This window comes from Haemaphysalis longicornis, unplaced genomic scaffold (genome assembly GCF_048455015.1).
Source record: "Haemaphysalis longicornis isolate Haplotype H1 unplaced genomic scaffold, Haemaphysalis longicornis Haplotype H1 scaffold_12, whole genome shotgun sequence".
Classification (NCBI taxonomy): Eukaryota; Metazoa; Arthropoda; class Arachnida; order Ixodida; family Ixodidae; genus Haemaphysalis; species Haemaphysalis longicornis.
Genome location: NW_027526225.1, coordinates 96909320 through 96981408, shown reverse-complemented (window position 1 = coordinate 96981408; position 72089 = coordinate 96909320). Strand labels below are relative to the sequence as shown.

The following is a 72089-nucleotide window of genomic DNA, read 5'->3' as shown; positions in this document are numbered from 1 at the left end:
CGCAACATTCGCGCGATACCCCCACCACTCTGCGACGCATTTACTCGAGTTCCCCCCGTGGGAAGATGCGGGCGGGTTTTTTTAACTCCCAAACATGCCTTGCCTGCGGGGCCCTCGACACGAACTATCATTCTTTGTGCGAGTGCCCAGCAGACCCCTTTCCCCCCTTCCTTCCCCCTCCCTCTGGTGGGAGCAGGCGCTGCGCGAACCGGAGGCATCGAGTCAAGACTTGGTGACCACTTGGATCCTGGCCGTCGCGGTGGCCCTCTGGACCGCCCCCACCCCCCTCACCTGATCCCTGAGTATCAATAAAGTTATTTCTCTCTTTCTTTCGGCGCGTGGAAACTTGGCTTAGTTCAACGGTGTCCAAAAACCGCCTGTGTGGAATCAGCTTGCGTTCGTTGCATCGCGAAAAAAGTTGAAAAGGAGAGACAAAAAGCGTTCACAGAGATAACGACTTTGTGATGCGCGCCGGAATACGCATATGCTGCTCATATGACTCACTGTAAGAATCGGTTTGCCCGAAGAATAGCAACTTTCGCACCCTTTTGCCACAACATCATTTCATTTTACCTGGTTATCTAATTCTATGCAAGACAATTGTTTTAAAACGCCGGACCCACGGCCGTTCTGTTTAATAAAATGTTCCCTCTATGTAACGCAGTGGTTTCTTGCTGTGATGTATGAGCGTTAATAAATATTTTTGAAACTTTATTGTTACCCTTAAGCAGAGAAATAGGTGTTTGTCGTTTTATCCTTTGGATGCTGTAGAACTTTGCTAAAAACAATTTTTACGCCCCCCCCCCCCCCCCCCCCCCCCCAACCCCTTCCTAAGGCGATGCGACTGGTTTGCCCCGCTCAAGGCAAAATCCTGCCGACGCCCATGGCTCGATGCTGTTCAAAAGGAGTGGTTCTCGGCACAGAGCACGAACCGCTAGGGTGGGATAGATTTTTTTCCCCCTCTAGTTCGCGGGTGAGGTACTCACAGCGGAAATTTGCTTTAAAGAGGACAGAACGGAGCGCCGTCCTCTTTTTGTCTCTCCTTCGTCCGCTGTTTACGCAATTCGCAAGTCATGTACCAGCCAGCCTACATTTTTCCGACGTTGACATATGTCAAGTAAGATGCGGGGCTCTACGAGGCAACCAACAACCTCTAGACCCGCTCTGGACGCTCTCGTGCAACATATCAATAAGGCCGGGGATTCAAACACTCCTGCCGAACCTCTTAATTCCAATCACATCGTGGAGACCTGTAGCAGGAACAGGTTTCATCATCATCATCACCAGCCTATCTACGCCCACTGCAGGGCAAAGGCCTCTCCCAAAGATCTCCAATTATCCCGGTCCTGTGCGAACTGCGACCAATGGCTCCCCGCAAACTTCTTAATCTCATCTGCCCATCTAAATTTCTGTTGCCCCCTGCCACGCTTGCCTTCTCTAGGGATACACTCCGATACCCTTAATGACCAACGGTTATCTTGCCTTCACTAACATTCCCTGCCCACGTCCATTTCTTCTTCTTAATTTCTACTAATATGTCGACTAATATGTTCCCTGACCCACTCCGCTCTCTTCTTGCCCCTTAATGTCACACATCATCTTCTGTTCCACTGCTCGATGAGTCGTCCTTATTTTAAGTTGAACCATCCAAGTTTCTGCCCCGTAGGTGAGTACCGGTAAGATGCAGCTTTCATACACTTTCTTCTTCGGGGACAATGGCAGACTGCCATTAAACGTTAGACGCAGGTTTAATCTTGCCATATACGGGTGTTCCCCCCTCTCCTCCCATTCCTCTGCCTCCAGTGATCGATGACCCGGGACCGTCCTTTCGTGCACCCTTCCCCACATAGTCGCCCTTCTAACGGTCTCTCACCGTGAAAATAAACAAAGTGAACGACCCTTTCATTCGCCACACGGACATATGTCCCGGGGCAACGGGTTCGCCCGCGATGCCGCAACGCGAAGCGGAAAGCGAATACGCGGCCGTAATCTCGCGGTTCCGTCCTCAGCGCGATACGGGCCTGTCCTCCATGGAGCGGGCCAGAGAGCGGCCGCGTCAGCCGTTTCCCGAAAGAAGCTGCCGATACGGGTGCCACGAACCCCCAAGCCGAGCGACGGCCGAGGAAGGCCTCTCGAAAAACTCCTTGGTCGCGCCCCGCAAACAACACGATCGCCGACGTCGGCGGCTGAACCGTGCAGGTGAAGAGAGCAGCGCAAGCTCCGAGAAGGGGCTTGCTTGCCTCCTCTTGCTGCCGGTGGCCGCCAAGGGCCAAAACAACCCCGCAGCCTGACTCAAGCGCAGAGGGACTCGCAAAAAAAGAAGAGCACTTCGCGTTCAGAGTCTTCGGGATTATTCCGTTCACGGAGACCGTCGCACTGAAAAATTTTATATTTGAAGTTTTGCCCGATGCAGTTCGTTCAGGTCATGCGTCGTAGTGAAGGTTTCTGGGTTCATTTAGGCATTGTAAGGCTTTTTAGTGCGTTTCGCGAGCTTGCGTACTTGGCGTTTTCTTAAATTCCTAATTAATATACACATAAACCTTACCCCTGAAGACTCGGGCGTTCATCTAGGCATCGTAAGGTTTTTCAATGCGTTTTACAAGCTTGCCTATTTCTCGTTTTCTTAAGAGCCTCATTAATATACACATAAACCTTATCCCTTAAGACTCGGGTGTTTATCTAGGCATTGTAATGTTTTTCAGTGCGTTTCACGAGCTTGCCTATTTCTTGTTTTCTTATGAGTCTCATTAATATACACATAAACCTTATCCCTTAAGAGTCGGGTGTTAAATTTTTATCTTTGCTGTTTTATCTTATCAAGCATGTCATCAAGTTTAATGGGGACAAAATTTGTGGCCACAACTAAGCTTACGTGTTTTCTGTGTCAATTTTTCGTAAACATCTTCTCTATACTCGGGTGCAAGTTAAGAACGGCAACAGAAGTTGCCGCTGTGCCTCATCACAGCAGCCGAACGTTACTCAGCGCGGCGCAAGTAGCGCGTTACTGGGAATATTCTGGACATGGCATGAGCCATTTCACTGATTTTGTGGACTTAATTGGCTTATAAACTACTGCAGCGACAACAAACAAACTACGCGAGAAAAGGCAGACGATATCACGCATTCATAGAAATCTCCTTTCAAAACGCGCGCGCCCGTTGACATTGGGGTCCGTCGCTGAGGCAGAGTGATACCGTACATAAGCTATTGCCGTTCTTAACTTGTTCCCGAGTATAACTGCAGATGTGACGGGACAACCGAGGTGACGTCATCATTGATATCAGAACCGAGAGTGCTATAAATTCCGTCTGCGGTGACACAAACATTGCAGCTGGCATCAACACCCGTATAGCAGGGCGGCAGGAAAGAGGGGGGAGGGGGGGGGGGGGGGGTTGTAGTGGGTTCTGCGGCCGTAGGAAGGCAAACAGGCATAGAAAGTTCGTAAATAGAGTCAATGGCCAGTTCCCTGGAGATCACTTCTTTGTGAGAGAATGTATACATCATATTATTTTACGCGCTCCTTTAAAAACGGACGCCGAGTGGTTGCGTCGACGTGTACGCCTCCGACTGTAATGATCGCTCTTTTTTGCGGAAGGCCTTCTTGAACTGTATACGCGATGCGGCCGCTGTCGGAAGTATAGGACGGGTGCACGTGCAGGACACCTGGCAGGCCTGCAAACTATCGCCGAACAGGCCATTTTCTTCAGCCGAGATACGGTCTTGGCGTGGGAAGAAAAAGTAGAAAAGTCGGCTCCGGGCTGCGAAATTCAAGCTGTTCTCAGCCGCTCCGTTGTCCTCTGAGGGGCCTTCCGAGGACGTCTGCTTCTTCACTCTGTAGCACGCCTTGTTCGCCACCTATAAAGTGGTAGCCGTGTAACATAAAACCCATCAAGAACTAAACATGCATATTTACTTATTTATATGATACCTCAAAGGCTCCAGTCGGGGCATTACACGTCTAATTGATGTTGGGTATCATAATTGATATCATCATTCATGCACGTCATCATCGAATACAGCTGCCGCGAATGCCTTTGAATTACTGCGCTTGCGTGCGACAAATGCTGCGATTTAGGAATTTGCGGCCGTCCTCGCAGAAATTGATTGATTGATTGATTGATTGATTGATTGATTGATTGATTGATTGATTGATTGATTGATTGATTGATTGATTGATTGATTGATTGATTGATTGATTGATTGATTGATTGATTGTAGGGTTTAACGCGTCGACACAACGCAGATGATGAGGAGCGCCGTAGTGGAGGGCTCCGGATTAATTTTGACCACCTGGAGATCTTTAACGTGCGCCGAAATCTCGTACACACGGGCGTTCTTGCTTTTCGCCTCCATCAGAAAAGCGGCCGCCGCGGCGGGAATACAACCCGCGACCTCGTGCTCAGCAGCACAACGCCAAAACAGACCGCTAATAAGAATATGAAAATGCCCGATGGTTACACTTCCGCCGATGTGGGACAGGATTTCCTACCTTTATATCTCCGTAAGTGCGGGAATTCGGAGAAACTGCACACGGGAGCAACACCACCCCAACCTCCTCTTGATATATATGGATGAACTGCCAGATACGACTGCGCATACATTACCAGTAGTACCCTCAGTTGCAACCCCAGCTGCAGCTCTAACCTCGCCTACAGCTCAACTAACCCCTGCTCCTACTCCCAAAGAGACTCGTGATGCCAGACTTTCAAAATCGCCGCATCATACATTGTTGAAAGTCATTCAGAAACCTCCAATCAACAAAGTTTCGGAAACTGAGCTCCTAGATTCTTTTTATTGTGGATGCCATGCGTACATTCCTGGCCTCGTTTTCTTCGCCAGCGATTGAAGCCGTTATAATACTCACCGACTCTGTGGTTCGCCTCCTCACTGTGTGGCCGTAGAGGATGTATGAATCCAGCCAGTATTTCTAAAATGCAACAAATTCGCAATGCAGCCACAATTTTTCAGTGGAACGCGGTAGGGCTGCAGTCATGTCTACCAGATTTCCGGAGACTTGTAGACAGCACCGTTTCCCTGTGATCGCAATCTTGCAATCACGATATATCAAGATGTACGCCTTTCCGGATACACAGTATTGCGTTCGAAAGCTGGAGTGCCTTTAACAAGAATACTTTTAGCTCTGAGAAGTGACCTTACAGTTATACAGCATAATGTGACACCAAGTGCAGTGAACTAATACCACGACCAACTATACTTGGTCGTGACTAATACGTAACAGCCACTGTGAAAAGCAAAGGTTTGTCTTTCAGCGTCATTGCCGCCTATAAACCACCATAAAAGGGGTTATATAGTGATCGTTTGGAGAGTATCTGATTCCGATGTGATTGCGGGGTTTAGCGTGCCGACGCTACACAGGCGATGAGGAGCGCCGTAGCGGAGGGCTCCGGATTAATTTTGACCACCTGGGGATCTTTAACGTGCGCCGAAATTTAGAACACATGGAGGTTTTCCCGCGTCCTTGTGCTCAGCAGCACAACGCCACCAACACTGAGCAACCACGGCGGAGCGTTTGGAGAGTATCCTTCGTGCTATACCACCTCTGCATATACTCGCTGATGATTTGAATGCACATCACCTGTTATGGAGTAGCCATAAAACAACAATTAAAGCAGAGCGCGTATTAGATATTTCTTACCGGCACGCTACGGCTGTGCTTAAAAACCAGGAACCAACCTTTTCCCGCAAAGGTGTTTCAAGTGCCCTTGACATCACTGTGGTTTCCTCCGGTCTTCTTTCCAGAATTAGCTGGTCTGTGGACATTGATACCACTTGCAGCGACAACATCCCTACCTACATAACACTGGGTGGTGTTCCAGGGGGTCGTCTAAAACATCACGTCGTTTTCTTAAACTGGGATGTTTTCCCCACAGCAGTCCAAAAGGGCCTGGTTTCAGTGTGGTCCTACGATGTCTTAGTAAGCATGATCACTAGGGCGCAGCACGAAGGCTTTCATATTACCCATACTCCGTCGCCGACGCAGAGTTTGAAAGGCTGTGTCACACACTGGCAAGCAGAAAGAAGAGGGTGTAAAACATTGGCACCTGAAGACATTCGAGCATCCAGGCGTGTGCAAAGTGCATTTAAGGCACCACATGGATAAATTGGCTAAACGTGTATGGGCATCTTTCTGCTCAAAGTTGGACCCCAGGAAGCCACTCACCAAAATATGAAGCCTGGTCAGAAATCTTCGAACAGCACCGACGTGTCTCCACCAATTTAATTCAATTTCCTTGCGTACCAACTCCATATTCGTGGACGATGCTGAGATGTTCTGTACAAAAATTGCGGCCGCCTCAACATCACTTCCGTCAATTCCCTTCCCGGATGTTGGACACGTATCAGATAAGACGCCCCTTTTGGGTGACCGTTTTACGATATCGGAACTCGTCATGACTTCATCCTCGGTCAACAAGGCTTCTTGCCCCGGTGTCAGCTTTCGCCTTTGATTGCGACCCACCTATACCATCCTCCATACGCATCCTCACAGATTCTTTCGAGGCCCTCACAACTTTGAGATTAAATAGTTCCACCCTCCCTGTCATCCATGAAATTCTGTATCGAATTCAACCACCGCACGGGAACAATATCAGCATCCGCATCGACTGGGTACCTGGCCACGAACCATTTTCTTCAGGCAACCACGCGGCCCATGAGGCCGCTCAGGAGAGTTATTCCTCCCATCCTACACTGGTTTACGGGATAAGGCCATCGAAGTCCCCTTCGCCAACCCCAGCGATCCGCATACATCCACCAGAACAAGAGGGATAAACGCGCCCGGCTGAAAGAAGAAACTCCAGCTGGCTACCTCAGCCGCCTGCCACGTCTTCCGCGCTCAGGTGAAATCTTTATTAACAAATTTACTGAAAATGGAGCTTACACACCCGAAACGCTTCGCAAGTGTTATACGCCACATCTGCCTCCCCCCCCCCTCCCCGATGTCCTTACTGCCATACCACCACTTCATCAGACCTCACACACCTAGTTTGGTAGTGACTAGCCTTTGCCAGACACCGTACATTTGAGTCCCCCCAACCACACCCCGATCCACAAAAAATTGATGCACTATTATATGGAATTGCAGTTTATTCAATTAAAAGCGGTCTAGCGCGGGTTCTTTCAGTGGGTCCTTCCTCGACCGAACTGGCAAGCCTGTACGAACTCCTCACTCCATTGTGACCACCACGAACTGGCCCAAACTGCAGATGCCAAGAACTTGCCCAGTTGTTAACTCTACTGAAACAACCAGTATATGTTTATTTTCCTTTACACCCCCCCCCCCTTGCCTACTTTTCGTCCTCGTGACCAGCGGTTATTTTCTAATAAAGGTTCTCTCTATCTCCCTCGCCCCCTGGCCAAGATGACATAACTTATACAGGTCTGACCCAGTTGGGGAATGCGTGAAGAAATTTCTCCTGGGCATTTTCAACCAATCCTGGAGGACCAGTCGCCTTCAGCGCAACTGGAAAACTGCTCACATTGTGCCCATATTGAAACCAGGAAAATATCCCACCGACATACAGTCGTACCCACCTATTGCGCTTTCGAGCTGTGTAAACCAGCCAGCTGATGTGAAAAATGGGGCTGTTTCAATTAGATTGGGATCTAACTACCAGAATTATTTACCCGACACAAATGTCTAGCTTCCGAAAGGGCAGGAGCAGTATCGACAATGTCATCGCCTTTGCAATTTGCGTTCAGGGCAAAAAATCACCGCGTAACCGCGTCGTAGCGGTGTTTGTGGACACCAAGGCTGCTATGATCCCGCATGACTCTATCCGCCTTCAAATGAATTAGTTGGATATTGGTGGCCGTATCTATGATTGGCTGTCGAATTATCTTTGCGATAGAAGCATCTTTATGACCACCTCTGATGGTGACACAATGAAACACAGCGTAACTCGTGGCGTTCCACAAGGTGGAGTACTAAGCCCAGCACTTCTTAATATTTCCCTCATTGTTATTAAAATTTTCTGCACGAGTTGTCGCGATTTCCGCACATGTCGATGATATTTGAATATGGTGCTCCGGGGGTGGCGCGTTTCCAAAAGCTTCGCTGCACAGGGCACCCACGTGACATATGTGGTTCTTTTGAGCGCTTGGCATAACGCGCCCACCGTTCGGGCTCTGTAGCCTCTTTTTTTATGTAGAGTACTTAGTGTTGGCCCTGACGGCTGGGGTTCGAGCCCCAGCAGGTCTAGCTCTTAGTGCTTTTTTTTTTGCATTGCTGAACTTTTTTTTTTCTAATTTTCAATTTTTCCCCTACACTCAAATCCACGTGTTGTTTTTGTTAATAATGGTGATTTGGTATGTTTTAGGTCGCTTAAGTGTGGGGCGCAGCAAATGACCACATTGAATTACCGTTCTCCATCTCGCGAACAGACACGTCACGTGGGTGCTCTGTGCAGCGAAGCGTTTGGAAATACGCCTCCGGGTGCAATAGGAGCGTCCTCCGTGCGAGGATTCAGCGAAGTATAGATTCGATGTCAATACACCTCACGGCGCGTGGTGACGAAATCTTTGCTGCATAATCAGCTGCCATCGCTTTAACGAGGCGAGACGTTACACGGCACGATCTCACTGCAATGGAGATCCTAATACCGCACATCGCAAATCACAAATTCTAGGCGTCACATTTGTCAGATTGTTGACGTGGAGAGTTTCAAAGAAAAGTTCCCACTTTTTTTCAACATCTCTCGAATGCTTACGAGAAACACTGGCGGCTGCACAGTTTACTCGCTGCTTCGTCTTTACAACGCTCTCTGCGAATGTCTGCTTCGCTACAGCCTTCCTGCTTTGTTTGCCTTCCGCATGCAAACGCGCACACTGCGGGTGTGTATGGGCATCCCAAAAACAACATGCACTGTGGCAACTATCATTGAATGTAGACGCTTGAGGCCGATAGCGCTGCGTAAAGAGGAACTCCTTTGTGCACGATTACATTTTGTGACGGGACAACGACGCCATCCATTGGCTGGTACCTCTGCTCCAAATCTGCAGGGCCTCTTACCGAAATATTGCTGCCGCCCATAAGTATTTCCACAACCGTGCCAGGAATCACGCGAAGAGGAAATTCCCCCCCGCCCCCCCCCCGAGCTCTTAAGTTTTTTATTCTATAACTTCTACACAGGAAATACGCCAGCCATACCCATGTATGGCTGACGTACACACACACACACACACACACACACACACACACACACACACACACACACACACACACACACACACACACACACACACACACACACACACACACACACACACACACACACACACACACACACACACACACACACGCACGCACGCACGCACGCACGCACGCACGCACGCACGCACGCACGCACGCACGCACGCACGCACGCACGCACGCACGCACGCACGCACGCACGCACGCACGCACGCACGCACGCACGCACGCACGCACACACACACACACACACACACACACACACACACACACACACACACACACACACACACACACACACGTATATATAGAAATAAGAATTGGCAGTCAAGAAAACCTCGGAAAGCAAAAGGGAGGTTGTGGTAGGTTATTTTTTCTCCGCTTTCTTTCTTTCTTTCCAAATTCTTTATCTGTTTCAATGACCTACCACAACCTCCCCTTTGCTTTCCGAGGTTTTCTTGACTGCCAACCCTTATTTCTGTGTTATTTCTACGAGCCCCTCTGCGAGGGCCTCTGTTCTGGCAGTCTTGGTGCCATAGGGAGCTTAAGAGGGTTCAACGCTGGTTGACCACTCTCGACATGTCGTAGACACTCGAGTCACGGCGCGGGGATTAAAAAGAAGGTCCCCTTCACCCCGAGAAGTCAGAGTGGCGCTGGCTACCACCCCCAAGCACAGGAAAAAATTACATTGATATAAATACCCCAGAAAACGGGGAGGGGGGGGGGGGGAATCGCCCCGCCGGTAGCGTAGTGGTTATCGCACCAGACCGGTATGTCGTGGGTTCGGATCCCAACTGGCGGGCATTTTTTCTCCGCTTTCTTTCTTTCTTTCCAAATTCTTTATCTGTTTCAATGACCTACCACAACCTCCCCTTTGCTTTACGAGGTTTTCTTGACTGCCAACCCTTATTGCTGTGTTATTTCTACGAGCCCCTCATTTCCTATTCTGATTCGCTATATATATATATATATATATATATATATATATATATATATATATATATATATATATATATATATATATATATATATATGTGTGTGTGTGTGTGTGTGTGTGTGTGTGTGTGTGTGCGTGTGTGTGTGTGTGTGCGTGTGTGTGTGTGTGTGTGTGTGTGTGTGTGTGCGGATTCCTGCGTCCGTGAACTACGATCACCAAAAAAATGCTTGCCAATCCACCCTGTGAAGGTGGTTGGAAAGCGAAGCTGTAAACGACACCTACAATGATTACCCGTGCGACGTCACTTTATTAGCACACGTGACTCTACAAAGAGTGAAACCAGAGAACGTGAAATGTACTTAACCAGACCCTTCATTAATATTTGGTAAGGTTAAATCAACGCATGATTCATGAACCGTGGTTGAATTGTATTGTTGAAGCACATGAGTGGAAACTTTTTTGTAAAATTGAAGGAAACTCAAACTCGCTGTTAGACGATTTCACTTCTCCGTCTGTCGCGCCTATGGAGGCGACGAGATCGGTGGCAGAGACGAAGGAGAAGTGAGATGTCATGTGTTGGTGGGATCTTCATTTATTTTTAATACTCCTAGCGCATGCGCAAGGCGCGTACACGGCCGCTGCACGTGCCGTAAGCAAAGCGCACAGAGGCCGAAGAGGTCACGTGGCGCTATCACGTGGCATTCAGCGAGAATGCCGGGGGTAAACCCACCGATGTGCTCCGTGAGTTCACCGTATGTCTCCCCCGTCTCCCCGTGGGCTCGTAGCTCAATCGGTAAGACGACGGTCACTCGCTCCGCGTCTCTATTCGTTCCAGCTTCGATTCCTGGTGGTGCCAGTAACTTCTTTTAGTTGTTCGCGGGAGCTTCCTGTTGACACCAACGGTCGCGACATAACCCTTGGGGAGTAGAGGTAAAAAGCTTCGCTTTAAAAACTCAGTCACAGGACGTCATCTACAGTGGCTGATTTGGCTGCCCTGCGTGCGGCTCTTGAATACACCACCACGCAGTCAGCCACCCAATGGGCTTATTTTACAGGATAGCAAACTAGGCTCTAGTCAGATTAACTTTCCTACATTCCTTCTACATCTTTCCTTCCTTCCTCGACCCGGCGTGGCGATTCAATTCCCTCAGTCTTGTCCTAATTAAGAGCTAGTCTGGGACATTCGGTTTTTACATTACCAAGCTTTCGGTGATGACCATTTCGTCGAACTCCAGTGGATACCAGCGCACTGTGGCGTATCGGGCAATTCTACCGCAGACGCTACAGCTTCCGAAGGCCCCAATCACCAAGTTCCTAATGCGGTCATGCACCTCTCCAGGAAAGAAGCGGCCGCCATTGCGTCTTGAGTTGCGTATCAGATACAGACTGCGACTACTTACGATATCGACCATGTGATATGTGTCTGTAAACGATATTACGCACCAAAAATCTTCTTGAATGCCACTTTAGGCAAACTACCCACATCGCGTCTTACGTTGCATGATGTGCTAGGCCCCTGGTAATAAAGTCGAGAGCATGACGGAATCCCATCTGGCCTAGCGGGTAAATACATTAGGATACAAAAAAGAGACGCCAACCAGTCCAAACAAAACGTACTGACGTTTCGGCTTCCAGCACGGAAGCCTTCTTCCAGCACGGCACAAACAAGGCTTCCTTGCTGGAATCAGAAGCGTCAGTACGTTTTTGTGGAATGGTCGGCGTCTCTTTTTTGTTCAGAAAGTAGGCCCCTCGTCATGTGCAATAATGGCTTCACGTGCGACGAAAGCATTTCTCAGCTTCCTCCGCAGTCAGGACAAGTCCACATTCTTTAAAAGTGCTGAACATTGATGCCACGTGTGCTCCGAAATTGCGCTCCTTATCTTCCTACCCTCAAACTCTGCGGGATATCAAAGTGAATATTTCGTGGGTGTGTGTGCAGCACGTGTGCTATGATAGCGCTGGACGTGCCGTGTTCGCGTGTGGTTGCTCCTTGATTCCAGAACTCTGTTCGACAGCGAACATTTTCTCGAGTGTATTCTACCATTTATTTTTTACACCGAACTACTGAACTCTCTCTCCAGACGTCAAGGTGCTCAACTCGATTCATTCCTTTTCTTTCCCTTTTTTCACTCGTCTCATTTTTCATCTGACGTAGCATGTTAGACTCTCTGTCGGACAGACCTCGTCCGTATCATTGAACTGCAATCTCCCTGCCTCCTATCTTTGGGAACACGGTTGGTTCGGTGGGAGAATGTACGGAGCTGAAACAAAGCCTCCCTTGTTTCTTAAGGGAGCCCCCTGAGGGTACCTAAGCTCCCTAATACCCCTAAGGGACCCCTTTCAAGCGACGAAGATATACGACAACTACTCAATGCATGTTCGTTCCCCTGTATGAGTGTGCCAAGGAACACGGGGGTTATTTATTATTCTAAACATAGATGAACGTATGTGTTTTGTTATACGGCTATTGTATATTGCTTGTGTATAGGTAGATGTATATAAATTTTTGCCTTAACTTCTGGTGTTGCAAGAGAACGGGCATATTTATACTGGACATAGGCTGCCTACATAGGGAAATACTGGAACTGTGTGTAGGTGTATGTATTACGGATACATAAAGTCTTTCAGTGCACGGCTGTCCTTTGCAGTGTATTTTTATCTCGTGTTATTTTAGGCACTGCATTTTTCCCTTACTCTATTGTTTTGTGTAGCCAGCACCTCTTTTGGTTGGAGCTGACCACTCCATTAAGCCAGTATTTTTACCTCTTCATTCCAAGGTTTAGTAGCATAAAAATCTAAACGAACCAGCCTGGCACAAAAGGTATTGAAAGCTTACATAACAGCATCGAATACACGGCCCTTATGGTGACAGGTTGTGGAGGATTTCTTCAGTAGGCCATCACATGCTTATCAGCCGTGCCTGCAGTCGAATTCAACAAGCGCGATCATCGGGGTTTTGCCGGCTGTGCTTATCGGGCGATAACGCCAACGTCTCAAGAACAGCCCTACTTTTGTGCTACGCTGTCATAAGGAGTCGATAATCGGGACTGCATGCGTCCCAGGAAGCAGCTGCGACTGAACAGAGAATGGAGATCGGTGGCCGTCAGCAGTTTTCGGGGCGGGCTGGAAAGACAGGGCTACTCGGGAAACTTACCTTACCTAGTTTGCGTCATTCGAGGCAAGGAGCTGGATGTTTCCCCCTCTGGTGACTTGAGGCGCATTGTGTTGTATATCGCAGCGCAAACAGCTAAAAGGGACAACGACGCGTTTACGGGAGTCTGCCAGTGCCTGTTTCCTTGTGTTAATAAGCATGTCACGTGTGCTGAAAATAATATTGTTGCGGATATTTATACGGACGCCCTGCATGCGACTGAGACCGCTTATGGTGGTTCACAGCGCAGGGGGTAATGTTGGTGAGCGAGTGAGTGAGCGAGCGAGTGAGTGAGCGAGCGTGTGAGTGATTACGTGAGTGAATGAGTTATTGATTGATTGATTGATTGATTGATTGATTGATTGATTGATTGATTGATTGATTGATTGATTGATTGATTGAGTCAGTGAGTAAGTGAGTGACTAGGCGAGTGAGTGAGTGTGTGCGTGAATGACTGAGTGAGTTAGTGATTGAGTGAGTGAAGTGAGTGAGTGGGCGAGTGAGTGAGTGAGTGAGCGAGCATGTGAGTGAGAGAGTGATTGAGTGAGTGAGTGATTAGGTGAGTGAGTGAGCAAGCGTGTGAGTGAGTTAGTGAGTGAGCGAGCGTGTGAGTGACTGAGTGAGTGGATGAGTGATTTATTGAGTGAGTGAGTGTGTGAGTGTGTGAGTGAGTGATTGAGGCAGTGAGTGATTGAATGAGTGAATGATTGATTGGTTGATTGATTGAGTGAGTGGGCGAGCAAGTGAGTGAGCGAGCGTGTGGGTGAGTGAGTGAGTGAGTGAGCGTGTGGTTGATTGAGTGTGTGAGGGAGCGTGTGAACGAGTGAGTGAGTGAGCGAGCGAGTGAGCGTGTGAGTGAGTGAGCGAGTGATTGAGTGAGCGAGTGAGTGAGTGACTGATTGATTGAGTGAGTGAGTGAGTGAGCGTGTGAGCGAGTGAGTGAGCGTGTGAGTGAGCGAGCACGTGAGTGAGAGAGTGATTGAGTGAGTGAGTGAGCGTGTGAGTGAGTGAGTGAGTGAGCTTTAGAGTGAGTGAGGAATTGATTGAGTGAGCGTGTGGGTGAGTAAGTGAGTGAGTGTGAGTCGGGTCGCATGTAACGCATTTTTACGAATCGCACTCATTCCGGAAAAAAATCTTTGCGACCGACGGTTTCTCGACACGCTGGAAGCCGAAAAAAGCGCTCCGAAGATAAGAAAGCCTAGAATTGCATAACTGATATAGCGCCTGTGGTTCCGACTGAAAAAGGTCTCTACGGCACTGCAGCGTACGAACGCAGCGTTGCTAGTTGTGATCAGCTGGAGTTCGAAGACCTCACACTGCGCTTTCCCAGTCGGGCCGCCCTCTCGACAAATGGAGATAACGAATGAAAGCTGGCGTTTTTTTCTTCGAAGTGGACCCAACCACATGCAGTCATTCTGGCGTTTCGCGTCCACATCTTCCTCCTCGAAGAAAAAAAGAAAGATTATTCAAAGCTTGGAATTGCAGTAGGTTTGTTGACAATCTCAATATTCTCGAAAGGCCCAACAAGACGGTATCCCTGTATCGGGCACCGGCGGTATCACTGTACCAGGCATCTTATAGATAGTTGAGCGGGGTATAACAGGAGGCCTATTGGTTGACAGAGCTGTTCGCAATACTTGCGTGCATGCGTTCAGTTAAGTCGAATTGATTAATTGAAAGCATAAGATTACTTGGTAAGTCGGAAATACGGCGTAGTAACCTTGAGGCGCACAAAATTGCCAACGGCACAAAGAGGAGAAAAGTGATTGAGTTGAAAATGAGGTTAGGTAGACGTTGGTTTTGGTGGGATTCGAACGGAATGCCTCCGGAATGCCAGGCTAGCACGCATCCTCAAGACCAGCTCAGCTCGGTGAATCCAGTTAACGAAAGTGTATATAGTGAATGAGTTGTGGCCTTCGATTTAGAACGTACCTGTTATAGACATATAGTACTGACGACTACAGGCGTTATCTGAGCGTGCTAATTTACAGAAGTAGCGACTAAGACAGTCGCAAAGCATACGCCCCCGCTTAATGTCCTCCTCGCTTGGCGATGCGAACGCTGGTATGTGCCGGCCTAACGTTAGGCCTTGCGTTACGCTTACATCTCTAACGACGTCAACTAGAGGTGTGCACGGGCTCGGGCTTACCCAAAAGCGCGGGCCCGGCCCGGCCCGCGGGCCGGGCTCGGGCCACCCGATTTACTTTTCTCCCGGGCCCGGGCCAATCGGGCCGAAATGTAAATGCTCCGGACGGCTGGCCCGGCGCAGTGAAGAAATACTTAGGTTTTCTATGATATCACAGAAACTACATGTTGCTTACGCGGTAAAAGCACGGGTCAGGTTTCTTTTTACGTTCCACGGGGCTTATAGTTATGCCCTGAGGCACATGTGGGCGTATGGCAAGCCGGTAAGTGTGGGAGATCTGCAACTGCATGTCTTGGGATGAACTGAGCAACACATGCGGCTCAGCGACACACCGCCTATATATGGGGAAGTACAACGAATGCCAATTCAGTGTGACTAGCTTCCACCTCTAAGTTCGGGCGAAAACAAATTTTCAAGATGGAACACTTTGAACTGCAAACACTGCTAGAGAAACCTGCGTCTCTATCTGTTTTCTGTAGCAGTGCCCTATTCAGAGTTGCGTTTCCTTCTCTGGGCCAAAAAAAGTGAAGCTGCCAAAGGCTGAGGTGACAATTCAACTTTAGTTTTGCTCTTTGTTTCGGCGGGACAACATCGTGGCGAGCGTAGCTGGTGGAAGGAGGTGGCCTGTGCCCTCGGGCGTCGTGGCCAGCAGACGAAGACGAAAGGAAAAGCGCAACAGGGGAGTATGGTGGTTTAAATGCGCCAACAGCCGCCAATACAGTAACACTTAGTATAATTGAAACTTTATAGATAAGCGATATGAGTCGGTATAGAAAGTAGTGAAGCGGCCACGATAAAATGTGTATAAATGCAGTCGTGTACTTTGCGCCTCGATAAAAATAAGGGACCGAGTCCGACAGCCCTATATACTCTTGAGAAAAGGAAACTTATACGGCCGAAACAACAAAGCAAGTACACACCCTGTTTAAACAAACTCGAACCGGCTGGTCCCCTGGCATACAGGTTCCATTTCTGGATAGCAATCGCAAGAATCAGGTTTAAATGCCCAAGGGGCCATTCTATTTTTAATTGCTTGTTTTAATTCATTTATGGCACATTATGAAATTCTACACGAAATGTCGGGTGGTTTTGTTCCCTTTAGGTGAGCTCCAGCTCTTTTTTTTTTTTTTTTTTTTTACATTTCAGTGGTTTGGACTACTTCGGTTTCGGCTACTTTTCTTGAATATTTTTCAATATTACCATGAATTTGTCCGTGGTTGGGGGGTTTTTGGTTCATCTTTTTTTTTTGGGTTGGGCGGTTCGGTCACCTTTATGTCAGTTTCAATTCTTTCGCATGTAGCTGAGCTAACGACAGCTGCGGTAGGGATATGTGCATGCTTGTTACGTTTATTGGGGTTGTTTTGCCCGTTTAATTTTGGTTTTGCCTGTTATCACTTCCCTTACGATGCATTTTACTGCCTTTAGGTAGTTTTCGTTTCCAAACGTGCCCCAATCAGGCGCGGGCCCCTACGGTATTTGGGTTGGAAACACGCAGCCGGGCCGGGCCGGGCCCGGGCCATAAGGTTAAGGTCTCGTGCCGGGACGTGCCGGTTCGTCGGCCTTCTTCGTCGGGTCGGGCCGGGCCTACTGCGATAAGCACCGGGCCCGGGCTTGGCTCGGGCCCAAATTTTCGGCCCGTGCACAGCTCTAACGGTGTCAACCAGTACCCCAAGCTTTACGTACAACGGGTTTTAAGTTGCCTGGCACGCCGTAACGCTCAACTTTACGGCTACCCAGAGATAAGCCTACGTATAGGCCTAACATGGATGACTGGCCAAACCCTCAGTCATGGTAACGTAAAAAATAATCAGCAAAAGAAAAAAACAGATGACGATGTTTAATGAGAAGAAACGTTATTTCAGCACTCGCCGCACCAAACTTTTGAGTACCCCGTCATGAAACGTGGTTTACGGGACATACAAAGCAAATAGTGGATCTTATGCAACGGCTCAGTAACAGCTACTTAGAGTTAAATATTAATCAAGCTGCAGCCACTTAGAATACAAACACAGCTCACGATCAAAATTGTAATTTGGGTGAACAGGCAGCAGGAACTTTCGTGAAGCTGAGAAACAGGGTAATCTCGAATAGATGCGCAAGTGGGATCATTAATAGTAGCACTAAGGAAATGAGGAAGAGAAACCCCAAAAGGAATCACCGTGAGAGCAAAATCAGGGGAAAAAAAAGGCTACGAAAAAAAGATGCTCAGAAATGTGTCACAGAATGGTCTTACTTACTCGGATAATGTACAATAGGGCTTCACGGAGGGCAGCAGAGCCGAAGCTGTTTGAGGTGGCGGGCGCTGTTGCCTGCTACGCGGTTATCGCACCGGCAATCGTACCGCCGTCATGCAGTCGTCCACTGCAAGCAGCAGAATATAACACCGCTAAGGTCTTCCCGGATGCAAACACGGCGGGCACAAGGAAAAGCCCGTTCACTGAAGTCAATATTTATGCACATAACCCCGCATTTGGGCAGTCGGCTTAAAAGTAAACGAACTTGAATTTTTACGTAACGAAGCTACGCCTGGGCTTCTAGGCGCACTGTAACCGGACAACGAGTTACCGTATTTATTCGAGTATAAGAGGTAGGAGGGAGGAATACACTTTATTTCTATATTAGTTTTTGTAGTAGGGGTCTTCTCAGTCCAGAAGTCCCTCGGCGGTCGCTGCCAGGCGGGCCCTTTCAACCAGCCGAAGCTGATGGCCGGGGTCTGGGGTGGCTAGCATGCCTTCCCACTGCTCATGGTTGGGGGAGGGAGTAGGGGGGAGTGATGGTGTGTGGGAGCAGGCCCAAATCATATGATACAGTGTGCAGGGTTGGGGACAGTACTTGCAGGTGGCGGAGTAGGAGGTGGGATGAATGGCGTGGAGGAGGGTGCCGTGCGGGTAGGTGTTGGTTTGAAGGCGGCGGTACGTGGTGGCTTCTTCCTTAGTCGACTTGTCGTGGGGTGGGGGAAAGGATGCGGCGTTCGAGGCGGTAATGTTCGAGGATGTCTTTGAATTTTTAGGCATAGAATGGTGGACTTCCGACGGTGATGCTGGAGTGTTGGAGTGTCGAATATAAGGCAAGGTTTTTTTTCCTGAAGTCCATAGTATCGAAGTCATACCCCGCCTTATATTCGAAGCTCAGTATGTATATATGGTAATTTTTTTTTACTCTCCAAACTGCACCCTCGCCTTATAATCGTGACCACCTTATAATCGAATAAATACGGTACTTTAAACCATCAAGTGTTTTTAGAATGCGCTGAAATATCGTGCACGCGGAGCGGAAAAAAAGTAAAGCCGTTCCACTCAATGCCATTCAAATTTACCGCCTCCGCAGTGCTCGCGCAACCCCTGCCTGAAACTGCGCTAGCGGGGAGTTCTTTTTGTGCTTGCTTTTCCTCCCGCACGTGCCGACGTTACACTGCCACTTTTTATTCGATTACTATCATAAAGACTAACCCAACGAGCTTTCCTAACTAAATGGACGCGGGTGGTGCCGGTTAATTACGTATGTTTTGCCTCAAATGTACCCACAGTTTTCTTAGCGCTATACAACGGGGAGATGTATGACAAGCGCCAACGGTTCACGAGTTTCGAACGCTAATGAGTGTATAAACCGCTTGGCTTTCGAAGCCTCCGGGTTATGCCGCGACGGTGGAATTTTGTGTTGCTCTAGTTGGGTAAAGCGAGCGAGCTACGACGACAAGGCGGCCTCCTAAAGTGCTGTGCACTTAAAAAGAGGGGGTGGGAGTGTGAAGGAGGACAGGAGGAGGCGCCTAAAACAAACGCAAATATCGTACAATCTACACTATACATTACAAAGTGAAATGAGTCGTAAGAGACCTTGTTGGGAGCTTTAGCAAGTTTAAGTCAATAAAACAAAGTCCGAGGTGTACCGTGTCAAAGCTACCCCTAATCTACGAGGCGGCGCGCCTTAACCTGTTTCAAGAACCTAACTTATGCTGAAAGTGTACCTTTTCGCGAACTCGATGCTCTTTGCCGCGCTTTAAAAGGGTGCTAGCTGGGGGCGTTGTACTGCGCGACGATGTTTTTTTCTCTCATTCCGGCGGAAACAACATTATAACTGCGAGCTTTTCTTGAAAAGACAAAACCCTTCATTTTCTAAAAGTGGAACTCATCAGAAGAACCGACACCACAGATAGCAGTGAAGATACGCAATACATGGCGACAGGAAAACCTAGCACCTAACCGACACAACACTCGCACTGGAAACGCAAGGTTATTTGCGTTGTGGGGAAAGTGCGCTAAATTTTTGTATTTATCCAGACGAGTTTTCCGAAAAAGTGCAAAGAACAATGGCTCATCAGCGTAGCGAATTCGTTGCATGAAGGTGTTCTGTCCGAACGCCTTCGTTGAACAGAGGTCGCGAACACATGGGTTTCAATGGGGATGACAATTAGTAATTGAATAACTTCGTAAAATCCAGGAATTCGTTACGTAGAGGGTCGTTACATCCAGGTTTAACTGTATCCCTTGCAGAACTGTAGCTTTGCAGGGTTATCCGAAAAAGGCAACGACGCGTTCGGGTGATACATACACATTCTGAGTCTGTATTGTGGCTATTCCCACTTTGCTATACTCGGCAACAAGTTAAGAACGGCAATAGCTCATGTACGGTATCACTACGCCTAGGCGGTGGACCCGGATGTCAACGGGCGCGCGCGCTTTGAACGGACATTGCTATGAATGCGTGATATCGTCTGCCTTTTCTCGCGTAGTTTGTTTGTCGTCGCTGCAGTAGTTCACAAACACATTAAGTCTAAAAAACCATGAAAATGACTCATGCCACGCTCAAAATATTCCCAGCAACGCACTACTTGCGCCGCGCGGAGTAATATCCGGCTGCGGTGATGAGGCACAGCGGCAACTTCCGTTTCAGAGAGGAAGTTAAGGGTATCAGGGAGGAAGTTACCTTCAAGGCTGTCGAGGGGACGAAAAGAAGATTAGAATGCTGGTGGACGAAAAGCAAAGAGGGGAATATTGCCTAGGACAGTTACCACCTGTAACAGGAAAAAAAAGTATTTTGTGCCTAACAAGTTTTTTGTGCCTGCCCTAAGCAGCGTTAGTATTGAACCAAGAGTGGAAAACATGGTTATATTAGTGCTTTTTGGTGAGATGACATGTCATCACCCCGCTTCAAAGGGGAAACCAATATCAATCATCATCATCATCATCATCAACGTTGCCGTTCTTAAGTTGTACCCGAGTATAGAATAGCAGCAGAAACTGTCGGCTATCATCATCAATCGGCCTACTCAGGTCCACTGCAGGACCAAGGCCTCTCCCTTCGACCTCCCACCGCTCCTGTCCCGCGCCGCGCGAGTGCATTCTTTGCCCCCGAATGTCATTATTTCCTCCCTCCTTCGGGTAATCAACCTTCCCCTTCTTCTAAACCCGTGTCTCAATGTCCACTCTGTCACCCTGGTAGTCCTCCGTCTGTCATTTCGCCTTATTACGGGGCCGGTCCAAATCCATTCCTCGTACCTTACTTGCACTATGATTTCGTCGGCTCGAGTTTGTTCCCTGATCCAGGAAGCTCGTTTCCTGTCTGTTACTCCTATTATTATCTGTTCCGTGGCCCGTTGAGCCGATCTAAGTATGTTTTCCAGTTGTTGACTAAGGTGCCAAGTTTAAGCTCCGTATGCAATCACCCTCAGTATGCACTGGTTGTGGATTCTTTTTTTAGTGACAGAGTTAGCTTGCTTTTCATTATTTGGGAGTGCTTGCCGAATGGTCCCCAGCCCATACCTATTCTGCGCCGGATTTTTTTGTCGTGGTTGGGGTCAGAACTAACCTGTTGTCCGAGGTAGTTATATTGTTACTTCTTCTAGCCTTTGGTTTGCCGCAGGGCAAACTTTCGAATTAAAAACAAAAAGTTGAGGAGGGCGCTTTCGGCATGCGTATTTCTCATTACTTTAGATTTACGCTGGAGCTTAAAGCTAAAGTTTCGCTTCGCGATGTGACGACGTAAATCGGTACCCGCAGATTGACGTCGAATGAGCTCAATGAGTACTTTTTTCTGATAAGTACTGGTTCGCGACGTATAGACCTCAAAGCGTGACGTAACGACCAACGCCCAATGTGCAGGCCTAACATTAGGTAACGTTTAGGTTGATCCTCACGAAGTTCCAAGCGACGTCAAACTGTGGTTACCTGTTAATGACGTTAGACCTCGAAGCGGGACGTGAGCTATAGTAGGGCCGTTGCATACCCTCGGTGCCCCCTTCCTTAGCTTTTGCACAAGAGGGTTATAAACCGAAAAATACGGTAGGCTTCATGGATATTGCTTTATGAACCTCTTGAAGGCGAGATAAAATGAGGTAGGCTGATATATAGATCTCCCGCACTAAAACTGACGGACAAGGTTAATATACTCGTAGTTTATATCTTGATGCTCGCAGTTTGTAATAAACTAACCATCGTAATTTGCCGAGCGCTGGCTTACTCAATCGGAGACTTTGCCTCAATTTGAAGGTTTACCTGGTAAGGGCAGAACTGTGCCTACATACCTGCAACAATTTTCGCAGTATGTACGCAATAACTAATGGGTAGTTAATTACTGAAACTACTACAGAATAATGATCTTAGCCATTCTTTCCCTTAGGCGAACAATAACGGGCTGTTCCTTGAAAATCGAAAAAGTGAAATGTAATGTCTTGACGACGGCCGCTGTGAGACGCTTAAGACGAGTTTACAGCTTTGTACACTTTTTTTTTTCATCGTGTGGGGAGTTTCCCCTTTGAATAATTATGCACATTAAGCTTTCCGTTCCTCGCACCCGCTATGTTCGTCTAGTGCCGTTATTTGACTTTGAAACCGCCGTTTGATTTTGACCCTGCGTTATTTGACTTTGCCGAGTCATGTAACCAGCAGGGATATGCGTGCAGCGACATATGCGGTTAAACTGGAAACCATAGCTTTTCCAAAAGTGTTACGCCCCGTCAATTTAGTTAAACGGCATTTGAGACTATTCGCTCCCATCATTCCACCGTCCAGCTGTTTTCTTGCTCTTAAATCGAGGATTTGGTGGTGGCGGTAAAATGATCAGAACTGGACACCGGCGAAACATCCAGCAAAATACGCTAACTGAATGATAACTTTTGTGTAGCAACCTCACAATTAACATCGTCAGTACTTTGGAAAAAGGGCAGTCCCGTGACCAGATGACTAGTAGACTGGGAGCCCTGCAAGCTACCAAAAACAATATGCCAGGCTTGTCTCGTATACCCTTTGTTATCGATTATGCTCTGTTCGAATACTAAGGCACGGGTTTAAACTGCTCGGTGCTTAAAAGTTCTTCAAGCGTCGTTAATCTATTTCCTCTAACTGTAATAAGGTACGTTGTTGGGCTAGTTGGTCTATCATACTTAAGGGATGTATAGCCCAACGAAAGACGAAGGACGGAAAGGATGCGCAAGGACAAAGCGCTAACTTGCAACTACTGGTTTATTGTAGGAAGCACTTATTTATAACAAAATACATCAAAAACAGGCAATCTACCCGACACAAACCAAAAAAAAGAAAAAATAAGTTTGATATCCCACCACACATTCTTATCGCCCCCTTCCGGAGCCACGGGCTTCTATTTTCCTCTTTTTTTCTTAATTTTCCCCTTTCCCCCGTGCAGGATAGCATACTAGGCCGTAGCCTGGTTAACATTCCTGCCTTTCCTTCACCTTTTCTTTCTCTCTCTCTCGAAATAAGCAATATCTTTTGCTGATAAAGCAACTGATGCTTGACTAATGCATCCGTCTCCGGCTTTGAAAATTTATAGCGCTTCCCCTATTTCTCTGGTATTTCACTATTTCCATATTTCTCTATTTCTCTGGTCTGAAAAGAAAATTCAAAGTCGGAGACGGATGCATTAGTCAAGCATCAGTTGCTTTAGCGGCAAAAGAGATTGCTTATTTGGAAGCCCGTGGCTCGGGAAGGGGACGATAAGAATGTGTGGTGGGATATGAAATTTATTTTTCCTTGTTTTTGGTTTCTGTCGCGTAGGTTGCCTGTTTTTGATGTACTCCGTTGTTATAAATAAGTGCTTCCTTCAATAAACCAGCAGTTGCAAGTTAGCGCTTCGTCCTTGCGCATCCTTTCCGTCCTTTCTCCCTTCGTTGCGCTATATATCCCTTCAGTACCATCTAACTCCACTAGCCGAAGCAGAGCGATGATGACTACTACACTGTCGCGCATACACCCCAATACGGAATTGGCAGAAAATCCGTTTCTCCCTCATCGCTAGCCCCTGGCCCTACAGGAGACGTCAGCCACGGCGACCAATCGCCAGACGGCAGGGCTGCAGAGCCCGGGCCCCAGGAGAAGGCGGCCGGGTTAATCTCGCCTGCTGAGCCGAGCAGCAGCGGAGTCAGCCCTGTATCAGCAGCGGTCTCTGGCGATGCTATATAACGGGCAGGGCCGGCCGGCACAGGGCAGCACGCTCGGTGGTCCCGGTGTAGAGCCCCCGACCTCAGGATGCGTGTCCTTTGCGGCCTCCCGCTGTTGCTGCTCGCAGGTGAGCTCCGCCGCCCGACACCCGGGCCCCGCGGCAAAGCCCCTCTACGCGGGGTCGGATCTCTCCCGTTGTCCGGCGTTCTCGGATGCGTGTTTCGTGAGGCCTAGCGGTACCTGTCGCTTAGAGCCGGGTCTCAGTTGCTCGGCCGGATGGGAAGGGTGGCGTGACAGTGATGTAGTACTAGTCACGCGTTGTTTTTGTCGCAGGCGGACTTCTTTCGGATCTTACTACTATACCCGGGAACAAGTTAAGAACGGCAGTAGCTCATGCGCGGTATCCTTCCGCCTAAGCGACGGACCCGGATGACAACGGAAGCGCGCGTTTTGAAAGGGGATTGATATTAATGCGTGGTATTGTCTGCCTTTTCCCACGCAGTTTGTTTGTCTTCGCTGGAGTCGTTTATAAGTACATTAAGTCTAAAAAATCACGGAAACGGCTCACGCCATGTTCAACATATTACCAGTAACGCCCTACTTGCGCCACGCGGAGTAACATCCGGCCACGGTGATGAGGCACAGCGGAAACTTCTGTGGCCGTTCTTAAGTTGTAACCGAGTATAGCTGTGGTATTTCGCAATGCTAACTCGGTTTGAGGGAGTGGCAGTATATTGCGGTCTAATAGATACGACTGAGGAAACGGTCCTTACCTGATCAGAGCGTAAGGGTTAATCAGCGTGCACCGAGTCTACGGAAGTCTTGGGACTTCGCATTTAGATGGCGCTAAACATTTGCGTGTCGCATGCCGGGACTGGAAATCTGTATCACCCCCTTACGCGTGAATATACGGACGTTCCAGACGTCTTCTGATTATTAACCAGAGCCACGATAAATGCCTGCAGCTTCCGGTACGTTTCCGGGGTTTCAAAACGGAAAAAAAAGTGTAGCATGCCGTTATGATGGTCTAAACGTAAACAATTCCTTCATCGGCGTGCTACTTTTCACGCAAAGGAGAGGTCGTGTAGGCTCAAAGAGAAATCGCAGAGAATACGCGAGCTGTAGGAACGATGAAGCGAGAACATATTCACCGGGGTTTGAGAGGCTTCAATTTCCAAGCCGTGGCCGTGTGCGCACAAAAACAAAAGGGCCCTGAATCGCAATTGCAGGCCTTCGCCGGTAGTGCTGTTGTGTGTCTACTAAAGAAAATATTCCAGCCGCTATGTACGTCTATGTATTTGACGCATGTTCTTTAGAAAGCTAGCAGACACAAGCAATGAACACGCCTGATTGCTTTACAGCTGTTTCGTGTTTGAAAAAGAGTGAAAATAGATACCTTTTAAATTGAGAAATTATTGACAAAATAATACAGTCAGAAGTATAGAAGTATTCAAATGGACGTCACCATACCCCCGAAATAACGCGCATCAGTACACCTGCCGGAGGAAATGTGCGAAAATTGTGATGGAAAAACAATGCAGACGTATTGGAAAAGTAACAGATGGGATGGAAATGCTATCCTTATGATTATTTTTTTTCGTCCCTCAACTGGCTAACGGATTTCTGTCTTTTTTTTCTTCTTCGCAGCCGCGGCAAATGGACTCCTTTTCGGTGAGTATTCATTTCATGACTGTGCATCATAAATACAGAAAAAAGATAACAGGATCAGAAAACGATATGGGAAGGAGAATCGTTGAAACGACAGGATGCAGAAAGTTGCTTAAAAGTTGGTAAAATTTCAAAATTTCGCTGGCATTACGACAGTTAATGCACTGCTCATACGAAAAGTTGCAGCTCAGAGATCGCGGAGCTTGCTTTAATTGTGTGAATTCCTGGCCCAGTAACACAACTGACTTTCTGTAAGGATAGACCGCATACTCCTCAAGACTGCTGAAATTGGGACGTTTTACATTCAGCGATGTCGCAGCGCAGGTCGAGTTTTACGGCGTTGGATGTATTGTAAAGAAAGCTAGCCGCTCATTCCGTCCGCGCAAATATCATCATCATCGCAGCCTTCCTCGGACACTTGTAGGGTGCTCAAATCAAGTTCACTTATGCCGCGACCGTTCTTCGTTTGAGAAGTCATTACAGCGTAAGCTGATGATTATCACTTGCGATACTTACAGCGATACTTCGTGAGGATATATTAAAACTCATGCCGGAAAGGACAGCAGTCGAAAGGCAAGTTCACGCTGTATAGTCGCATAACGCCGGTTGTATCGTCTGCCTATTCTGGCTCTTCATTGGTCACACAATGGGCTGGTCCCGCGCGGGAAATTCAAACGGGTATCCGGCGGCTCACAATCACTTCTAACGATTCCCTGGTACGGTGACTACCGCAGAGCCTGTCCTGCGTCTACCGCTTTTTGTTCATGGTTCCTCACAAAATGGGTCGGTCTCACGCGGGAAATTCAAACGGGGATATCCAGTCGCGCGATCGATTCTTACGATTCTCCCGTACGGTGACTGCCGCAGAGCCTGTCCCGCAGACTTCGGACAGCGTGGTGTACAAGGTTCGCGCCACGGTGTCGCTGAAGAGCCCCGAGTTCACGGTGACCGAGGGCGCGGCCCTGCAGTACGCGGGAGACCTGGCCCTGCACAAGGTCGCCCAGGACACGTACGTCGCCCGCTTCCTGAACTTCTCGGTGGCCAAGTACGAGCACCTCTACGGAGACCTCGAGAACCTGACCGCTGTGCCGCTGAACGAGTCGGTACTGCTGCTCGACGAGGTCGAGCCGGTCGACTTGAGCCAGCAGCTCAGCTACCCGGTCAAGTTCGAGCTCAGCTCCGGAAAGGTATGGACCCGGATGTGGGAAACCCCCACTCCGCATTTCTAAACGACGTGTGGCAGAGCGTACGCGTTCACACAAGTGATGCCTACAGTTTTCCAGCCCCCATCTGTTCCGATGGCAGTCGTTACTGACACCATAGCTGATATTACAGTTAATGTTAAGTACACAGCTGCCATGCCTACAGTTTTGCAGCCGGCGTTATTTTTACGGGAGTCTGCAACATAGCTGCCGTGTATGCCGTTTGCATCTGTCGCTATTATAACGGGAGTCTACCATGAATACAACGCCGACCGCAATCCATGTGGCGTCACTCTCTGAAGTATAGATCTGAATGCAAGCGTAATACAACTTCAATTACGAAAGCCGTAACTCGTGATGCTTTGAATAACTTGCTTCGGACCTGGTATGCTCCCTTTGTTTGATGTCTTTCGGAGAAGGCGGAGCGCGAGGGCTAAGGTTTTCACGATATCTGGCGGGGGTCATGCACCGAGGGCAGCTTCAGTGTAGCCCACTTAACCGTTTATCCGAACAAAAAATGTACCCGAATTAGCTCCCCTGTAAGCGGTGGCTTTACCCCTAGTGTGACACTGATGATGACGGATTTTAAGTGGACATTTTAAAATTGATTCCCTTTTTGCTCTGCGCTGTAAGGAAGGTTTTTTGATGCACAGCAACCCAGTACGACTTATGCAACATACTGGTTGCCGAGCATTTTAGCGATACGAACTTATGATTACATCCCCTATCTTAACCTAAGCAAGTTCAGCCAGTTATTGGCTCGTTAGTTTCACAGACACACACACACAAAAAAAAAAAAAAACCTGCAGCCTCACAGGTGACAATGACTGTCGTTTTTTTTCTCCCAAGTCAAGGCACTGGCGTCTGCTGAGGACTCCTTTTCCGAGCATTTTAATGATAAGCCCTTAAGACGACGTCCCCTGTCTCAACCTAAGCAAATAGTTCCGGCGATCATTTGCTCTGTAGTAACAAAAGCACAAATGAAAAGATGTGCAGCTTCGAACGGTGATCGCGGCTTTTTTCCTCTACGCCCTGATGCCCATTGACAGTGACGCTCCTTTTTCTTCAACAGGTGGTGAAGTACGAGGTCAGCAAGGAGGTTTCCACCTGGGCCCTGAACGTGTACAAGTCTCTGCTGACGCTCCTCCAGAGCCAGGTTGAGCTGCCCCAGGAAGTGCCCACCGTCGTCAACCGCTTCGAGGTGAGGCGGGCGCCCAAGCTCGGGATACGCATTCAGAACTCATCTCTCCTACGAACAAGTTCTTTTAAAAAATGGTTGCGGCTTAGCTCATCTAACCTCGGATATGCAGAGCTAAAGCTTGGCTTAGTCTGGTTCAGTCTTGGTTTCGCTTGTTTAACCTTAGATGTAGCTGTATTGCCGACCACGGCTCAAATCCGCTCGGTCCCGTGCAACGCTCACAGAAGGGGGCCTGGCCTCGCTTTCATTCACGGCGAACGCGGCGCAAGATGAGTCACATAGCCCGAGACGACCCAGCGGCGCATGCGTGAGAGGCTGCTGGTTTGGGCGGCTGCCGATCAGCTGAGCGGCCGCTCCCGTCACGGTGCCGCCGCTACGTGAGCAGAATGACTGAAAACGGGGCCTTGTGCGCAGCGCCGCCAGCGGGCCGCCCGGCGAATCACGCGATGCGCCTCGAAGGGGTGTGTCTCCGGTCAAAAGGTTAACTTGCGCATCCTCCGCAAAACCGCTGGACGAAAGTCGTAAAGCTTTGCTTTAAAAGAGTCAGAAACGCTTTTAAGGGGGAGTTGTAAAATGAAAGCTTAATTAAGACGCCCTGCTATTCACCGAGCTTCTTTAAATTCGATTTCACAACTACACACGCGCATTGCTGCAAAGACGCCCTCCAGGCGCTCGTAAGTATTCGCACCAAAGAAGGGAGGCTGTAGGGCCTTTAATTAAATATCTTCATAAAAGCTCATGTATCCGTATAAAACGCTGGATACCAAGCCCTCCGTAAAGTCAGCTCTAACAGTATACACAAATGCTTTGCTTAAAGACATCTTCAAGGGCAATAAAAGGGGTTTTGTATTGAAATACGAAGTCCCTACCGCCTTGCAATTTTGTGGAAACGCATTCTTGAGCACGAGTGTGAAACAGAAATAAACGTATCCTTTTTAAGAAAAGTAAACCATCCAAATATGTTAGCCGTGTATCATTATCCCGAATTCAATGCAGTGTTCTACTGTGACGCTCGTGAAAGTAAATCAACGAAATGTGATCGTGACTTGCAAGAGGGTAGGCTTGGGCGAGTTGATAATATTGGCGGGAAGCGCCAACTAACACGCAGACAAAAGACGAAAGCAAAAAAAAAAAAACATAGACGACACGGGGCGCTTCGCGTCATCTATGCTTTTTGTTTTTTTTTTTTGGTTGTTTCCGTATTAGCTTGCGCTTTCCGCCAATGCAGTGGTCGTGACGCCATTAAAAGGCGCTGTTGGACACTCGCTACCGGGTGTTAACTATGGCAAAAAACACCAACACACCCAAAAAGCACGTTTTCCCGATCGGCCGCAGGATGGCGTGTCCGGCTACTGCCGTGTCACCTACGAGGTCCACTCGCTGACCAAGAACCTCTTCACCGAGGGCAAGGTCTTCAACGTGACCAAGACCAAGTACCTCGACGACTGCAAGCTGACCCGCCCCGTGCACAGCGTGGTGGGCAACCTCCACAAGGGCTACCACGCCGTCTGCCGCAAGCACCTGCCCGACAACTTCCTTCCGGGATTCCAGGAAGAGACTTCCGCCTTCGAGGCCAGGCCTTTCGTCGGATGCCCCGAGGGTTTCAGCCCGGTGCGTACACTCAGCGCTCTCCCACAACTAAGTCCCGAACGCCCTTAAGGCGCCAGCCAGCGGTTTTGTACCGTAGTACTTAATCGCGAGGATGGCTACTATTTATATTTATATCAACGGGAAACTTGGACTTTTTCGGAGTTAGAAAGAAATGGAGAGGATCCCGAAAACTAGAGCGTATTTCGCAGTTTCCTCCGTTAGCTTTTCTTTCATTGCCGTATTCTTTAACATTTTGTTAAAAAAAGAGATAGTTGTCTAGGTTTGTTGAATGCCGGCTTTTTTGTTTTAATCAAACCATAAGCTCCACGAAGGATGGGAATTGATGCATTCCTTTGAGTGACTCAAATATAGCAACTGTAAAAGCATGAAACTCAACAGAAATCACCAGTACGCAGTTAAACAAAAGCCGTGAAGGATTGAAGACGATGCCAGAATGCAACGATACTTTAATTGAGAACGCCGCCAATGCCGCTCTTCCTCCTCCTCTTCCTCCCAGACCGACTCCCCGGTGACCGCCCATGAGGTCTCCTACTACAACGTCAGCGAGAGTGTGCTCGAGGGCGCCCTCTCCGACAGTCTTACCGTCCTCCCTCTGCTCACCGGAGAAGTGGTCGTGCGCACGCGCCTGCAGCTCCAGCTGGCCACCCTCTACGGTCCCCCCACGACCCCTGTCGAGACCTTCGGCGAGCCCCACACGTCGCTGGAACAGCACTTGCCCGAGGCCAAGGAGTTCCTTGACCTTCCCGTCTACAGCCTGCTGGTCTCTGGCCCCGAGGAGGTCAAGGCCGAGGTCTTCACCCAGGTCCTCGAGCAGGTGACCGACGAACTCGTCAGCCTTGAGCTCGAAGTGGAGACCAAGAAGACCCCCGCTCTCCTCCTCAAGCTCGTCCACATGGTATCCCTCTTCAACACTGAGCAGCTGAAGCAGGTTATGCCCCAGGCCCTGCACCAGAAGGCCACCGAGCTGGAGCCCAAGGACCAGGTCCTCAGGTACGGGCCCTGTGGTTGTTGGGTACGGGGTCGTACGAAACCTTGAAACTGACATTGTTTCAGTGAGAAGCAGGGTGGGTAAATCTTGGTCTCGTAAACCGGGGGCGAAAATAGGGTAACAGAATGAAGTAGGGTGGCAGGGTGGGGTGGAGTGCATTCGGCAGGCATTCTCAGATTATGAAGGGCAGCCTACCATTGTCCCTGAAGAACAAAGTGCATGACAGCTGCACCTTACCGGTATTCAACTACGGAGCAGAAACGTGGAGGCTCGCTAAGAGGGTTCAACTTAAATTGAGAACGACTCAGCGAGCAATGGAACGGAAGATGATAGGTGTAACATTAAGGGGCAAGAAGAGAGCGGAGTGGGTCAGGGAACAAACGCGTGTTAAGGACATATTAGTAGAGATTAAGAAGAAGAAATGGACGTGGGCAGGGCATGTAATGCGAAGGCAAGATAACCGTTGGTCATTAAGGTAACAGAGCGGATCCCTAGAGAAGGCAAGCGTGGGAAGGGGAGGCAGAAAGTTAGATTGGGAGATGATATCAAGAAGTTTGCGGTGATAAATTGTTCGCAGTTAGCACTGGACCGGGATATCTGGAGATTAATGGGAAAGGCCGTTGCCCTGTAGTGGGTGTAGATAGGCTGTGGGTGATGACGATGATGATATCTTTGGTAAGAAGGTGCTCGATAAGGTGATCATAGATGGGAGACATGAGCCAAGCGCAGAGGCGGCGATATTGATCCCCAACTGAGGTGGTCAGCCAACCCTTCCTTTCCGCCCTCATGTGCAAAGCTAATTGGGTGAAGCTGAGCAACCGTCTCCACGGCTAATGTTTTTGATTGCACCGCACAGGGCCCTGTACGTCGACCTTCTCGGAAAGGCCGGAAGCAAGTCCGCCTTCGAAGTTGCCGCCTACCTGGTGAAGGAGAACGTGCTGACCCGCTTCGAGGTCACTCGCCTCTTCCGCGACCTGTCCGTCTACAAGGCCTACGTCGACAAGGACACCCTTGACCTGCTGCTGGTGAGTTGCCTTCTGTCAGTGACAATACGGAAACATCATGCGCCTTAATAGCTGTCAGCGGCGTAGTCGGGCTATTTATCTCACTTCTCACCAGCCACGGCTTTTAGGTGAGGAGTACCTTAGGACCGCACAATGTCCGTCCGCGTGCACAGCATTTACAATCGCAAAAAATCACATAGGCACCGGCAGGATTCGAGCCTGTGTCTGGCAGACCAGACAAAGTTAGTGTCAGTCGTCTTACTTATTGGGCTACGACCGTGAGTTAGTACCCGAGAGTCAAATGGCTTACTCCCTCGCCTGTAACGGTGTGGAGTACCCTAGGACCTCCCAATGTCCGCCCGCGTCCATCCGTGCGCACACCGTCACCAAGCGAAAATCAAGCGGAATTCGATTGGAGCCGTGAGCTGCGGTTTCATTTGGGAAATAATCAAGGTGCAACTCACGGCTCAAATCGAATGACGGTCGGGGCGCAAATCGGGTGTCACTCGGGGCGCAACTTGGGTGTCATTTCGAGTCCCCATACTCCGCACCATCGCCTTCGTTCATGGAGTGGAGATTCTGACATTTTTTTTTTTATTATCAGCACCAGCATTTTTTAAAATTTCCGTCCGTTTGGCACCGCGTTTTTTCGCAATGCGAGCTCTCTACTTCCGCTGTTACATCCCTGCCGCGGAACTGATTCTGGAGCCACGGGCAACGACTGAGCTTTTGTATGCGATCACACACTTCAAACGCGAAATTTCGCAATGGAGCCCTTTGAGACGAGACAAACGTGTTAGGACACGACCGGTGACACTAGAGGGAAAGTATAGCTTGAGCCGAGTTCTTGGCAATGCGTAACATGGTACGCATATCGCAATTTTTCAAGTTTTGGGGCTTAATGCGCCAAAGCCACACCTGGGGTATGAGGCGAGCCGTAGACGGAGGACTCGAGATTAAAGTTGACCACCTAGTCAAATTTAATGTGTGCCGAAATCTCGACACACGGGTGTTTTTGGTTTGAGCCACCATCAGAAAAGCGGCCACCGCGAGTACGCATATTGTTGCTCGAAGCTTGTAGCGAAAGGAAAACAGCATGCGTGAAGTTAGAATTGAGACCCGTGCCGCTAGTGTTGTGAAAGCAAAACCCATAGGCGTAGGCCTTTGACAGTGCCTCTCACTCCCAACACAACAATAAATGTTGCGATGTTCCTATATATGTTCCAATGTTGCGCTGTTCAGATAGCGAAGACGCAGATGAATAGAAATGCAAGAAAAGGCGAGTGTTCATCCACGTTGCCTTGACAGAGAAAGAAGGACCTGCAGTTTTACGAAACAAAGCGAGAGAACGTTTTCTTACCAGACAGCAGACAGAAATCTCAGACGAAAATCGGGAAGTTCTTGCGGGCCCATGAATAAGGATGACACACACCTCGTCCCAATTACAGGACCTCTGCAAGGCTACCGAGGTGGCTTTGGAGCCTCTCCTCAAGGTTGCCGTCTGCGAGACCTTCGGCCACGCCGTGCACAAGGCCTGCTCCAGCAAGGTCTTCGTCCGCCCCGTGCCCCTGAAGTCCAACTGGCGCCGCATCCCCAAGATCAAGAGCCGCTACGAGGAAGACCCCGAGCTCAAGGTCAGGAAGGAAGACCTCGTCTATGAACCCGTCCAGAGGCTCGTCCTCCCCGAAGAGAAGAGGTGCACCTTTGCCGACCTCGACCAGTACGTCCAGGTACGTAGTGCGCCACGTCGTTCGCAACTTTCTGTTCCTCAAAAGAAAGGAAATGTAAAATAGGAAAGATGCAAAGCTTCATGTTTGCCGGGCAACCTTCTCGTCGCGCAGCGGAGGGCCCAACGTCACCGTAATATATCCATCGCGGTACCCCTCAGGGAAGCGAGCTCAGCCCGACATTATTAGGTCTCGAATCGGTGTCAACGTGAGCGGACTAGTACGTGCAGCGTCAGTGAGCCACGAGGTCAAACCGCAGTCGTTGTGAAAATTGCATAGTTTCAAAACGCAATAAGTATCAAGCGGTACTCACGCAAATACTTTTGCCTCGTTTGTTTCAGGAAATAGTCGTTCTTGTAGGCCTCTCTTAGGAACGATATTCACAAGCCAATCCACAATTAATCACTTGCCTACTTTATTGTGTATTCAGAACGAATACGGGGCTAAAATCTACAAAAGTTATACTGATCATAAAGATATTGCATCGATACTTAGAAGCTGTAAGGAATTTTCGGAACGACTGGGCCCAATTTACTGGTTCCCAGAGATTGAGCTTTTTACTAGAATGGATATGGCTATAAATAGAATTCGTAATGAACGGTTGTTACAATGTATTTATTCGTCTTCCATCACTCCGTTATTTTTTTCCCCTTAGGCTCTCGAGGAAGCCCTGAAGACCACCAAGGACTTCAAGCTTCTCGTCGCCTACGTGAACGCCCTGGGCAAGATGGCCAAGCCCGAGGTTCTCCCCGTCCTCGTGAGCTACCTGAACGGCACCGCCGAGAACCTGTACGACTTTGTCGACGAGGAGGAGGAACCCACCGAGGCCGTGTACTTCGTCAAGAAGGCCGTCCTTCTCGCCCTCCACCACGTCGTCGAGTACTTCCCCAAGGAGGTCAGTCACACTATTCATAAAAAGGTCGTAAAAAGGTAGTAACGGCTGTATTTACTAACTCCTTACGAACCCTACTACCCCGCGATTTTGTACGTAGGCTCTACCACTAACAACTGCATGGTTAGGAAATTAACTGAGTGTAGGAAGTAGTATGCACTAGATTAAGGTCGTTCTTATGACTAGGTTATGCACGGCCAGTTAGTAAACGCATGTAGCTCGGAAGAGTGCTATCACTAGGACTTTACTAGTGGAGGTAGTGGTGCTTACTGCCTGCTTCAGTTAGTAACCCTGACTAGTGCTAAATATACTACCTCCAGTTACTAAGTACCTAGGGTATACTGGGACAAGTAACCTGTTAGAATTCCATTAGTGAATGCCCCGACCTTTTTTTAAATAGTGCGCGTCCCGTGATTTCCCGAAGCTTCTTGGGAACCTCCCTACACGGCAGGCTGAGCGACATTGCTTGCTTGCTTTATAACTATTCTCGTGGATGCAAAGAATTTAACAAGGTACGTTTTTGGGCTAGTTTGTCTTTATCCTTGTGCATCCTTTTCTATCCTTCGTCCTTTTTTTGCGCTGTACATCCGCTTAATCAAAAAATGTGTTGCCCACTGCGAGTTTTTCAACCTGCGCGGTCAGCTTTGATGACAGAAATAAGATTTAGCGCAACGAAAGACACGGGCGGTGAAAACGACGGGACGGGCGCTAACTCGCAACTGGATTTTTATTGAAAAGACGGCATGCATATATACTATCGGCGTAATCCCGCATGTGTGCTAAAAATCTAACCGGCATCCGCTGAGGGCACACATCAGCAAACATCAAGAAAGTCATCAAGGAATGCACACTCTTTTGCGTAGATTAGGAGCGATGGCACGCTCACGCAGTTATCTCCTTTTCGCTTGATATAGAAGGCTTCCGCTACTTCACGTGCCGTGATGTCCCTACTTCGTTTCAAAACTTTGGTTTTGTTGAATTCGGGTACACCGTGATAGTCTTTGCAGTGGGACGGCAAGTGTGATCCCGTGCCATTTTTCACGGAGAGGGCGTGCTCTCGTAGTCGCTCATTCACACGTCGGCCAGTTTGGCCGATGTATACTTTGCCACAATCCCACGGTATCTGATACACAACACCTTCAATGCAGTTTACAAAAGGTTTAGCATGCTTCTTATCGCATGTTTTGGGACGTTTCCTTGTAGGGTCGGTTCGCGCGCATAGTGTGCCAAGCTCAAGCGGTACTGAAAAGACAAACGGGACCTTATACCTCGTGGCGACCTTCTTTACACTATGTGCGACTCGGTGTGCGTAAGGTGTAACTTCAGGGCATGTTTTTTTTGTGCAAAGGCTCTGCGTGAGCCATTTTCAGGACAGTTTTTGTTCTGCGAAGCAAAGCCTCAGCCACGCCAGTGAGCATTGAGCGCGGGCAGCCTGCGGCTTCTAATTTGGTCGTCTGATGGCCAAAGTTTTGATGAGTCCACGCGGACCCGAGGCTTGTCGGAGCAATGGGTGAGCTATACGATGCAAGTGAGGGGAAGTGGGACAGTATACTGCCTATCCCATTTTGTCGCCTTCACTAATTCCCCCTGGCAGCCTAGGCCCTGTATTACTAAGCAGCAAAAACTTGCAGAACTTCGAACACTTGGCATTCACTGTTTGAACGAGCTTTTCTGGCCGCGTATATTTATTTCGATATGTAATCAAAGTGATGTCAACATTACAGGCTGGAACCACTCTGTAGTGTTTTCTATTTTACTGGGATAGGGGCAAACCAGCTTCCTAACTGGGGCAACAATGGACATCTGCATTTCACCCGTCTGTTGTTACATGTACATCCTTCCGGCGCAAACAAATGTCCGTACACAGGGAAGCGTGTTTGTAAACGTCCTTTTTTGCGAGTCCGTAAACTTTTCGCGCCGTTATGTGCTGTACAGTCATCAAAAGTGTTAACAGCAACAATAAACAAGGTGCCAGCGTATGCCCAGAGCGACACCTTGCCGTACCGCCCTAGGTAATCAGCGAGGTTGTGCACATGCGCATGCGCGAAATCTGCCGAGTGCAGAAAGACCGGCTATGACCTGCCGAAGATGCGCCGGTAACTTTTGTAACCGGCCGCTCCGTGCGTAAGCTGGCACCCACTTCTTAGTTATTGTTAACACTGTCGACGACTGTACATCGATAGCCCCGACATTCCCACGAAGTTGTCAGGTACGGTGACACTCCTGATTGCGTACGAACGCATGTTCTAATGTTTGCACGTCCCACTGCAGGTCAGCCCCCTTGTCCGCGCCGTCCTGCTGAACGAGAGCGAGCCCATTGATGTGAGGACCCTCGCCTTCGACGCCTGGGTGAAGTCCGTGCCGACCAAGTGGGAACTCCAGCACGTGTCCATCGCCGTCAAGCTCAGCCGCAGCCTCGAGCTCAAGAGCTACGTCTACACCGCCTTCACCCACCTCCTCAAGGACAAGCACCCCGCCAGCAGCCTCCTGTGAGTGTCCCGAGCAAGGACACAAGAAACTCCTTTATTTATTTTTTTTATTTTCAATACTGTGAGCCCTTCCGGGCTGTTACAGGGTTACAACTCCTACTGACTATGCCAAGTAATGGAGGGACAGAACACACTATCGCATAAATAGAACACCGTTAAGAAAAGGCACGAAAATGAACAAGTTTAAGAAACACGGGCGCAAACAACTGTTGATTTTTTTTAAAAAGAAATAATATTTATAGGTGAAGAAATACGCCTGGTTATCATCAGAGCACATGGTTCGTGCGATACGCGGGCAGGAGGAGGAGGAGAAAAAAACTTTATTTATCCCATCCGTTGAGTGCAGTCACTCCGGACCAGTGAAGGCTGTCCTCAGTACAGGTCTCCCTGGCTGGCCTTCCGTGCCCTATTAACAAACCAAACAAATCATATTCCGGTGTTCCTATAACCCGCGAAAACCCACGCGGACGTATTTTGACGTCAGAAGAGTCGACACTTGAGCTGGTTGGTACATATCTATGTAGTGTTTTGACGGCTTCGGTATTTAGGGACCGCGAACACCGTGTTGGAAATAAACCGAAGACTTGAGGGAAAAAGACATCCTTCCTATTCGCGTACCATAGAGCATTATGTCAAGCTTATGATTATCAATTGTGTTTACTATACCATTTTGTTTTGAAATAATTATTGATTCATCTACGGATAGTGAAAAGCAGTTTAAAGCTTCCTGACTTGTTATAGCCGTATGTTGCGTTATAGCCTCACGTTCGGACAGCGAGAAAGCCACTAAGGTATGCCGAGTTGACCGCACTTAGCCCGAGTACCGCCGTCTGTATTCGCAGGGTCTCCCGTCTCCGTGGCATCTTCGTCCACGTCGAGGCCCTGAACGTTGGTCCCCGCTACTCCACTTTCCTCCAGAAGACTTACTACGATGGTAAGAGCTTCCACTAAGGCTAGACAGCAACAAACAGTAAAAGCATTCTGTGAGGTACAAGTGGTACTAAGCAGTGTGATGACACAAAGCTCTGGCAGCGATGCGCAGAGTTTGGCACACTGTGAATTCAGTCCTGAAGTCAATAACGTGTTCCTTTCCTGGCACTCTAGACTACGCGATAAGGTGGTTTTGTCGTGAAAAATTACTTTCCTCCTCGCTCGTTCACCTCAACACCTTTCTGTGTCAATGTTGAATTTTTGAATTTTCAAAATTTCATTGTCACCATCGCCATTTTCCTGGCGACGCCCGGTGCAGGACGGAGATAGCAAAAATTTGTTATTTCAACTGTTTTAACTTTTTTACTATAAACTTTATCGGAGTTGCTAATTTGGCATCGTTTAATATACCCTAGGATAGCTTTTATTTCGTTAAAAATGGCGCTGATTTCCAAGTTAGATAAAGTGAATATATATATTGTGTTACAACGAGCCAACCAGCAACCCTAGTCAACTGAGTATTCGCCATTTGTTTTACATGTAACACTGTGTTTTCCTCCATTCGTGCAGCCCACAAGCACCTCGGTCTTGAGTTCCTCCTCAAGCACATCGCCAACAACGTCTCTTTCTTCCCCACCTTCGCCCATGCTGCCTTCAAGTACAACCTCGGCCCCCTCGTCCAGACCGTCCTTGAGGTTAGTACAACTAACTGTCCTTGAGGTTGGTCCTTGAGGTTGGTACACCATCCTTGAGGTTGGTACGCCTAACCAACAGGAAACTCGCAGCCACAAGCGCAATGCGCCGAATATTACCCAAATAAGGAGGAATGCAGTAATGAATGGGTTGCCTCTGGACATTCCGGTGAGACCAAAAAGTGAAGGTGTCTGAGTTTGAGAACTTGCAATAGAGGAAGCGACGAAGGAATACCCACAGAGGTGTTTTGCCAGTTTTAAGTTCTCCAGTAGGTTGAACCTAATCGTCCTGGCCTCCACTTGAGCGAGATCATTTAAATACACACATTACAGCGAATGACAAGAGCTGTTCTATAGCTTCAGTTACAGGTTGGGTCAGTGTTCGACGCTAGCCGAAAGTCGAGGTTGCGTGAATAACGACATATAAGTAACCACGTTGTTCAAACTGTTACCAAGCTTTCCTTTTGTACGGCATCAGCCACATCACGCTTTTATCTTGTTACTCTGCAGCGTGGCTTTATTAGAGGAGTTAAATTGCATGTAGAGAACATAGTGTAGCTGCAGTTACTTATCGAAATCAAGAATTCCGCACGTTTTAGTATCCAAAAACCCCACAGAGGAACTAGTGCAGCATCAAAGTTCCTTCCTAAACTAAAAAAAATGTAGTTGACTCCCTTGTCCAATAGGTAAAACACGAAAGTTAAATGTGCCGCGAAATCTGCAGCAGAGCATGATTTGCGGGTCGGCGGCTGTGTTGTGGGTGTGCTTAGCGAGCGACGTCCTCCTGGTGGGTCGCTTCGGCAAAGGTGTACGTCATTTCAGTGACGGATATGACGTCAGTGAGATCTTAGTGCATCCCGGCATAAATCACTTTCGTGTTAAAATACAAAACCCGAAGATGAACAACCCTAAGTATAACGTACTCTTCGGTTCTAAAGGTTACTTGCCCACAAGAATACCCTGTGTGCAGGGGTGCACCCTTCACAGGCCGCTTGCTTCGATATACTGGCGTCACTTCCGTGATGGATATGACGTTACTCAAATTTTTGTGTATCATGGAATAAAACACTTTCGTGTTAAAAAAGGCACGTGAATTCAGTTTTTATGCGTAACATTTCAGTTTACTGTGCAAAAGAAAAAATGTGGTGCATTTGGCTATTTCTGCCAAGTTCAGGGAGCCCGAGCCCCATGAAACACTGTTATGCGACACGTCTGTTTGGGGTTGAAAGGCTAACAGCGAACGCATCGCGTCTCTCGTCTTTGTCTCCTCGCTATACCAGACCAAGGTCCTTCTGAAGGGAAGCGAGAAGCTGCTCGACGAAGTGTTCTCCCGCAACGGCGGCCTCCTGCAGAAGGTCACCCAGGCCCTCGCCGGACAGGCGACCCCGTACGAGAAGTACGAGAGGAACTACCACGAAACCCCCACCTACACTGTCGTCAAGGAGGTACACTATCGATCTTCATAGATTCCGATACCGCGGTTGTGAATGCGCATCGAAGTTGCCTAAGAGCGAAGTTGCCTCAAACAATATCGTCATCACAGTCATCATCATCATCATCATCATCATCATCATCATCATCATCATTACTAGCCTATCTACGCCCATGGGCAAAGGTCTCTCCCATTAATCTCCAATTACCCCGGTCTAGTGCTAACAGCGACCAATTTATACCCGCAAACTTCTTGATATCATCTGCCCATCTAACTTTCTGTCGCCCTCTGTCCCGCTTGCCTTCTCTAGGGATCCACTCTGTTACTCTTAATGACCAACGGTTATCTTGCCTTCGCATTGCATGCCCTGCCCACGTCCATTTCTTCTGCTTAATTTCTACTAATATGTCCTTAGCCTAAAATACCAAAAGACGTTAAACTGCTTGCGTACAAAACATATATTCGACTTAGACTGGAGTATGCCTCCGTGGTTTGGAGCCCCCGCCAGAAACACTTGGTCACCTAATTAGAACGAATTCAGAGGCTTGCACAACGATTTATATGCTCCAGATATAGGAGGCTGGATTCAGTTACTGATATGCTCAATTCGTGCAATTTGGAATCACTGGAAATTAGAAGACTAAAACAAAAACTTAAAACATCATTTCGTATGATCCAAGGGCTATTAAAGATACCTAAAGACGAGCACATATGCCTTCCAGGAAAACGCAGCGCGAGATTGAATCATGAAGCTACCATTAAACCTTTTAAGGCTCGCACTGACATTTTTCGCTAGTCATTTTTTTCAGATTCTATAGAACAATGGAATCGTTTACCGCACCATATTGTTAATAGCACAGATGTGCAAACTTTTGGCAGCGAAATTGATGCTTATTTCAGTCATGGTTTTGAACTACTGCCAATTCTGTTCCTGTGTGCATTGCTTTGTCATTGCCTTTTCTTGCTTTTCTATTTCCTGTTCGTACTCGCTATTGTACTGCATCCCTGTTATGACCCTCAAGCGTAGGTTGACAGTATCAATAAATAAAAAAAAATAAATCAGAGCAAGTTTTGCCGGCAGGCACCGTGAATACAAAGCTCTTGCAATGACGCATTTGAAGGACATCACATCACAAAGCTGCTGGAATCTTCCGAAGAGTACCGATATAAGAGGCAGTGATTCCAAATTCAGTTTCATTTCAATTCTTTTTCTACGCCGGTTTTACGAATTTCCCGAAATAACGAACAAATTCGAATTCCTCCAGAATTTACCCGCCATCGCGATAGTAGCACAACTTTGTGAAAACTATAAATCGCGCTTCAACTTGTGAGGGTACAGAACGAAGATTAGACAGCCTCTCGGGAACAATTAAGCTGATGGAGACGAGGCCGATTCTGGGGCTAGAGAGCTTCTCGATCGGACCATCTAAAACCGCATGGTGAACAAGTCTTAAAAGAAGTCGAACTGAGGGTTCGCTGTACGGGATACCTTCTGAGAGTCCCTAATAATCGACACCCACTGTGACTTCCCCTTCATTTATTGTTGAACACTCTTTTGCTCCACCAGATCTCTCGTTCTTCACCTTAGCGTCTCTTATGATTGGGAGTTTGATTGAGAGTTGTTGGAAAGGGTAGGGCGCAAACTTTGTGTATATTGTTGAGAGACCCGGTTACCAGCGTGGCCTCGCTTGCCCCGTTTCAGCTGGGCATTGTGACCCGCAAGGTTGAGTCGCCCAAGGCCGTGCTCTTCGCCAAGTTCTTGGATGGAGAATCCGTGCTGCCCCTCGACAGGGAGGTCCTGGAAGACCTCAAGAAGGAAGGTGAGCGGGAGGGCTTGCGGTCCGTTTTTCGCGTCTTCGACTCGTCAACAAGACCACTCTTTGAAAGCCGTTTGCTAAGGACTCTGAAAAACCATGAAGAGAGGAAAATTTGGGCCGTACGAGATTCCGTCATGCCCTCCCTAGTTTGTCTTATTTGCCATTGCCCAAAATCCCCTGGCCGAAATCCACGCCCTCCCTAGCTTGTTTTATCTGCAATTGCCCGAAATCCACTGCCCTAAATACAGGCCCTCCCTAGCTTGTCTTATTTGCCATTGCCTGCAATCCACTGCCCGAATTCCACGCCTATTCTAGCTTGTCTTATTTGCCATTGCCCGAAATCCACTGCCCGAAAGCCACTGCCCGAAATCCACACCCTCTCTAGGTTGCCTTATTTGCCATTGCCCGAAATTCACTGCCCGAAATCCACTGTCCAAAATCCACGCCCTGCTTGGCTTGTTTTATTTGTCATTGCCTGAAATCCACTGCCCAAAATCCATGCCCTCCCTAGCTTGTCTTATTTGCCATTGCCCGAAATCAACTGTCCGAAATCCACGCCCTTTCTAGCTTGTCTTATTTGGCACTGCTCGAAATCCACTTTACCAATTGAACTTAAAGAACACACCCGCGACAAAAAATATTCAAAAGGAATCGGCGCCGGAATGGGTGACGCAAGAAAGTATGCAACTGGTCAAGCCGCCAAGCATCACCTTTTCTCCCTCCCGGCCACCCACTACTTCCGCTTTCTGGCAAGACCCGGTGAGGAGCAAATTGAGGGGTTTAAAGTCACCAATTCGGGTATCAGTACATTCGGTATTTCTCCCCTCTGAAAGAAGGCAGGAACATAGAGGAGGCGGGACGGCACCGGTATGCCTATGTGGTCTGGAAGTTACGAAGAAAAAGCACGCTACCTCTCTCTCCCGGCCGGTGACGTTGAAAACATTCCTCTCCGGTGGTGTAGTACCACTTACGCCGCGGAGTCTGCCTGCAGTTCTAGCGTATGTTATAGAGATATTTGGTTCGACATTCCATATCGGGGGCTCATAGAGATCGCTCAGCGTTCGCGTTCTTATTTTTAAGTGCAGAGCACTTGAGGGGCTCGCCTTGTCGTCGTAGCTCGTGCGCTGGACCCAAGTAGAGCCACACGGCGTTCCGTCGTAGAGGCTGGCGTCGTGGCGTAATCCAGAGGCTTCGAAAGCCAAGCAGTTTATATAGTCGTAAGCGTTCGAAACTAGTGAGCCGCTGGCGCTTGTCATACATTTCCCCGGTGTTTAGCGCAACAAAAAACTGCAGGTACATTTAAGGCAAAATTTACGTAGTTAACCGCCAGCGCCCGCGTTCATTTGGTTAGGGACGCTCGTTGCGTTGGGTTTTACGATAGTAAGCAAAAAAAAAAAAAAAATGGGCAGTGCAACGTTGGCACGTGCGGGAGGAAAAGCAAGCCCAAAAAGAACAGAACTCCCGCTGGCGCAGTTTCAGGCAGGGGGCGCGCGAGCACTGCGAAGGCGGGAAATTTGAATTGCATTGGGTGGTGGTAGCAGTGAGCAGATAACGGTGCTACAGCCCATCTTGGCAAATCGCTGCTCTGCACTTCCGACAACCTTCACAATGAGTGGAACGGCTTTAATTTTTTTACTCCGACGCAGTGCTCGAGCTCGCCGTCAAGGTCGGCAAGGAGGGCGTCCTGAACAAGCACTACGTGCGCCTTGTGCTGCCCAAGAAGGTCGCCCACGTCGAGCCCACGGTCGTCGGTCTGCCCGTCGTGCACACCCTTCTCCACCCCGTGCTCGTCTCCCTCAAGCTCAAGGACGTCTCCGTCCAGGCCACCGCCCAGCCCCTGTCGGTGCTGCCCGAAACCCTGACCGTCACCGGAACCGTGCAGCCCTTGTGAGTGGTCCATGTTGACGGCCGCCTAGGCGTTCAGCTCTGCAAACTTGTCTGTTTCCCTTGTTTTGTCAACCTAATCGACCTAGTGGAGTGGTCGAGTGGGCTCACTTAGTTTTTCGCACGGAGTTTTTCTACTTCTAAGATGCGGCACCAACAACATGCTGTACTCAGTTATCTTTGTGGATTTCGAGAACGTTTGCCTACCTCGACACTTTCTTCAGTGACCAGTGGCAGCTTAGCTGTCCTTGAAAGTGCCTGCTTACCCAAATGGCAACCAATGTCGCAGAAATGTGAAACTGCACCGAACAAACTTGGAAGGGCCTACAGTTACATCAATGACATGAACATGGGACGGCGTACGCCCCAGGCCTCTGTAATGATGATGATGATGATGTGTGCATTTTACTGGCACAAGGCCGACTGAGGGCAAAGAGCGCCAAAAGGAAGTCATTTCATTAGAGTGAAATTAAAAGTAAAGCATTTCAGTAAGAACAAACGTGAAGTAAAAGACAACATCACTGAAGATCACTGGTGTAAAGGGCCAGGTTGTCAATATGCATGATAAGAAATGAGATGTAAAAATATGACGTCGGAGAGGAACTCAAAAACACGTTTCACAAAAAAAAAAAAAAACATTGGCTCGTCTCCTAAAAAGTACGACGGGTGTTGTGGAATATGCCGTGTGTATAGTTGTGGGAACTGTTTGCGTCGTGTTGTGTCAAGTGTCTTGCATCGAATAAGTATGTGGATAATGGGTAGACCCTCTCCAGTGGATAGGCCACTGTACAGGCCAGCCCATATATATTATATCTTTGCTTTTTCTGATGTGGAACAGTTGAGACCGTAGAAGTAAAAGTGAATCCGATAATGCCACATTGCAAAAAAAAAAAAAAACGTAATCCACATGCTTCCTACAATACCGACTCGAATGTCATAAACTGTAGCTGTCACAGTCAAGAGTTTTGTACTGCGGCCCAGGCGGGCATTCACCATTGCTGAGTTCTCTTGTCCTTCGTTCCACACGCAGCCTGCTGTCCGTCAAGCAGTCGCGCGTGTTCGTTCCCGTCGAGGTGACCGAGGAGGCCCCCTCCGTCCTGCTCACCAACGTCCACCACCTGCACCTCAAGGGCCTGCTGTCCCTCGAGTACGACACCAAGGTCCAGAAGAAGGTCAAGGTCAGCGTCAAGCCGTCCTTCGGAAGCGTGCTGCTCAGCGCCGTCTGCAGCGAGCACGTTCTCGACAAGCACAGCCCCTTCGTCCAGCTCGAGAAGCCCCTGCTCGACGTCAACAAGTGCGTCGAGACCATCGAGAAGCCCTTCGTGGTGAGCGAAACGAAGCCTTAGAGCACGCGCGTGTAGCATTCCGAGTCTTGAAGTGGACTGGTTGGTGCCCACTTCAAGATTTATCCGACGAAGACTTGCTGTCGTCTGACTCAAGCTCGCACGACTTCTTCCTTCGCGATGAAGCAGTAGACTCAAACGAATACTGTTAAAGGGACAGACAAACGGTAAGGGGAATGGATACCCGAAGGCTAAATGTCAGCATATCGCAGTTTCAGTTAAAGGTCGAGAATGAGTTATTGCCTGCTGCAGTGGAAACGGAAGGGCTTTGAGGAAGCAGAAATGGCACCAAACATTGCAGATATGACAGCTTTGCGAGAGGTATAGCTATATTAAAGGGGCCATGAAGAGAAAATGCAAGTTTGGTTCATTCAAAAGATTGCCTCGTTAGAATCATGCTGACACCACTTTTAGCGTAAACTTCGCTCAAATAAGCTGTATAATTAGGAAAAAAGGGAACGGCCATGCGACCCACTAGCTCATTTCCCGCAACAGAACCTATGATGTCATACCAGCCAACTCTGCGATTGGCGGGGGCCGGAAAAAGCAAACGCAAATTAGACAGAACATAAGCTTGTCGAACGAGCTATTTGTGCTTAAAGTTAGGGAGCATTCTTTTTATATCGGTAAGAATGGTGGTACAAACAGTGGAAGTTACGAAAGCACATGAAGTACCGATGCGAACTGCTGTTGGTACTGCGCGCACTATGCTTGGTTTAGCTGCTCAGCCCTGCGGGGCTTTGGGGTTGTCTCAGACGACACTGGCCCATTGACGCCAGCGATGGTTTCTTACGTGACCATATTTGTCGAGCGAGCGCCATGTTTCACGAAACGAATATTTTCTCCCGGAGCAAAGAGAAGCCAGGTTTAAATACAGTCACAAACAAACCAAAGGCAGAAAACGGCTTGCCGTGGTGTGGTGGCGCCATCTAGGTTGACTAACAATAAGCAAGTGTCCGCTCCACACCAAATTTAGCTGGAAGACCTGTTCTTATGATGTCATTGCAAACGTCGCTCAAACACACGTTTTGGCGCGACAATCAAAATTTTAACTGAAGTTGATTAATTTCACAGGGAATAAAGCATCGTTTGATTCCGCGCAAGCGCTGGGGGCACTATAGAACACGAAATCTTTCCCATAAAACAAACTTGTATGTTGTCTTCATGGCTCCTTTAAGGTGGTGAATAATTTCACAGCGCACTTACCTATTTCCTGTCGTGAGAAATTTGAGATCTGCCTGCGGGGCATGTGTCTGAGCTGCGCTTGTTCTACACTCCTGGGCGCAGTACCACCGCACCTACGGAGCCAAGGTGTTCAACTTGGAAGTGGACGCCGTGAGCCACGGCCCGTACCCCCCGCTGCCGCTGTACGGCAAGCTGTACCAGTACAAGTCTGAGCTCGTCCCCAACCTCGTTAAGTACCTGACCCACATGGGAACCAAGCAGCACGTGCTCAGGCTCAAGGTCCTCCCCACCGTCGAGGACCCCGTCACCGAGGTGAGTTGACGCCACTAGTGTCCCTAGGGGTGCGTTCCAATTTACCCTTTAGACGGCGTCCTTGCCGTCGTCGCGGACAGCCCGCCATGTTAAGCACCGTTCCAATTCGAACGAAGCAGTCAACGAAGACTGCTTCGAGGAGACGGCATCAAAGTCAGCAACGATGCAGGCTACCTTCCTGTCTAAACTAAGTGACACCAGCGCCACATTTTTGCGTATTAATGTTGAAACAAAAGCACTTGTTCTTTTATTGAAATATTTAGTATAATTTACTAGTGGTGAAGATGCCTTTATTTAATTTTTAAATCGCGTAATGTTTGTAATAGCAACGGTAATATTAGTTACGAAACCTGCGGCTTGCGTTTTTCAACATGTCTGCTACGAGGCTGTCGTCTGCGCTGGTGTTGCGTTTGGGACGGCGGCGCCGTTCCAATTTTATTCGTTTAGACGTCTAGTTAGACTGCTTCGTAGGCTGTCTACCAAGCTGTCCGCTAATTGGAGTGAAGCCTAGATAAGGTATTAGAGTACCGCCACTGAGGCATGCAAGTCAGCAATGGCGGCCATTTTGGTGTTCATCAGTGTTGCCAGATTGCCGCATCTACGGCCTCGCCGTCAACTTCGGCGGAGTCGTTTGTTGAAAACCCTACCGAGGATGCAGCAAAACGGCTTCTTGGCTTCTTTAACACACTTCTACTGCTGAACTGCCGTTACATGCGTTATCGTTGATTTGCATTCGAAACGACGTCAGTCGCGCGCAGCCGCAGAGCAGAACACGCTAAGTCTACCACAGTTTACCGACTGAAAATGCAAAACCAACAAAATTTCGACGCCCATGAATCATCGCAGTGTAAACAAATGTCACGTGATGCGAACTGACCAATGATCATGGCGGCGGCACGGAATAGTAGGAGAAAAGAGTGCCAATACTCAGTAACTTTATCTAGTGACACTAGATGCTACCATGAAACGAGCGTTGGCCTCTATAATTACTCGAGGGACGTCATTTATCAGCCCCTACCAGCGCTTCTACGCCAACCATTACGTGAAGCGTGGGTATTTTAGAGCGAAAGCCCTACTACCGCCTTGTCTGGCAAAGTCACTCATCGCGTCGCCGTGACCTTGAGCCGCCGAAGCGGCGCAAGGGTGACAGGTGTGATGTCACGCCACGTGATCCGCTGTGGAGAGGTATCGGAGCTTCACTCGCACGGTGCCTCTCCCCTGCGGTACCACGTGACTAAACGAGGGACTAACGGCTACCTTCATCTAACACTTTGTGCATAGTCGTTGCAAAACTGAGCCAAACAGGCCTTTCGTTCTTGATAACTAGGCTTAGAAATGTTGCACGTGACCCATTTTTCCCCATCGGTTCGGCAGGATATGTATTGATTCCTGTTTTCGAACCATCCCTTCAATCAGCCGGTAACGGCCGTGTCGTGCAAAGCCTTAACAACTGCCTTTCTCTACTTACCACCTACCACCTACTTTATAATTAGAATTACCACCTACTTTAGCGCTACAGGCGTCCTTCTTATGACACGTGTGGAAGTAACACGCCCAGTATTAGCGTTCGTACTTTTTAAGCCCACCCACGGCCATTATAAATACGCTTGTATTACCAAGTTACTTTGATACACCCCGACGAAACTGTAACGATACTGATGAGCGCTTCACGAGCGGTGATAACTTTCAGAGAAGCGCAATTTAAGACCGGAAAATAACGAAAGCTTTTGTTTGCTAGGTACAGCCGCGCCTAGGGCTCAATTGTACGCTCTGCTTGATCAACGTTCAAACCTTCGCGCTCGTTTCAACCACCACTCCCGCCTCTTTCTGTCGCAGTACACCGCCACCTTCAAGTACTCCGACAACCTCGACTATCTGATGAAGACCACCTTGGACAAGGTCTACGTTCCGTACACCCAACATGATTCCAGCGAGGAAGAGTACCGCGAGCAGATGCTCTTCTCCAGGAAGACCGAGCGCAGGCGCTTTAGGCCCAGCTGGCCCTTCAAGCCTAACCCCAAGTAATCACTTGAAATGCGTCTCCTTTCTTTTAGGTGCGGGGTACCGTAGGACCTCACAATGTGCGTCCTCGTCCGTGCGCATAGCATTTACAATCGCAAAAAATCACACAGGCACCGGTAGGATTCGAGCCTGTGTCTGGTAGACCGGACAGAGTTAGCGTCAATCGTCTTACCCATTGGGCTACGACCGTGATTTTTTTTTCTTTATTACGTGGGAGAATACGCTCAGATGTTGCAGTACGAGGAATGCAAGAAAACAAAAGACGCTGAAGTTATGAGAAGCACATATACCTCAAAATTCAGGCAAACACACACAAGCGTTCAAAAGAGGGAACCAGTCAGGTGGTTGGTCAAGCGAACTATACACACTATGTACAAATGCCACAGTTTAGTACCCGAGAGTCAAACGGCTTACTCCTTCGCCTGTAACGGTGCGGAGTTCCTTAGTACCTCCCAATGTCGGTCCGCGTCCATCCGTAGGCACACCACCATCCCGCGAAAATCAAGCGAAATTCCATTGGAGCCGCGAGTTGCAGTTTCATTTAGGGAATAATCAAGGTGCCACTCACGGCTCGAATCGGGCGACGTTCGGGGCGCAAATCGGATGTCACTCGGGGCGCAACTTGGATGTCATTTCGAGTCCCCATACTCCGCACCATCGCCACCATCCACGGAGATGAGATGCTGCCATTTTTATTCACCGGAGCCAAACAGCAGTTAGTTTTAGTTTTTCCCTGCTGGGATGACCTTGTCTTGATATCATCCGGGGCAGCCGTCTCTTTGATTTCTCAGCAAGAAATCAACAAGAACGCCCACTTAAAAGCGAACTTCACTCGTCTAACTTGCGCAACCAACTACTAAACGTGTGGAAAAGCATTCAGGTGACAGTCGTAACATTTTGTGGCCCACAAGTAGCTTAAAACTTACGTCAGATATTCTTCGAATTGCTAAAACATTTGCTTCAAACGTCTTCGACAGAGTGGCATGCACTGACGTGCTATCACAGCAGATTTCGTGGAAGAGTGGGGGCAGTGCGCAATGTTTCTTCTTTTTTGCGTTTCGCGAGTCGAACATCGTTCCTACACGGTGAAATGGTTGCTTCCCATTCGTTTATCAATGCTTCCGGGGTAGAAGCACGACGAAGCTGGCTCCGTATGAATTCCAAGTGCGCAGAAAGGCTTGTGTTCCCATCGTGAGCAACATGTTGGCCTTCCGTCGCGTCAGCATCAGGAAATCTGATCGACAAGCATTGGCGTGCGCCGAAATACCTTACACACGGCATTGAGACCGTCTTCCACGCTTCCATGCTAAGGCAGGCATCCTTCTGACCTCTCTCCTTCTTTTACGCGCACACTACTCCTATACACCGGCATTGAACTAGCGTAGTAATCCGACCCCTCCACCAAAACCCGAACCGTACTTTGGAACTACATACGAACGAAATTGAAGTACAACGGGACCGTCCTTCCCGAAGGTTTACCTCTCAGAAGAATTCCCAGGTACTATTCACTAATGGCGCTAAAAATGCCTTGGGAAGGTTTTCGCTGCAGCCAGGCATGTATCGTATTCTGTGACAATACATTTAAATAGGTCCCAATAGCCCGTCCAAATAATTTTATTTATTTTATTTATTAATATGAAGGATGAGAACGAAACCATACCACACCATCTCGAACGACCGCTCCCAGCGAAACACTTCCCATAAATTATTGCTTCATAATTTCGACAAACGACCCTGGAACCGTTCACAAAGGTGCCGCTACTCTAAACACTGCGGTAGACGGCACATTAAGTATTCCTGGAGCAGTCCTAAAGAAAAACACTCTCAGTGCACCGCTCCGACTTACTTTCGGTATTCCTTTTACTAACCGCTCTCTTAACCGTGCCTGTTCGGGCGGTGCCTGTAGAGTGAACAAGTATTACAGTTCACTATAGTGCCTGTATGAAAGCCGATATTTTGCATCACTGTTGCCATGCTTGTAAAACGTTTCCGCTGTCCTTGACTCGGTGCTTGTTTTTTCTAACCACTCAAAGGAAGGAGGTCACCGAGGAGGTGGAGGAGCTCGTCCCCGAGTACGTCCCCGAGTACCTTTACGAGTCCTTCAACGGCACCCTGGTCAAGCACTTCCTCAACGTCACCTTCAAGGCCAAGGACGCCGGAAGCGTGAAGAAATTCGCCAAGGTCGACCTCGCCTACTTCCACACCCTCAACCAGACCGTGTACAAGTACTTCCTGGATGTCAAGACTGAGACTAAGCCCGTGGTAAGTCGACAGGCGCGGCTACACTCTTGCTTTTTGTGTCGCTACGACAAAACAATGCGGAGCCATTCCGCTCTGTGAAGGCGGTGACCACCGAAGCTTTCTGCCTCACAACATAGACGCGACACAGAATGTGCGCGAAAGGCATTAGCAAATTTTATTACTCTGGAGAGGGGGTCGCGGTTGTCTCTAAGAAAGAGTTTTGCGTCTCGGGCACGATACATACCCAAAAATATTGCCGTGGTTGAACGCGGTTAAACCAAGTTTGTCGAATAAAAGGTCGATTTTCGTGCTAGAGCGCGCAGCGACGCACAACTGCACGGCAATAAAAACACACGCTGCTCGGCGCAGTGACGCTGCGGGACGAACTTGTGGTAAAGTCTGATGTAGCCAGCGCCTTGTATCATTTTCTGATTTCACGCGCTATTACTGTTCATCTATGCCTCTCTTCGCGACCCTGCCGCTGGAACTAACGAGTGATGAAACGCTTTCACCGAGGAAGCCGCAGCCGTCGCCACGAATTGGTTCTGTCGGTGGCCGAAGCGTGGCCGGTGGTGCATCCGTCAGCGCGGAGAACGGGGCGCTTGCTTGAAGGTCAGACGGACGCTATCAGGCGCTTCATAAGCTTCGCATAAAAGCATTGCTTCGCCCTCGTAAAACAACTTTTTCTTGGCGCTCTTTGCCCTCAGTCGGCCTTGCGCCATAAAAACCCAATCATCATCATCAGTTTCTATGGCTCTGCAGCCTGGTCGCGCATTGTGGTAAACTTGAGACTGCGCATAAAGCAAGCTTTCCACCCCCAATAATACTGTGCAAAAATAATATGCGTTCCGCTGAATAACTAGAGCAATCACCACTGAAAGAACTGCGATGCGCCACAAAGCTGCACCCGGTCCGAATGGTTGAAAGAGAGCATCATTGTACAGATTAAGCGCTGATGAAGTGCACTTTTCTTGTTACAGGTGTCTGCCTACCTTAACGTGAGCTACCCCGTGCGCCCGAGCCCCTTCTGGTACATCCCCTCTTACCTGGGCAACGACCTGATGAATGCCACCCTCTACGTTACCTACGGACAGGAGCAGGTTCCTTTCGTCGTCTACGTAAGTACATCCTTGCGGTCTCGCCCCATCATTCTTTCCGGCTTATTCGCGTGCTTTCGCCAATCCGCATCCTATGGTACATTACGGATATGAAAAGTAGCATACCATATTTTCGCGCGTAGAACCGCCCCTGCATATAACCCGCGCCCCCACTTTCCGCCGGCTAATAAAAAAATATATCCCGGTGTTTTGCCTGCCTATTTTATACATAAAACAATGGACCAAAGCTACAAATCAGGCAACATTACTCATTAATTTATGCAAAAAAAAGTTACCTAGCTGACTACGTAACTAGAGAACTTACCGCATACATTTTTTATATTGGTATATTGTTGAACTGTGTGTGCAAAAATGGGATAACAGTGGCTCAGTTGCTATAACTGCTTTAGGGGCATCACAGCCCATCGCGCATTGCGGTGAAGTTGCACCAAAGGAAATACCTCGCATATAATCCGCACCTCCATTTCACCCCTAAATTTTCGCATCTTTGGTACGGGTTTTACGCGCGACATTACGGTAACTCAAAACTCTGTATTAGGGAGCTATCCGATTAACTATACAAAATTATACAAGAGCGATTATACAACATATTCGATCATACGAGAGCGATTTTTCGAGCGTCAACGTTTTTTTTTTCTGTTTAAAATTGAAAGCTTGGTTTAAAATTTGACTTCGCATTATTTGAACCATTGCCGGCCAACCTTTTGTTGGCACCATTGTCGGCCAACATTGTCGGCACCATTGTCGCCCAACCGCTGACTCGCGATGATCACTCTCCTCTGGGGCGGGAGAGCAGTTCCTCCGTTGTCTTCTTTTCTCCCATCTTCAATTATCGTCAACAGCCTAGCCAGGTGACTCTTGTGCCCAGAGTAACTCTGCTTGTGCCGTAGGGCAACTCCGTCTGCCCTTTCGGCCCATGGGTAAATATTGATGGCTAGCGACGAAACTGATGGCTTTGAGTGACGGCTGACGCGTCTTCTCTTCGCAGTACAACGCCACCAAGACCGAGGAACAGCTCCTGGGCCTGCACGCGTACGACGAGACCCCTCTGCTGCACTGGTTCGTTCCTCAGTGTCTTGCCGACCAGCACGCCGGCAACACCGTCAGCTTCGCCTGCTACCTGGCGACCATCTACGACGCCCACCTCAACCGCCAGGTTCTCTCTTTCAAGCTGCCCCAGCAGGTACGACGAGCCCTACCCCATACACTCCCCCTTTTCCTCGTTCAAACACGTACGGTCACTATCCCAATTCAAAAATGATGCACCAGAAGTCGGCCTTTCGCGTCGTCGAAGAGCGCTATGTCACTAACAAAGGAAATAAGCATACACGAATATTATTTGGGCTATTCACCGCGGGTCTATCTCGTCATACGCGGCACGAGATAAAAGGGACAAACAGCCGAACCGCACATTAGCCGAACCAGTGAGGAGAACAGTTAACTAAAAGGCCGCAGCTGCGTTACGCCAGCTGTATGCACACAACGCTGAAGCTCCCGTTCACTCCACGACATCGCGGAGCGAGAGGTCAGCCCGCATTAATTTCATTCCGTGCAGAGCAGTCAACCTGCGTCCTTATGAACACCACGGAGGCTACAGACCTGATTAATTTACCGTCCGCCCTTTATCTCAGCCGATCGGCTCATTTATAAACCGGTTATTACATTGTAGAGGTGCAACGCGCAACGAGCAGTTCACAAACCATTCCTTCTCTCCCCTTCAGCTGAGCCCCAAGGTCAAGAGCTTCGCCCTCAAGGCCCTGTCCCTGCTCAAGTTCAAGCTGTACCCGTACGTGTCCTTCTACGCCCTGCCTTTGAGCGAGACCGAGGACTACGAGGTGGTGGTCAGGCTGAACAAGACCGAGGTCAACCCCTACACCACCCTGGCCTTCGGCGAGCTCGTCCTCCCCGGTGAGAAGGTCGTCGTCGACAAGCTCGAGGTGTCCAAGTACGTCGTGCCCAACCTTCTTCTCTCCGCCTTCGACCGCCTCAAGCACTCGCTCCTCGACGACTACCCGTACCGTGAGTGCACTTACGCTTTTATCACCTCCCTGTGCCGTCCACATCACCCACGGCTCGTGCTTATATGCGAGGTTATGAGCACGCCTGCGGTTTGCTTACCGTCCCCTAACCCACTATCCTCCGCCACCAGAGCTTGATTTCGCGCAACAGCACAATGCGCGGAGCAGGAGTTGACTCCTCTACACGTACTCTACCTTCTACTCTACGTTTAGTCTGTGTTTACACTACCTTCTACTCTACGTTTACTCTAAGTTTACTCTATGTTCTACTCTACGTTTACTCTACGTTTATCTACCTTCTACTCTACTCTACTCATCTACCTTCGCCCTATCCTACAACACATTGTCCACAGACTGCCACTCTGTGATTCTGTCATTGTCGTGAATGACATTTCATTTAGACTGAATTTGAGAGTTCCACAGATCAGCTTGATTTCGCGCAACAGCACAATACGCTCAGCTTGATTTCGCGCAACAGCGCAATACGCGGAGCAGGAGTTGGTGGTGCCGGGGCACCTTGAAAGCGAGAGTATGAAGCTTACTCCTCAACGGTTAATCTACCTTCTACTCTACATTTACTCTAGGTTTATTCTACCTTCTACCCTACTCTACTCATCAACCTTCGCCCTATCATACAACACATTGTCCACAGACTGCCACTTTGTGATTCTCTCATGCTCATGAATGACATTTCATTTAGATTGAATTTGAGTGCTCCACAGGTCAGCCGACCGTACTCCCCACACCTGCTAGGGTTACACCTTCCGGGTACTTCATCGGCTACGTCGTAGCTCACCTGTCAAGTAAAATTAAAAAAAAATGTGTGTACTCGGCTTTCGCCAAAAACGCGGGGCTTGACCAAGTAACTAAACAGAAAACCTAGATAAGCTAAGAACGGCCATATAATAATGTGAAAACCTTCACACTAAGTGATGGGAAGTGAGCAGCATCGATTAGAAAATGATCTAGTGAGGACGAGGTTCTCGCTCAGGCTACAAGGAAGAATTGCATTACGACCAAAAACAGAATGCAGGAAGATAGCGCCATCAATCGCGTAATTTTCGGACTGAAATCATTCAAAGAAGTAGGAGCCGATGTTTGCTCGTTCGTGCTACTCGGCGCCCCCTGGCGGCCGCTCAGCTAAATTTCGCTTACACGAGACACTTTCGACTCAATTTTGAACAGGCCATTTTCCCCCCTTGTACACTATTTGACATGCGCGAGGACATCAAGCGCGTCATATGGGAATGTGCGCAGTATTCTGCATTTAGAACGCTTCTCTTAATGTCCTTGGGCCATTCTATCTCTGAAATGTTGAAACTAAGTGACGCGTTAGGTCCCTGGTCAGATTCTAAACGAGCACCCCACGCGAAAAAAGCTCTATTGACTTTTCAGCGAAGTATAGGACTTAATCAGTGTTTCTAAACAAATTTACGCAAGCACGCACATCATCATCATATTCATCACGATCATATATCAGTCATTTTTTATACCTATGGGGTAGCATGCTGGGTGCCTTTTCCAGGATAACCTTGGTGGTGGTAAGTTATTATGAAAGCAGGGAAGAGAAAATAACAGGGGGTATTGTTGAACTCAACGGGGAGTTCACCCTCATACAACCCCGTCCAGGGAAGGGAAGGGGGTTTCAAAGGATAGGAAGAGAGAGAGAGGGAAGAGGGAGGTGAGTGGGGCACAGTTTATATCGCGTTCGTCTCGTCCAAGGCTCGACGGCTACAAACGATGCACTAGTCCTGTCACAACCAGAAAGTTGAGGAGGTGCTGGAAGACCTCCCGTCGGAAAGCGTCCGGACCCGTTGGGAACAGGAAGACTTCCAGCTTGTGGCTTTGTGCACCGAGTTGCTGGAGGGCGGCCCGGAGTTCCTTGCCAGTGCCATTAAAGACGACTTTCTCTCCCTCTCGCAGAGCCGTGCAGCGTTGGCAAGTACTACGTGCGCACCTACGACAACGTGAGCTTCCCCCTGGCCGTGAAGCCCAACTGCGAGTACCTGGCCACCAGCGACTGCAGCAACAAGCACGACTTCGCCGTCGTCGTCAAGCCTCTGGACCTCACTGTCGGAACCAAGGTATGGAACCGCATGTCTACAAGTTCCAGCAGAGGAGTTCGCCTGGGGCGACATCCTCCGTTTGCCCGCTTAAAAATGTCCATTTAGCGCCCGTTTCAGTCGTGACGTAAGTGAACTTGCGAGGCTTCTAGCCAATGACGTACGCAGAAACGGACGCCCCGCCTTGCTTGTGCGGCGTCACACCCGACTATCTGCTTTTAGCCAGTCAGAGCTCGCTGGGAACGAACACTTTGAAACGGACATGACATAGATAAAAGTGAGATTCCCCCCCTGGTCGGAGTTGTTACCATAGAAAAAAAGGATTACAGCTCTGTGCTTCGTCGTACCATGCGGTGATTCCAACGGGGTCTGTGCTACGTCCTAGGCGCCGCAGCACTGCTTCCGGTGTGATGGGGAGGCATAGTGTTATTATGCACAAGGCGCATCGACTGCACAGAAATGAATAGCACATGGCAATGGATTTCCATTAATTTTGCATTCTATGCAAGGCCCCTTATGCCGCAAATGAGCAGGGCTCAAAGGGGGAAAATACTAACTTGTGCACGCAGCATGTGGACAAAACTTGGTAAAACAGTGGAAATGACCACCAAAAACATTGTCACCTTCAGTGTTGTAAGGGCATTTTTTAGTTAGCACAATCGAAGACATTATTACAGCTAACAGATATTAGATGTGTCAATGTTTTCCCTCGTACGTTGAACATGATGTTCGTAAAAAATAGAAGCATGTTACGACTTTAGAGGTTTGTCGAAAACGAAGAAGCTATAAGCATTTTGCTTCTGTCCGCGCCCTATTCAGGCCATCCAGAACGGTTTTCTTGTAGATATGGTTAAAGCGATAGCATTTAAAGTTCCTTGTGATGGAAAATAACTCAAACAACAACTTAGGTTGATAATCGATCGATTAACCCCATATTTAAAGCACCCAGCGACAACAGTTTCCTCTAGTGACAAGTGCAGTTAGAAATACTACCTCACTGTTTAGGTCTCTGCTCTACTTAGGTGTCATTCTGACAGGATGGCTTAGACTGAGGCGCGGTATTCATGATACAAGAAAGCAGGCCTCACTTACGGCACTTGGTCATGGGTCAACAGGAGCGTTTCTGACGTCCTATGTGCATCGTGCTGCCCTCTGCAGAGTCTCCGCGTCCAGCTTGGTGAAACCGTGGTGGAGCTGCCGCCTCCCGACCTTTACAAGGCCGAGGTTATGGTCACCGTGAACGGCACCCTGTTCGTGGCCAACGCCACCCAGGACCTCGTCCTGACCTACAAGTGGGACCGCAAACTCCTCCTCACGGTGTACCCCACCAGCGGACCCCACGACCCGCCAGTTGTCGAGCTCACCAACACGCTCAAGACCTTCAAGCTCCTGTTCGACGGTGTCAACTTCTTCGTCTGGGTCAGTTTCTTCATCCACGCCCCCGGCTATTGTTCTTTACTAAAACGTAACCCTTGTTAGTGCGGTTCGACAGCAGGCAGGAGATGCTATTAATGATTCGAACTCTCTTATGCTGACAATCTCAATTTCCCTTTCAGTAAAAGAAAGAAAAGAAGAAAGAACCAAATACGACGTGTCGATTTTTAATATGTAAGGCGAGGCTGGACGCCTGCCGGTGGTATCGGTTTCTGTATTGAATACTTAAGTAGCATATTGCTACTATTACCTCAGTCGTGGCGGCTACGTATTCGCGTTCTGGGACAGACCGGCAATACAATTTTTTCAACCTTTCTCCCACAGGTGAACCCCCTGTACCAGGGCAAGACCTGCGGTCTCTGCAGCAACTTCGACAACGAGCCTTACTACGAGTTTGTGACTCCTTCCAACAAGGTTGTGCACAACTTCACCGAGTTCGTGGCCAGCTATGGCTTTGGCCTTCCCGAGTGCAGGGTTCCCCTTGTCACGCTGCCTTACCCTCTCCGCTACCTCGAGGAGCTGAGGTACCCCGCGCCGGGCTACAAGGCTGAGGGATATTACCCTAAGGAGCGCAAGCACTCAACAGTGTACCCTAGCGAGGAGGAGTACCCGAGCGAGCCCAAGTATACGCGCGAGTACCCCAGCCAGCACCACTACCCCAGCCACCACCAGTACCCCAGCCACCACCAGTACCCAAGCCACCACCAGTACCCCAGCCAGCACCAGTACCCTAGCCACCACCAGTACCCCAGCCACCACCAATACCCCAGCCACCACCAGTACCCCAGCCACCACCAGTACCCTAGCCACCACCAGTACCCCAGCCAGCACCAGTACCCCAGCCACCACCAGTACCCCAGCCACCACCAGTACCCTAGCCACCACCAGTACCCCAGCCACCACCAATACCCCAGCCACCACCAGTACCCCAGCCACCACCAGTACCCTAGCCACCACCAGTACCCCAGCCAGCACCAGTACCCCAGCCACCACCAGTACCCCAGCCACCACCAGTATCCCAGCGAGCATCGCTACCCGTACGAGTCCTTCCTCCACTTTGAAGGTAAACCATCATTTTTTTACCGCGACACTGAGATCGCGGCGCCTTCACTGCTGGGCACTGTCTATACTAAATACAAATTCCTTCCAATTACTGTCTCACTTCTGGCAAGTGTTTGCCTACCCAGTGTATCAGTAAACCCGAACGCCTACCTAAACGCCTTTTAAAGCCATTCGAGGTCAAGTTATAATTCACTGAGGCTTACAACCGTAAACATACTATTCAGGGTTATACGCCGGGGATCAGGAAATAAAGAAGGCAATACAGCTAATGTTTCGTCAACAAATGCAGCTAACGTTTTGTCCACAAATGCAGCTTATGGAATGGAACAGTGGCTTGTTACATATCATGTGGTCATTAGCTGAAAAATAATTGAATGGTAGCTAGGATAAATTTTAGAATTTAAAACAGCGAAGAAAATTACGGATGTTCATTATTTTATGTAAAACAACTTCTATTTTTTCTCGGGTACTAAAATCTCGCAGCATGAACCATGTTAGGTTCACAGACATCAAACAATTTATTTAGCAACAAATGAAGCTTGTGTTCTTACACAAGCGTTTTATTCCGAATCTAGGTAGTAGCTTCTGACACCACGTGCCAAGAAAGGCAGGGACTTGACCCCGACAATTAGACGAAGGACTACGCTATCCTGACTTTCTACCAAAGTAGGTTGCCTTAGCGTAAGCGGATTGATTGATTGATTGTAGGGTTTAACGCGCCGACGCAACGCAGGCGATGAGGCGCGCCGTAGTGGAGGGCTCCGGATTAATTTTGACCACCTGGGGATCTTTGACGTGCGCCGAAATCTCGTACACGCGGGCGTTTTTGCTTTTCGCCTCCACCAGAAAAGCGGCCTCCGCGGCCGGGAATCGAACCGACGTCTTTTTTTAATGGCGTAAGCGGACGCCATTAAACTATCTTTACAACCGCAACACTACTACACCCAAACTGTCAAGCCTTGCTATCTTTCAGTTGAAAACATATTCTCACATCTTTACTGAATATTTGCTGTATCTCTGCCTAGATATCACTATATTTACCAAAGCTTACATAAAGATCAGGACAAAATAGCCATTCGGTAAACCGAATTGTTTCTTTGGTCAAATCTTACTGTTGCATACCTCGCTTGGAAGATGGCGTAACAAAATAAGCAATGCAAGAAAGTGCTCGCAAAGGTAGAACAACAAGGTTTGCTCTAGGCTTCTACTGATCCGACAAATTATTAAATTCGATTTGAACCGGAGAAAACCAAAACAAAAGATTCTGTGGAAGCACTTTTATCCCAGACCTCCCACATTGGGTAATATATAGTAGGTGGAGCTGTCTTGCACTTGTATTACCAAGACTCGTGCAGCCGTATTTCGCACTCCGGAATAAAAAAGTTGTTCTCAACCTTCACGCAGTTAGTTCTTCGAAGTCCTGATCGTGCGAACGAAAGTTTGACATCCACCTCAATGCAGCCATACGGCTACAGAGGAAAGCTATACAGCTTTCTGAGAAACTTCGCAGTTGAAAAATTCACCCTGGTCCAGGATTCGAACCTGGGACCACCACTTAACCGGAGCAGTCGCTCTACCAACTGAGCTAACCAGGAGGTTAGTCCTTTGTAGCGCGAGAGCAAATTGATCAACAACTTGAAGTGATGGGCAGGTGTTAATCGACCAGACGTAGGGGAAATCCCCAAGGTGGAGTAAGTTTCTGCGAAGGACAAGGACGAATTTTTTTCAACCGCAAAGTTTCTCAGAACGCTCTATAGCGTTCCTTTGTAGCCGTATTGCTGCATTGACGTGGATGTCAAACTTTCCTTCGCAGAAACTTACTCTACTCTGGGGATTTCCCCTAAATCTGGTCGATTAAGTCCTGTTCATGTTGAAATGCACTACTGCCTTCAGAAATGTCTGTCTTGGTAACGAGAGTGAAGCGGTGACGTGTCGTCGTGCCGTTGTGTGCGCAGAGAGCAAGTGCTTCCAGAACCGCACCATCCTGCGCGACCGCAAGGGCGAGGTCTGCTTCAGCGTCTTCCCCGTGCCCACGTGCAAGAGCGAGTGCCGCAAGACCCAGGGCAGCTCCCAGCTGACCGTGGGCTTCACCTGCCTGAACCGCAAGCACCCCGAGCTCAAGGAATGGACCCGCAAGGTCCGCGAGCTCGGCACCCTCGGCGTCCTTCCGTCCACTTACCCGGTCACGCTTGAGGAGAAGGTGCGCGTGCCCGAGAAGTGCGAGCCCGTCGAAATCTGAGCCCCCAACCCTCTGCTAGAATAAGCAACGAGGCCCCAGAAGGCCTCACGCCCTCTTGTTGAATAAACACCTTACAACAATTTTACCTGCTGTGTTGTTTTGCTGAAAAAAAACTCTGATTCCACTGTCGTAGAAAACGGTGAAACACGAAAGTGAAATGTGCCGCATAATCTGCAGCTGACCATGATTTGCGGGTCGGCGCCTGTCTTGTGAATGTGCTTGCAGAGTGACGTCCTGCTGGCGGGTCGCTTCGCCAAAGGTGTATTGGCGTCATTTCCATGACGGATATTACGTCAGGGAAACCTTGGTGTATCCCGGTGTAAAACACTTTCGTGTTAAAATATAAAACCCGAAAATGAACAACCCTAAGTATAACATACTCTTTAGTACTAAGGGTTGCTTCCCCGCAAGAAGACGCTGTGTGCAGGGGTGCACCCTCTACAGGCCGCTTGCTTCATTGTACTGGCGTCCTTTCCGAGACGGATATGACATTTGTCAAATCCTGGTGTATCCAGGAATAACACACCTTCATGTTAAAAACTGACTAATTTGAGCTAAATTATCTGGGAGTGGTCCCTGATTCAAGGAGAGCATGTGACAACTGTGCTGTCTTAGCCCTGGAAACCAGAGATATCTGGGCATCCAAGCCAGATCCATTACCTTACAACGACCGGCGTCATATAGCGGCTGTAACCGGACCACCTGAGTGACTGATGTACCCGGACTGTCTTTGCCTTTTTTTAGGGGCGAAGCTCCTTAGGGCATGGGTCTGTCCATCCTCGACGTATGTATGTAGCCACCTCTAGTTTAGTTCTTGGATTGTTTACTAGATGACGTGGCTACCTCTAGTTTAGTTCTTGGATTGTTTACTAGATGGCGGTACTTGTATATGATGAAAAGATGCGATTGGATTGTTTACTAGATGGCGTGGCTACCTCTAGTTTAGTTCTTGGATTGTTTACTAGATGGCGGGGAGCGTTGTAATAAAATCCGTTCGCTGTTGGCGCGCGCTCGGAGTCGCCCGATGGATAAGGCTGCAGATGTGCGAGCCCGCGAGGCAGAAGCGCTCCGTGAAGCTGCGCGACAACGCCGCCAACATCCCAGCGTTCGAGAACGAGAGGCCCAAGCGTCACGGCAACGGCGCGAGGACCCTGCCGTACGCGAAGCGGCACGGCTGCGGCGCAAAGAGGATCTCCAAAACGTCAGAGAATGGGAAGCGGCGAGAAAGCGCGCGTATCGGCAGGCAGACCCCGATGCAGTGAGAGCTCGTGAGGCGTCTGCAAAACGCATCAGGCGAGCTCAGCCCCAAGGTGCCAACGCGCGGTTTAAGCGAGACTTTCTAGGCGTTACGTTCGGACACAGATGTAGTGGGCGAACTTTCACTGAAGAGTCACGGTTTTACCGATGATTTCCCCTCAGGAGCTTCGCCCACTCATCATCATTCACCCCGTGGATATGCTGTGAATTTTTTTATTCTTGACCAGTTCTCTATATGACTCTGCTCTATAATTTCAGTCCCCTCTACTTCCCCTTCCCCGCATTAGGTTGTATAGGCGGCTCTAACACTGCGCTGTCCGAACCCGCTTTCTCCACAATTCTTAATCGTGTCATCCCTCCACCAAGTTCCTGCGTCTTCTACAGAACTCAATCCTAAAACCACAAGTTTTAGCCCCTGTTCTGCAGCCCCGCACCTCGGTTGCCATCCGCCTACCCTGGCGGTCTGCGGATTTTCCATTCAACCCTAGCATTGCACGCAGATTTTTCCGTAGTGGGCTATACGCCACAATTAATCAGGTGTGCAAGGAATGGCAGCTATTTTGGCCACAAAATTTCTTCGTGGTATGCGGAAGCAGAACAAGTTTTTTTGCAATGATGCTATGATGGCTACCGTTGTTACACTACCATGCCCTTATGGCGGGAAAATTGATTGAATTTAAGTGGCACAAAGCAATGATTTAAAGAAGCCAGACCTTAACTGGTACCAGAGGCTTCTAGGCCAGTGCATTGACCAATGCAAGGGGCGAAATGAAATTACCGTGAAGTGCGGTACACTTAAACCTGGATATAACGAAGTTGACAAAAAATCGCATTGTTTTTGTTACATTCAGCTCTTCGTTACATGCAGGTTTTGAGTTAAAGCTCGCGGAAATGAAGCAGAAACGAAACGAATATGCTAGGCATCAGTTATGCTGAACCCACCCATGTTCAAGGATATATTTCACCCGAAAAACTGCGTACTACACGGCTCCTGAATTCACAAACGTAACTGAGTATCACTTTTGCTTTTTGATACTTTTCGGTTCCTGAAAGCGTTTCAGGAACCAAAATAGTGCTGAACGGGCACCTTTTCGCGAACTTCATGCTCGTTTCTGTAGTCAAAATTCTTGAAGGGAAGCTAGCTAGGACACTGTACCGGGCGGTAGCGTTCTTTTTTCTCGCATGCGGAGACGGCATTTAATATTGCGAGCTTGTCTTCAAAAAAATTTACACCATCTTCCCGCGAGGGGAACCATGGGGTAGATGCAACGCATCGGGGATTGCCGTTGCGTTTCCGTTATGTTAGCGATGTCAGCGTGTGGATTGCTGTTGTTGTGTATCCTATCTACGCAGCATGTTTACCCCCGATGCGTCGCATCTACCCCATGGTTCCCCTCGCGGGAAGATGGTGTAAATTTTTACCGAGCGCAGGCTGCGCGCTAACGCACAGCTGCACGGCGACGGGAGCGAGCGCAGCCGAGCGCAAGCTGCGCGCTGACCGCGCTGACGCACAGATGGCGCTGCGGTGAGAGCGGTGGAGCGCGCAGCTGCCGCAGCGAGGAGAATGGGGGAGGGATGCGGACTACGCCGCGACAACGACGCGGGACAAGGCGAGTTAAAGAGATGCATTGCATCTAATACAAATCTGTTCGTGTTCAGACAGCAGAAATCATGCGCGACCCCACAACGCAGATATCAGGGGACGAACGCGACAACACGCCGACAGGCAGGCATAGCACCTGAACGACACCGCGCTCACACGTGGAAACGCACGAAAGATTGCGGTGCTGATGAAATTCGCCAAACTAGTGCATTTCGCCAGCCAATTTTTCGGAAGGGCAAGACACCTCGAGTCATCAGCGTATGCGAATTCATCACATCCGGGTTGACCGTCGCAACTCCTTCGTTACATAAAAGTCGCAAACGCACGGGCTTCAATGAAGGTGGAAATTGGCAATTGAAAAACTTCGTTAAATCCAGGACTTCGTTACATGGAGGTTTGTTCCATCGAGGTTTACCTGTAGTAGCATTGTCCAGGATACAGCATGGTACCAAACGCACTTGAAAGAGGTTGCGATAAATATTCAACCAATACAAGTAGGCCAGTTGGAATTTTTTTAATCCCTGTTGAATGCCTATGGCTGGCTTTCGTATCTGTACACACATCCACGGAAAGAAGTCCGCTGCGCCGGTCTGCCAAAGCTTCTCGATGGCGGACTGTGGACGACGTCGTTGAAGCCTTCCCCCTCGGGGCTAAAGTTCCTCAATGTCGGCGTGGAGACGCCGCTGTTCGCCACCAACCCGCCGCCTAAGTTCCTCGACGCCGACCTCGAGACGCCGTTGTACGCCCCCATCTCGCCGTTCAAATTTCGCGCGCGGCGCCTCTCTTCGACCCCGTACGTCGGAAGCGCCTCGGTGGCATTCCTCGTTGGCGGTCTCTGAAGGCCTTCCAATTCACGCGGCTGTACACCCAGCATGTTGAGGAAAGGGCAGCCGTTTCCACCCCGTCTGGAGCTGAGGGATTCCACCACCACCTCGACGCGTTTACGAATGTTTTCCAGTTCGTTCTGTGCTTCGGATGACATCCGCCCGGTGACGCTTCGTTTGAACTCAACCCCTTTGCCTTTTTTCTTCCCTCGTCGACCGTCCGAAGAAGAACTGGAGGAAGATGAGGAGGCCTTTTTCTTCGCGGATTTGTCCTTGCCACGTCTTCTGCCGCGTGACGAGGAAGAGTTCGAAGACGAAGACGACCTTTTAGTCTTAGATTTAGACCGTCTTTTCGACCGAGACTTAAAGCTTTTGGTAGAATCATCCTTGCGTCGCCGAGTAGTGCGCGAACGTCGCGATTTGCCGTCCGAGGATGAAGACGAAGAAGATGACTCCTTCCGCCTCCTCGAGGGATCTCGCTGTGGCGACGAGCTTCCCTTCGGGTCGTCGTAGTCATCCCGCAAGCGCCGATTTGGCGAGCGTGTGAGCCAAGCTTTTCTGGATACACCCTCATCCTCGCGGAAGTTTTGCAGGGACGTTGTCCAACTCTCCGGTAGATTGCCGCCCGTGACCGTACGTTCCTTTTTTTCACCAGTTTCATAGCCGGCAACTTCACCGTATGTTTGTGGAAACATTCTCTCTGCGCAATGCTCATCGATATCCTCCCGTATCTTGCGTAACAGGTCCGACGCCCTTTTCTGCGGCAGCTTTGACACGGCCCTCCTCGGCTGCTCATAGTCTTCCCTTACGCGTTGCCAATTCTCACCAAAGTAAGCACGTCCTCCGTAATGCCTCGCGTTTGGCGGTGGACCATCGTAGCGATCAGGAGAACGGTCGTAGCGATCCCCTGAGCGGTCATAGCGATCTGGTGTACGGTCGTAGCGAAGTATCGGCCCACCGTAATCGGGAGGATGTCGCATCGGCTTGCGGTATCCAGGCGTGGGCTGCCTTTCGAAGCCCCCTGGAACGTTCACTGATCTTTCAAAACTACCACGCCTCCAAATGGGCGGTCCGGCGTACCCGCGGCCGGACGGAACCATTAATTCCTCATAATTTGGGGGAACGTTGATACTATCTTCTAAGCGGCCTCCCATTTTCATCAGCCTTTTCTTTTGAGGCCACGTTTGGGCGAGCTCCACAAACGTCAGCGCTGTGTCCATTTCCGCGAACTCTCTAAACATCTCTCGGTGTTCAGTGGCAATTGGCTGGCCGTTGCAGCCAATCATTGGCCTACCCGCGTCTTCGTAGCCTCCGTCCATCAGCCTACCCCCTTTGTCGTAGCCGCCGTACATGGGCATGCCCCTGCCGTATCCGCAGGGGTGACCCGGCCCCACGCCCATTGCTCTGTTGTACCCGCACCCCGGTTCGGGCGTCACACCCGGTGCCATTTCCGGCGCAACGTTCTGCGTAGAGAACCTCTGCTCAGGCGGCACAGTATACGCAGGCAGGCTCTCGATGTACATCTTGCCTCGTACAATGTTTGGCCCCACCTGTTGCTCGTACGCCTTGACCGCTGACACGTACTCCTTGGCAGACTCGGATGGCTCCCCTCGCACAGTGTCTCTGGTGTCGGCCCCGTCCTGTTGCAGTTGCTGCTGCTCCTGCTGGCTGCTCCCTGTCACCGTTGGCGCGGCTGGCGCAGAGTTCTCTTGTGGTGGCTGGACGCGAAGGGCTTCAAAAGACGTCGAGGACGACGACGCAAGAGGAGGACCGCGAGGTTGCTGAGTTGGCGTTGCCGAAGACGGGGGTAGAAAACTTGGGTGCTGCTGAGTTGGCGCGGCCGATGCCGGGGGAAGCAGACCGGGGGGTGTCCGAGATGGCGTGAAAGAATCTGGGGGAGGAGCACCAGGTACACCTTCGGTAGGTGGGAACGCAGGTGGCGGGAGACCCAATCCTGGGGATTGCCCAGGTGGTGTGATGGGAACTGGCTTTTGCGAACCGTAGAAAGTTGGCCCTGGAGGAGCTTCGGCCATTTTTGACAGGCACGAGGCTCCAGACTTTGATTTTGAACGCTTCTAGCGGAAGATGCCTCGACACAGCTCGATCCGTTGCCGTTCGGCGAGGGAGACCCGCAGCGTGGATTGACCTGGAAGCGAAAGTAAAAGCTTGCACATGGTCGAGCAAGTTGTTTACTTATTACCTTTAATCGCTCTTCTCATATTTCGTCCTAAATTCAAACCACTGTGTTAGCAAGCAGTACGAGTTCTGGTAATTGTCGCGTTGTTTTGTTGAGCCTTTTTGCTACAAGGACCCAAAAAACGGAAACTACCTCCTCAAGTTGACATTTAGTCGAAAGAAATACAAGATAGGAAACAAGTGACCATGTGTCACTTGCTTATGAGAAAGAATGCCAAGAGGGTAAGTAGGGAAGGACATTGCCGGGCTCACTCACAAAACTGCAATCCTTATCATTGAATACACAATGAAATGCCTAATCGTGACTCCTGTGTAGGCATTAAAATCTTCAATTTTCGTAATCATTAAAAGGACGCTGTATTTATTATAATCCATGGCCGCCTATATGCTTGTTCCATTGCGACTGTTTCCGAGAGACGATAGCCTTTTAGTCTTCTGCCGCCACTGCTGCGCAAAACACCTCCCTCTCTTCCCCTCCAAACCAACGGGCCCTTCGATTCCCCCAGCGCTTTTGCCATTGTTATTGCTATTCCGATTTTAAAAATTCAATTCAATTTTCCCGCGCTTCCTCCACTTGCACAACGTCTGCTTAGAGAATGCGAAACTCCTCCCTTCTTCACAGCCGGGATAGAGCAGTGGCGCGCTCCGCTTTTGCAACGCAGCAAAGAAAGGCTTAAGAGAGGCCCCGGTTTTCACCGGCGCATTGAGAGAAGTGTGGAGAAAGTCACGTGCTTTTTCCGCGGTCATTTGGGGTCACGCTAATTGGGCGTCCTATAATAGCAACGCCGCCGAATGCCGGCCCACAGAGGCCTTACGTCACTGCGCGGCCCAGCAGGTAGCCAATGGTTGGCAGGAGGAGACGAAGCAGATGAAGTGGAGCGAGCGATGGCGCAGAAGGTACCGCGTGCGTGCAAAACAAGCAAAAAGGGGCGACCTCCAAACATGGCTTTCGCGGCTGCAGTAGAAGTGACGTCAAGACCTCTCCCAAGCTTTTCTTTCATCCACAATTTTAACATAGCGGCTCCGCTGCGCTATGCATTGTGGGTTCCGGGACGCGACTACGCAAGTGCGGCCGGGCACTACGTCTATATACGACCCCCTCATCAGAGCGAATGCTTGCACATGCCGAGGCGGACACCGGAACGAATGCGCACATGCCCGTTCCGGTGCCGGTACCCGCCACCGTTAGCGTAGCGCACGCTAGCCGCTAAGCTATGCCTCGATAGCGACACTGCTGCTCCCCGCCACACCACAGGCAGGCAATACGCAGATGTTTTGTGCCCTGCACTGCGCCCCTGTCAATTGTGTTTCTCTTCGTCGGAAGCTTCGCTGGGTAATCCGCCACCGTATGATGGTTCAGCTTAAATGCATGTCTCGTTATAAACACGTCCTCCCGGTTATAAACCCTCGTTATAACCGAGTGGTCGGGATATGAAGTAAGCTTCGTTATAAGTGATGCCGTTATAAGTGATGTTCGTTAAAAGCGGAGGGTATTTGGTGTGTACCCATTGCAGTAATGATCATGAAACACTCCGAACAGAGCGAGGCTTCTAATGAAGCGGTTTCAGTATGAGGAGTGCTTGCAGTACATGCCTCAGGGCATCGCCGTCGTGACCACCATGGCCAGCTCTACGGTACAGGTGTTTATTACAGTAATCCGTCGTTATAAAGAAGTCAGCGGGACGGCCAAAAATTTCGCTATAAGTAGTGGTTCGATATAAGCAACAACTCTAGAAAATTTAAAGCATTTGAGCTTTAATTGCGCCACAGCTGCGAGGAATCAGAGCACAATCTATTCAGTGAAGCAAAACTTTATTCAGGTGCAAAAAAGGCAGGGAACTTTGGCCGTTTCAAGTTCGTGCTGGGCGCGAAGGTGTTGTGTGAGTGAAGGTGTTGTGTGAGTGACACGCCCGTCCATGGTCTTCACGTCTATGTTCCTGCCATTCTTTTAATGTGTTTCACGTCCCCATTATTGACTCGTCATGGTGACGTTATCGTTCAGGTCTGTCACTACCAACAAGACAAGGCACTCACAACTGATTTTAAAGGGGCCATGCAGACCAAATACAAGTTTCGTTCACTCGAACGGTTGCCTCATTAGAATCTTACAGATACCACTTTTAACGCATACTTCGCTCAAATGAGCTACATAATTAGGAAAAAAGCGAATGGCCACGTGACACACTGGCTCATTTCCCGCAACAGAACCTATGATATCATAAGTGTCCAGCTGTGCAATTGGCTGAGGCTGGCAAAAGAAAACGCAAATTAGGCAGTGCTCATAGGCTTACCAAACGAGCTATTTGCGCCTAAATGGAATGCATATTCACTTTACAACAGTAATAATGGTGCAGTAAACAATGAAAGTTACCAAAGTACACGCAAAGATATAAGTACCGATGCCCACTTCCGTTGGTACTCGGCTTGTTGATACTCGTTGGTACTCGTCGGTAACCGTTGGTACTCGTTGGTACTATGCTTGTTTTAGCTGAACATCAGTCCGTCGGTTTGGAGTTGTCTTACACTGCACTGGCCGGTTGCCGGAAGCGACGGTGTCTTACGTGACCCCCTTAGTCCACCTTGCCTTAAGTTTCGCGAAAGGGTTACTTTCTACCGTAGCAAAAACAAGGCAGGTGTGAATACGGCCAAAACCAAAGCGGCAGTGGCCAATGGTCCATGACTGACTTTAATAGCGGCATCTGGGAGGACTGACGGCAAGCAAGGCTGAAGAGCCGAATGACGCAGTGGAGTTCGTTTTAATAGCGGCGTGATGACTTCTTTGCACACGTATGGGAAACCCATGGTTTGGCGAGAGTATCAAAATTTTAACTTAAACCGATCAATTTTTCAGTGATTACAGCCTTATCTGCTGCCGGACAAGCCCTGGCGGCAGTATAAAACACGTAATCTTTCGAATAACACAAACTTGTATTTTGTCTGCATTTAAGGCAGGTTGTTACAACAGAATAGCAGCCGGGTATATTTGCGCGCCCCTACCACCGTTAGCGACCCCCAACACTCGGAACGCGACACATTCATATGGTTCACAAGAGGATCCTGACCCACGGCATAGTCGCCTCTGACGTGTGTGGATGCGATGTTTAATGGAAACGCAAGCAATCATTTCTTATAAGGTTGCTCAGGTTCACAACTTTGTCGAAGGTATTAGCGCTAACCAAGCTGCGGTTCGCATGTTAGCTGCAGTCAGGCACGTAAAATGATTCCTTATCCGACCAGAATGCAATAAGCGATGACTGACTTTATACGCACGACGTCATGAAGTCTGGCGGAAGCCACTGTACGCACGACGTGAATGACGCGTCAACGCTGCACCGGCGCCGCGCCGTTGCTCCGGCTGTACCAATCGCCCTGATAGAGCGTTTTGCCGACTTCCCAAGCCGCTGTATCGCCGTTTTCCGACGCACCACGGCTTTGGTGGCCTCTAGCCACCATACCACGGGGCGCGAAGCCAATGGTTCAAATGAAAGCCGTACAAGGCTCCTCGAAATGGCTTTTCGTCAAACACGTTGATTACGTTGACCGATAGCCTAAACAATGCGGCAAATTGTTCTACTCATGCGCGTTAGTTGCAACAAATTAAAAAAAAACCAAGTGAGATGCACCCCTACTTCATTCTGTTCTTAAACGTTGATTGATTGTAGGGTTTAACGTGCCGACGTTATGCAGGCGATGAGGCGCGCCTAGTGAAGGGCTCCGGATTAATTTTGACCACCTGGGGATCTTTAACGTGCGCTGAAATCTCGTACACACGGGTGTTTTTGCTTTTCGCCCCCATCAGAAAAGCGGCCACCACGGCCAGGAATCGAATCCGCGACCTCGTGCTCAGCTGCGCAACGCCTTAGCCACTGAGCCACCGCGGCGGGTTATTCTTAAACGTATTTCGGTGGCCACATGCAAGCCAATTTTCACCATTTCGAAAGGAACACCCACGACATTTAATTTCAAGCACATCCACATGTGTGGAACAATGATAACTGCTTTCATGTTTGCTTTGGGCATTAGCCATTCACGTACACTTAAAGTGAGAAACCAAATGTCCACAGAACATTCCAAGAAGCATGGTTTATGCATACGTCGTGAAGGAACGTCCTTCATGTGCGAAGGGTTCACGAGCCTGACCCCCTCGACGAAATGACGGCGCCAGGCCATAAACAGAAATAACCAGTTTATTCCCGACAATAAACCAACGGCATGCGTAGAAGCATCAGCGTGAACGGTAAGTCATGCGAGCAACCGCGACACTCAACGACAAACTGCACCGATCGTGCAGAAAATAATGGGGCGCTTTTATTAACACTCACAGCGATGTCCGAGTCTATTGGCCGATTCTGTTGTCGCGTTTGCGTACTTCAGTTTCTTTTCGTTCAAGTCCTACACTTAGCCGGGAATTGACGACGTACACTGTTTTTGTAGCTTTAACTACGAAAAGGGCGTCGCGTTGTTCTGGAGCTGAAATTCTGTAAAGGCGCGATCGAAATCGTGCTAAGCACCTAAATCGTGCCCCAACTTCGAATGCCATGCCGCCTCCGTCGAAGCACAGAACAGGGCGGGTTCCCCAAGCCGCCTAGGGGCTTGGGGAACCCGCCAACCCGTATTACGAGGGCGCTCTTAGTTACGAGCAACGGCCGCGTTGGCGCCTCAGTCGCGTCGTGCGTATAATGGCTCCCGCCAGACCCCACGACGTCGTGCGTATAAAGTCAGTCATAAGCAATAGCGCAAACTCTACCTCCGTCTACATCGAAAGGCTTCCGAGCTGATCAAGCTGATTAATATTGTTACAAGAGACAAGCAAGGAACTCCAATAGATTACAAAATATAAAATACAATAGGGCGCGAGCTGCCATTATCTACCACGGAAGTCCGAAGCACGCGACAGATTTCCCGTCCAACATTCCTAACAGCACAAACCTTGCTCCAAGCACTGCCGATTTGTCCCTTCTCTGTAGCAATTTAGGCGACTTTGACGTTGATGCAGTTCTCGAAGACCTCGTGTGAACTCGACGATCCCGGGCAGGGACATAACGCGGTGCGCCCGAGTACGCTGACCACGAATTCACATTGTCTTCCATGAAGCTGACAGAAGCTAAAAGCGCGAGATCAATGCGGCCAATTACTCTTACGGACTCTGACTTGCCCATTTCCACCCACACTGGCTGCAGATGTACACCGCCTCGAAAAAAAAACACTCGAGAGCCGTTGCGCACCTGGGCGAGCTTCGCGAAAAACAGGGCCTCGCGAAAAACGCAGGATAAGAGTCACTCACTCTTGCGGTCGGGCAATTTTGCTGCGTCCAGATCCCGGAGGGGGACTAGGGGAGGCGGGGACTCATTGGATGGCCCGCGATTTCCGCTCCTGCGTCCTCGGGCATCGATGTCGTGCCGATGAAAACGAGAAACCTCCCGGTCGCTGGCGCGAGAACGAGGTGGCACGCGCTGAACCCGCGCGACCGTCGCTTCGACCTCGTCTTCTACCCTTGAGTCCATTCGCGAGGCAGTCAAAGAGTCAGGGCTGGCGTTAAAAACCTCTTGTCTCTGTACCTTCTTAAGGACGCCGTGAAGACAAAACACATATCCATCGTGCCGGTCAGCCTTTTTCCATGGATGTGTGAGCACATTTTATAGTATGACCCGTCCGCATTTTGTTTTTCCCGCATTCTCCTTTTGTGCTAGGAGAGTGGCCTCTCTGATTTATTAAATGGTATTATAAGGCACATTGTAAAGACCTTCGCGTTTATTGTGAAAATTCGGAGGTTAAGGGCTGCGCTCTATGCTTAACTGACGAT

General features: G+C 49.2%; 1 protein-coding gene across 1 annotated transcript; it reads left to right on the top strand.

Annotated features, from left to right (window-relative positions):
- Positions 1–23826: 23826 nt before the first annotated feature.
- LOC144163042 (uncharacterized) lies at positions 23827–60491 on the top strand. The gene is made up of 26 exons (XM_077693826.1): positions 23827–23962; positions 25483–25506; positions 26371–26690; positions 27778–27906; positions 29239–29514; positions 30011–30504; positions 31359–31527; positions 32955–33236; positions 33889–34128; positions 36397–36614; positions 37457–37548; positions 38115–38239; positions 39517–39681; positions 41371–41488; positions 43132–43372; positions 44400–44694; positions 46000–46209; positions 48046–48230; positions 50265–50493; positions 51453–51590; positions 52579–52773; positions 53312–53609; positions 55532–55692; positions 56830–57090; positions 57430–58168; positions 60123–60491. Exons 1-26 carry the CDS (start codon positions 23923–23925, stop codon positions 60404–60406), a joined length of 5928 nt encoding a protein of 1975 aa, XP_077549952.1. The 5' UTR covers positions 23827–23922; the 3' UTR covers positions 60407–60491.
- The last annotated feature ends 11598 nt before the right edge of the window (positions 60492–72089 follow it).

What these genes read in the sequence shown, in the direction of transcription:
- LOC144163042 (XM_077693826.1), top strand. Translation starts at nt 23,923, where the DNA reads ATGCGTGTCCTTTGCGGCCTCCCGCTGTTGCTGCTCGCAG. An exon ending in CCATCGAGAAGCCCTTCGTG is followed by an intron (nt 44,695 to 45,999) that starts GTGAGCGAAACG and finishes TCCTGGGCGCAG; the next exon opens with TACCACCGCACCTACGGAGC. An exon ending in CTTTCAAGCTGCCCCAGCAG is followed by an intron (nt 52,774 to 53,311) that starts GTACGACGAGCC and finishes TCTCCCCTTCAG; the next exon opens with CTGAGCCCCAAGGTCAAGAG.